We start from the raw sequence: 72,089 nt of genomic DNA, 5'->3' as shown, positions 1-72,089 counted from the left end.
GCACATATAACCCTAAATGCTTTGGATCTATATTTTCTCTAATTATAAATGCAATATTGTTTCCAAAGCATTAAGCCTACAACTAGCATGGAAATGACATAATCAACATAAAAGAGAGTTATAGAATTACCTCTTTGTTGTAGCTTGTAGAACTTCTTGAGTTTGGCCTTTAAGAACTTAGTGCCCCAAGTGTTGCACCTCAAATGGAATCACAACACACCTAGGACAAGGATGACTTTTGAGAGAATATCCTAACACCAAAATCGGCTCAATGATCTCCAAGAACACTAGTGTGCCATTTTGGATGCTAAGGGGCTTCTTATATAGTTTGGCAAGATTAGGGTTACACCATGTAAACCCTAATGTGTATGACCTTTCATATTCCTTAGGCTCCATGGGTTTAAAACCCCCATGGATCATCCATGGTTTGTAACATTGGTTTAGCCCAACCTAAAGAATCATGGATCATTGGCCCACACCATAAGAATGAATGATTTACTAAATCAATCCCCATATATTTAATTAGTCTCTTTTGATCACAAAATTAATTCCAAATTAAATCTTGATTAATACCAATAAAATAATATGATTTCATATTAATATATTAGAACTTATAATATATTAACAAATCATAAATAACCTTTTCTCAAAAGTCCATCCTATCAAATTGTCTTGGTGATATGCAACCCAAATGGACCATGCTGCTCTCGGGTCAAGTACATACCAATTATAATTATGGGCTTAGACACCTAATCTAACACAAACTTCCCACAACAGTGCGATAAAGGTTCAGATCAGACAAAGGAACACCATCAGTATGAGAGTATTGTGCATTGGTTTCAAGAGGGGTATTAAGAGTCCAATTGTCAGAGAGGCTCGCCCATGTAAACAAGTCAGATATATATATTTAGTCTGAGAAAGAAGATACCCTTTCTTAGAATAAGCTACCTCAATACCCAAGAAATAACTCAGCAAGCCCAAATCCTTCATAGCAAATCGATGAGCTAGATCATGTTTCAAAGACTCAATGCCACCATGGTCATCACCCGTAATAATCATGTCATCTACATATAAGGACAGAAGAATTTGTCCTACACTCGAGAATATAACAAACAAAGCAGAATCGTGATTACTCTGGACAAATCCAAGAGAAGTAATCATTGTGGAGAATTTCTCAAACCATGCACGAGGGGCTTGCTTGAGACCATTCAAAGCTTTACGAAGCCGACAAACCTCACCCGGCCGGTGTTGAATTCCTGGGGGAGGAGTCAAATAAACCTCTTCATGGAGGTCACCATTCAAAAAAGCATTCTTGACATCCATTTGAAGGATAGCCCACTGTCGAATGGATGCAACTGCAATCATAGTACGGACTGTCGTCATCTTTGCAACTGGGGCAAATGTCTCCTCGTAGTCAAAACCATACTCTTGGGAATACCCTTTTGCTACCATTATGGCCTTGTACCGCTCAACAGACCCATCATCTTTTGTACCGCTCAACAAACCCATCATTTTTTGTTTTTATCTTGTACAACCAATGACAACCTATCGTATGTTTCCCAGGAGGAAGGGAAACCAAATCCCATGTATGAGTCTAATGAAGAGCAGTGAGTTCCTCAGCCATAACATTTTGCCAAATGGGATATAAAGCAACTTCTCTTTATGATTCAGGTTCAGACAAATGACGAATACTCGCTGTAAATGAAGCAAATGGTCCTGAATATGTAGAGTAAGTAAAATCTAGAAGCTTGGTGGACTTGACAGCACGAGTCGATCTCCTGAGGGGTGGTGGTGGAGGTGAATCCTCAATTTCAACAATCGGAGGAGTAGGCTCAGGAACATGGGGTGTCGAGGAACTCTCTGAAGAAGTGGGTGTGTCATGAGCTAAAGAATCAGGTGGCGTAGATGGGTCTCGAGCCTCTATCTCTTCATTAAAAGGATCAACATGCAGAAGATCGGACTACGTTACATTGTGGGCTGTAACAGGAATTGAGTAGAAAGGAATATGTTCCAAAAAAGTGACATGTCGGGAAACATATAACTTCTGACTCATAGGATTATAGCAACGGTATCCTTTTTGTCCAATACCATACCCCAAAAATACATAAATAGCAGATTTTGGCCCCAACTTGTTCCTCTCAACATGAGGACGAAGAACAAAACAAGTACATCAAAAACTCGTAAGGAAGAGTAGTCTGGTAGATGGCCATACAGCTTCTCAAAATGAGACATTCCTGAATTCAATGAAGTAAGGATACGATTAATCACATACACAGCAGTTAGGACTACTTCTCCCCAAAAGGCACTAGGGACCTACGCAAACAGGAGCAATGAGTGGGCAGTCTCAACAATATGATGGCCTTTTCATTCTGCCACACCGTTTTGCTGAGGTGTGTTAGTACACGAGGACTGGTGTATAGTACCATCAGAATCGAGTAACCGGGTAAATCATTAGAGGTATATTCACCCCCTAAGTAACACCTGAAGCACTTAATCACAGCCGAATGTTAAGTTTTAACAAGAGCTCTAAAATTACTGTAAATATCAAAGAAATCAGATATGTGTTTCATAAGATAAACCCATGTATATCGAGTGTAATCATCTATAAAAGATACATAATAGGTTGACCCATCCTTTGTGGATACTGGTGCAGGACCCCATACATCATAATGAATAATGTCAAAAGGAGCAGTAGAATAAGACATACTTTTATTGAAAGGTAAAACAGAGAATTTTGCCAGTTTACAACCACTACAATCAGTGGTGGAACCCTGTAGGGGCCTAGGGGGGCCATGGCCTCCCCGCTTTTTGGCATACTAATGGACAAATTCATTAAGAAAATACTTGTCAATAATTTATATCGTTGTTTTTATGTTGAATATCATTTCAACTTTCAAGTAAAGATAAAAGAAAAAAATATATATCTCACACAATCAAAATGACGGGGGCAAAGAAAATTGGGAGAACTATAAATTATTTGAAAATTAAAACCATGATTCGAAAATAAACAAGATTTAAAAATTTTCAAAATATCAAAACTAAAAACCTACTTTCACAATGTAAGAGGTTTAAAGTCTCTCAAAAATTGATGTGGTTACCCTACTGTATCACACGGCGGCCGTCCGTACGTAGCTGGTGTCGTTCTTCTCCCTATCACCCGTTGGTTGTCTTTTTGTTTGCTCTCCAGTCTCAACTTCTCGATGAGTTGCTGGAACCGTCCTGAGGCTCTCCTCTCGGCCTTTAGATCACCGGTATCCGCCTAGACAACATTTCCTCCGCTCTCTCAAAGTTAGTTGCTCTCTCTGTTTCCCCTTTGAGTCTTTCCCTTGACTGTCTGTAATGAGTTCTACCTTTTTTTTCTTTGACTGAAACTATTTTAATAAAATATAATTTTACATCTCCTATATGTGCTATTTAATTATGAAATGCAGAATACCATGTACTCTCATTGTTTTTACTGTGATCCTAACTTTTGTGTCACTTCATTGTCTCACTATTAACTATTATTATATTGGTTTTATTATTTTGTATTGTGGAAACTAGAAAGTTAAAAACATAAGGAATTGTCAAGTTAAAATAATAAGTATTATTTCGTGTAGTAGAAAAAAGAAGAAATTGTCAAAGTAATAAGTATGTAGTTAATAGTTAATTTGTTATGTTATTTTAGGTTGTAATTTCTTGTTAAGATAGTTATTTGTAAAAATTATTTGTAAATGATTGGTTTTTTTTTATTTACAATCTATATACGTTTAGTTACTTAGACTATTTATATGTTTGTTTGTTTCTCAATCAATGAGTTCAAATTTGATGACCAACATAATAATATTTCATAGTAATTGTATTGTTTAGATTTGTTTATGTCTTTTGATCAAATCAAATACATGTATAAAGTGGTGTTTTACACTTTGGTTTCGGCCCCCCTAGTTGTGGTGGTCATGTTCCGCCCCTGACTACAATCAAAAATAGCACAAGTGTCTAAATGACCCAAAACACCACTAGATGCTAAAAAACTCAAACGTGATACAGACACATGTCCCAAACGAGAATGCCAAAGATAAAACTCAAACGACAAAAAGGACTCAAACGGAAAGAAGATAAATCAATGCTGGAGGCAGCAACAGCAGATACTTTGAGAACCTCCAAGACATACAATTCCTCCACCCTACGGCCGATCTCAATCATCTTCTGGGTGTGTTAATACTGTATAACACAGACATTATCAGAAAAGAACACCTAGTTACCAAACTTACATAACTGAATGACTGAGGCAAGATTCAATGTGAGTTTGGGAATGTAATAAACATCAGAGAGAGTGATATGAGAAATAAAGACAGACCCAACACCCTCAACTAGCATATATATGTATTGCGACAAATAAGTAAATGATGACAAATGGGGAGTCATATGATGGGTTGCACCAAAATCTAAAATCCACAAAGATGAGGGAATACTTGAGGCACCAGATGAAGTAGGACCAGAGTGAGACATAGATGCAGACATAGCAGTGCGATTAGAGACCAAATATTGTCTGAAACTCTCAAACACCTTGGGATCAAATGCAGATGGTACCATGTTTCCAACAAAATCTGTATCAACCGGTGGTATAGCAGCAGTAGCAAATTGTGGAGAACGAGGAGTACCAGAGGAACGTGGCCGAAAATTATGTTGACTAGACCTATTTTGTTGTCCCGACCGAGGTTGACCAGATTTACCCTTGTTGACTAACAATGGACACTGAGCTTTCCAATGATTTTTCTGTTTGCAGAATACACACTCATCATAAGCAACCCTTGAAGTTTGTCGAGACTGATTAGAGGAAACAGCAAGCACAGCATGAGCGGGAGTAGAAATAGAGGTAGCTTTAAACCCTTTATCCGCATGATACTTGATACGAGTCTCTTCTGCAATTAACTTATGGACAACAAAATCAACTGAGGGAAGAGGAGAGCGATGAAGAATTGTTCCACGTAGACCTTCAAAATCAGAACACAGGGCCATCAAGAGCTGGACCAAGCGTTTTTCTTCCCTCCTCGCAATGTAAGGCCCAAAATATTTTAACTCTTTAGATTCAGTAAGAGCCAATTGATCCCTCAGATCAGACATAGCATCATAGAAATCTTGAATACTCTAGTCATTTTGTTGAAGGCACGAATATCATATTCTAACTAGTATTGCTTAGCAAAGTTGGACTGAGTATATAGCTCTCTAAGTGATTCCAAACTTCCTTTGTTGTGTCATATTTTTCCAACTGCATACCAATGGACCGAGTAACAGAGTTATTAATCCAAGTAATGACCTTGGAGTTATTAGTCTCCCAAGCATCAAGCAACAAATCAAAATTCTTAGTTTGAGGCACTGAGGGTTTGGCTTTAGTCCCAGTAACATAGCCCCACATATTCTTCCCACAAAGGAAGTTCTTCATAACGTAACTCCAATATGTATAATTCTTTCCATTCAGACGAGTACTGATTGACTGAGAGAATCATCATTTCCAGTCATGTTGACAAAGAATAAATAACCACAATAGCAGTATAGCAATCTGAGAATGAAATGAGTAACAAACCAGCGGAAGCAATCAATTGGACAACAAATCAACAACAACAACGAGCAACAATGAATCAACACATCAACGACGAATACCAGCTACAACAATAACGAATCGACTGCTACATTAACCCTAGATGACTGCTACAACGAATACCATTTCGATCCACGCCACAGATGACTGCTACATACCATGATAACAATGTCATATGATTATAATAAAGAGAAATTACAAGGGTTCTTAATAGAAAGCATAAAGACTACAAAAAATAAAGCGGCATATAAATACTAGCTATACAAAACCCTAATGGGCTAAAGACTAAAGGACCCATAAACAAGTGGGCTAATAATATATAGGCTAACAAAGTTGGTGGTTTGAATGTTGGCGAGGCAACTATTAATATTCCCACTGATCTTCTAATTATTGATTCAGTTGATCCTATTGGTTCATTAATTGGATTTGTCTATCCTTCTATTGTTGAAAATGCCAAGAATCCGATTTATTTTCAAGAAAGAGCAATCCTTGCACCAAAGAATGAAGTCGTGCAAGACATGGGTAGATTTTAGAAATTGGTTGCTTTCATGAATGATTTTCAAGCAAAACATGGGTAGATTTTAGAAATTAGACAGCATTTGATGTTTGTTTTGTAGCGCTTTGTTGTTGGTTGATCTGTTTTGATGTTTTTGTAATGTTATGTTACAAATCTTGTTTGTTAGTCATTTGGGGGAAAAGGGATACATGAAGTTTAGGTGGTAGTTTGTTGAATCATTCTGGATTATGAATATTTCAAATGAAATGACATAATCTGGAGTTTTTGACCAAAATGGGGTTAGTCAAAAAAATATTTACCAATCTAGTATAGTCTCAAAAATATTTACCAAACTAATGTTTTCTTATTTTTCTTGTATTTTTTAGTTTTTCTTGTTGTTTTTATAAAACAGTTTTTTATTTATTTCTTTTATTTCAGTTTTTTAATGGTTTGTTTTTATCAAAAAAACCGATGCATCAAAACCGAACCACATCGAAGATATATAAAATAATAATTAAATCCTAAATATATATTATAAAACCATTTTGTAAATATTTTTTGGTAAATATTTTTTTCAATAACTTTATTTTGGTTAAGTTCATTTTTAGTCCAAAGCAAATGTTTAGATGGATTTATAATATAACGTGTAACTACTTACTAATAAATTGATATTTGAAGTTTGGTTGATTTTGTTGTAACTACTTACTAATAAATTGATATTTGAAGTTTGATTGATTTTGTTGTAACCTTGTAATACACATTGTCAATTAGCAGAAGATAAGTTTTGCTAATGAGTAATGATATCAATTTCTTTTGCTGCCCAAATAATCTTGCACAAACACAAAGTCGAAAACTAAATTAAATCCCCACTAAACGTGTTTTTAATTTTATCAAAAAAATTTAGGATAAATTCAAATCATCATTAGTAAAAAACATTAGTAATTTGCATAACAGAAGGCCGGAGGGAAGGAAAAACAGTAAGGGCCAAGGGGTGATATCTTTTGAAAGTGTTGGAATGTCGATAATGAAAACTTAAATCTCTGATCAAAGACAAAATATAATATATATTACTATTAGTAGTATTTTTAAATAATGTGTATATAACATGAATTTAGGATTTAAATATTATTTTATATATCTTTGGTGTGATTGGGTTTTGATGCATTTAGGATTTAAATATTATTTAGGATTTAAATATTATTTTATATATGCATCGGGTTTTTGATAAACAAAATATTAAAAAACTGCAATAAAAGAAAAAAAAAAGCTGATTTAAAATAAATAACAACAACAAGAAAAAATAAAAAATACAAGAAAAATTAGAAAAACACTAGTTTTGTAAATATTTTTGAAACTATACTAAATTGGTAAATACATTTTTGAATAACCCTATTTTGGTCAAAAACTCCATAATCTGTTTGTTTTATTTCTGGCTATAGTTGCAGAATATGTACATTTATTATACAGACATGTCAAATTGTTCACTAGCAGAATCAGAAATACATTATAAAAGGCAACATGGTGATTTAGTCTTGAAGCTCAATAATTTTGACGACAGAATCATGACCAAACTTTTGGCAAATGACAACACGATCATGGGACTTGATGAGACCAATGGCTTTCCATGGTCCAATGAGATGTTTAAGATTGGCTCATTTGTTGCACTTGTTGACTCGGCATGTTTCCAAATAATGGAATAATATAAAATAACAAAATCGTGCCTCCCTTGAGTTCTAATAAAATTAGAGATAACTTTGGAATATGATTGCGCATGTGGCACTATAAAAAATATATGGAAATAAAAAGAGATTTTGGAGAAGGGGGAAATCTTACAGGATGTCGTGTCGAGGATCTGCAAGTATTGGAAAGAGGCCTCTAACAATAAGAGTTTGTCTTGCCTAGAATTTTTAAAAACCAGAAGAATTAGATGTGTTATTTAACATAAGTAAATAAACTAGACCATTTGATAACGTGTTGTGTACCACAGAAAAAGCACCAGTAAATAAATGTCCCTCGTAGTTGATTTGTTTTGAACGGGGGAAACAAAACAGATATCACAGGCATTGGTGGTTTATATTTTGTTATAAATCTGCGCGTTGAAATATAAAAAATTATATTAGTATTAACATTGGGGTGGTGGCGCAGTTGGCTAGCGCGTAGGTCTCATAGCTAAAGAGTGATCCTGAGGTCGAGAGTTCGAGCCTCTCTCACCCCAACATATTTTTTCCTTTATATTTTTTTCATTTACGTCTTTTTGCATAGCAGATGACAATTACAGTGTTTTGCATAGCAGTGAAGTAAAATGAATTACTGAGTATTGACCTTTGACTTGCTTAAGGTAAGGAACATGAACTGTGAATTCTCCAGCATCTAACTCTCCAATAGACCTTAAAAGAAATTGCAACATAAGCAATCTAATGATCATTTGTTTTTGTACCTATTCAAATGGTATGTGGTTTATCTATGTGTAATTAGCTATGGATAGTAATATATTATAAGAGAAAAAATTAATAATATGTTGAAGGGGTTGGGTTTATATGATCAATAATCATTATCGAATGATATTGCCAATAACATACGATCCTATAGGGTCACCCCTTAATCAAGTTGGTACTTATTAATATTTATGCATGAGGATACATAAGAGAGTCTTATGCATGATAAAAAACTAGTTTTGTTGGCCATTCCATCTCTCTAAAACCATAGGTTTTTCTACACAAAATACTTTCTCTCTTTTGAAGTGGTTTTTGGTATTTAAAGCCTCCCTGACTTATCTCTTTCAGTGCTTACTGATATTAAGTGCTTAAAGACTTAAGATACTCAAGAATGCAATAAGAAACTAGTATTCAAAGTATCTTACTCTTGGTGGTGGATACTTCTAGAGAAGATCATACTCTTTGATATTGTCATCTACCTCAACACCCCAAAACCTAGTGAGCTCAAAGGTTCTAAAGGTTGTCATTCTAAAACATCTTATGGTTATGTTTATATCATTCTAATCTATGTAAAAGGATCCTTGATAGGTTTGTTGTAAAATTCTCTAAAACAAACTAGTTATTTTTAAAAGCTTTCGTTGCTAGTTTTTGTAAAAAAAAAAATTAAAACGCTCTATTTTATGTATCAAAACTCATCACTGGTATCATAGCCATCTTTTATACGTTAGAATGAATTTTTGTGTTTGATAATCTTTGTTTTTTGGAAAACAACCATGGATTTCTTTTTGTCTAAAGAAATGTCTATATTTGTTTTCTTTGGTAAATTGTAGTTTAAATGTGTTTTATTTTTTATATAACCATTTTTCCATGTATTTTGGTTATATAAAAGTTGTCTTAAGAAAAAACAAAGAATTGTTTGTTAATATATATTTTTAATGTTGTGTATAAACACACCATTAGGACATTTGTGATTGTTATTTATTTATTCATATGATGATGTAATAGATAGATTAGTATTTTTCATTTGTTCATTTTATATGTAATAAATTAGTTTAGACTAGTTTGTGTGTGTGGGTGTGTGATCTCTAAGTATTTTTCTATGCATTTTTATGATTTTTATGATTTTTTTAGGGTTTTCTATTTTCCATAGAACCTAAACCTATATATATATATATATATATATATATATATATATATATATATATAAATATATATATATATATATATATATATATATATTTATATATATATATATATATATATATATATATATATATATATATATATAATGTAACAATATGGAGCAATGAAGAATTTATCAAGAAAATTATCTCTTGAAGATCTTGAAGTGTCCTAATAAGTTTTTTAGAAAATCAGTTAATAATTTTTGTGATGGCTTATAATAATTATTACTAGAAAATGTTTTTGTTTATACATTTATAATGCATGTTTGTGACGTTTATTTTTAGTTACTATAAAATATTGTATATATGAAAATATGTTTTCCATGCTAATAAACATTTTGACAAAAATAACATCAAGTTAGGATTTAGAATTTTAAATAAAAAGTTTCCAACATAAGATGTAAAAAATTGAGTTTTTTTACAAAGAGTTTTAATTTTAGAACTCTTAAATAAACAAAATTTTAAATATTAAAGAAGGTTTAAAATATTTTTTAAACTTAATTTTAACTCAATGACTCTATAATAAAAATAAGTTTTATTAAAATGTTAAAAACCGGTTCCTAACGTTATAACTTTGAATTAAAAGTATTATTTTTAACCGGTAAAAATGAATGTAAGATTTAAGACAAAATTGCAAAAATGGTCCATGTGCTTGTTAAATTATGTGGTTTTGGTCCAAAAATGTTTTGTGATGTAAAAGTGGTCTAGTTTCGGATATTTTTAGTGATTTTGGTCCTTGCACACTTAAAATGACATTTATGCCTTTACATTTAATTTTTTCAATTTTTATAATTGTTTTTTGTATATTAATTATTTGTAACATTTTTAACATCTAGTCATTACTTTTTCGTAATTGAATTTTCAAGTATATCATTCTATAACCATACATATTTTTAACGTCCAAATAAAGATGTGGAAAGTGCAATGTTGTAATAGCATTTTATAACAATACAGTTGTATATTATGTGTAAACATAGATTATCCAAGAATCTTCTGAAACTAATTCCTTCCACATCCCCATCTCTGCTTCACTTTAGGGCATCCGACAACGACATGTTTGTTGATGACTGAGGAGTAATGTCAAAGTTTACCAAGTTGAAACATCACTTTAGCATGGAAGCAACTGAGGAGAAACTCAATCGAGGGTCTACTATCAATAAGGATCTACAAAATGTTTTCAATCCTTTTCTCTAATCCCAAGCATCAATCCCAAGCAACCCTGCCAAATGGGTCATACACACCTATGAGCAAGCGCTTTAGTTAAACCATAAAGAAGTCACTTGAGAACTTTCGAGAGTTTCTATTGGATAAATCTCGAATTTCTAACTGCCCATCTAGCCAAATCTCGTGAATCTAAGGTCAGATTTCCCACTTCTTTTGTAAGCAGAAAGGCACCAACTAAGGAGTATATACATGAAAACCGAAGTGATACAGTTTTCAAATTCTGGAATTGTTTTACGGTGAATGTCATACTCACTAATTTCTTTAGAGACTTTCTGAACCCAAGTCCATGTAAGATTTTGTCGTTCAATTGAAAAAACTTTACAAAGATCTAAACTTAAGGCAATCAAATACATGATTTTTTTTTCTTTTGAGAAACGGAATTCAAATAAACTGAGAAAAGCATAGATACGCTTATAGATATGGGGGTTGGATGAAACCATAAAATATGGTTGCTAAACAAGTTGTTTTAAATAACATAAACATCAATAAAGGAACATCTATGAGAACCGAAACTACTAGAACGTACTAGAAGATTGTTAAGAACTATAAAGGATTAGAAGGTGATGGGAGTATGTATTGAAGACAACGACATAATAGAGAAAGAGAATGAGAAGAATGGGGGGTGTATGAGAATGAAATAGAAAAGTGAGTGTTTGATACAAAATATGTTACTATAAATATTTGGGTTATTAGATCGTTACACAAACGGTCATATTCTTGTTCTATTTGAAAAGTGACTGTTAGATAACAGTAATAAAACCAAATAAAGAGAACAAATGATTAAGCTATTAATACATTATATTTTATTACTCCAATGTATATGAGTATAACACATTAACACACATAATTTACCGTCGGTATCACTCCTTCTTCAGCGGGTTGTTTAATTGGTTTCACAAACTCACTCTCTCTCTACTTTCTCTCTCTCATTTTCTCTTGTACCATATGTTTTAAAACTTGTACCTTAATTGTTGTGTATTTTTTTTTAATTGAGTGGGTTGAGAAAGATAGGATTTTCGTGTGTTATGGGTTGGGAAAGATGAAGAAAAATGAGGAAAAAAAATTAATGTAAAAGTGGGTTCAGTGGGTTGTACCACATAAGTTCTTGCAAATTGCTTCAATAATCGAGCAATTTGCGGGTCTTGAAATGATGATTGTCGAGAAGTTTATCAGGAGATTGAAAACTCATGAAGAAAGCGTGCGTAGTCAAACTAAACTTGGTGAGAAGAGGTTGTCATTTACTCACCAAGAATGGACATAATGTGGAGGTCGTGGAAGAGACAACAACCAATAGTCTCGTGAAGACACTCGTGGTACTTATGATAATCAAGACAAGAGTCACATTCAGTGTTACAATTGCCAAGAATATGGGCATTATGCTGCAGAATGCAAGAAACCAAGGCGAGAAAGACAACTAGAAGCTAACCTAGCCCAAGTCTTCGACCATTGTGAGCCTTGTTTGTATAGAGGTCTTGGTTGTCAAAGGTCTCTTATTTTTTAAACAATATCACGGGTGTTGGAGATGTTGCCCCGATGAAAAACTTTGGTAACGAATTGAACTTTGGAGAACGTCAATTATATTTTTGATCTAAAGAGAAAGTTGATATAAGTGAGGAAACTTGATGATGAAGATCTCTGTGTTACTTTTGGTGATCATCGGTGAATGTGACAAAAGGGAATTTGGTTGTTGCTAAAGGACAAAAAACGGGTAGACTTTATATGGTGGAGGTTTCTAAAGTTGAAGCAAATATCACGGTAGAAGAAGCAGGGTTGTTCACTCTATGACATCAATGACTTGGGCATACGAGTGAGAATGGAAAAAGATGCTAGCCTATGGAAGGAAGATTCCATATTTGAAGAGTGGAACATTTGAATTATGTGAGCCATGTCTCCTTGAAAAGAGAAGGAAGTCACATTTGCAAAGATAGGTCAACTGTACAAGGCTGGGGCCTAGGAAGTTAAAGTTAGTTCATACGGATGTATACGGTCCCACTTCAGTTTCTTTAATGGGAGGTTCCATGTATTATGTTACTTTCATTAACGACTGCATAATGAATGTTTAGGTTTATTTCTTGGAGAAAAAATTTGAAGTATTGAGCAACATCAAGAAATGGAAAGTTGTGGAAAATGAAACAAACATGAAGTTAAGTACTTCAAGTCATATAATTTGGTTGAATATAAAAGCAGAGAATTCTTTGATTATTTTAATTAATATGGTATAAGGATGTTAAAACCAATCCTTGGATTGGCTATAGTTCACTAGACCTTAGCAGTTGGTAGATTAATGATATTGCTCATTTAGTTGGAATTGTGAGTCGGTTTATTTCAAATCTAGGAAAGGGCATTGCAGAGGAGTCAAGTGGCGCTTGAAAGGTACTTTCGAGGTTGCCTTATGCTTTAGACGAAAATAGGTAGTTTTGGAAGGTTTTGTTAATGTTATCTGGGGGGTTCTTTGGATTCAAGAAATAACACAATTAGTTATGTTTTCACAATCGAGAGCATGTGTAACACTCGTGTTTCTAGCCTAGGCATTTATATTGAGGTGATAGTCTAGGTTAACCTTTGTAACTCATTTTGAAGAAATGAAAAGGAATTATGTGAATATTATGTGAATTATGTGTTTTATGTTTAATTATTAGGGCTTAATTAATTAAGAATAAAAATAAGCGTCAAAATTAAAGTGTAAGATAAGCCCGATATCTTTACATAAAGTCTTAGTGGTCGAAACAAGGATTTCGGGGATATAAAGAATACCAAAATCCGAGTTATAACGAAGAAGTTATGACCTGTCGAAGTTTCGCGACAAAACCGGCACGGTGCTGAATGTCGTAAATAGTGAGTTTTTGATAAACTACTTTTTAGCCTTAGTGATTTAAATGAAAATCGTAGTATTCGTTAAACCGAGAAGTTCGATAAAAAGAACGCCCAAATCTGATTTCGTATGAGGAAGTTATGATTTTTCGAAGTTTCAGCTTAGCAGTAGACAGCTAAAAACTCGAATTTTAGATCGAGCGACTTTTAGCCGACACAACCTAAACGAGAATTGAAGGTCTCGTCATTAGGAGCACAACGGTAAAAAGTCTGATGAAAACGGACGTCGGATGAAGAAGTTATGAATTTTTAACGGATTTCCTCTCCCGATCTGTTAAAAATAATAATATAAAAATTAAAGTCAAAATTAGCCGACGAAGTCAAAACGAAAGTTGTAGAGCGTAATTTTAGCTACGCGTGCATATAAAGAACGTCAAAAACAGAGCTCGTATGCGGAAGTTATGATTTTCGCAAGTTTGGCACAAAAATAAAGAAAAAATGGAAAAAACCGGGCAATTTCGCATGCCACGTCACCCTCGCACGTGGCAGCTGCTGAGTGGACCGAACCCATGCGTGGCACCTCCTGATTGGACCGCAGCCGAGGTCCACTTAGAAGCCAACAGCTTCGCATGAGATGCCCCGGAGACACCCCTCGGACACCCCTTCGCATACGTGGACTCTTCCCATTGGACCGAGGCTGCTGACCAATCTGAATCTCGTAGCTGACTAGTCCGAGCCTCGCCGAAGCAGCCACTTGGTCCGAGCCTCGCAGACGCGTGCCATCCCCTCCTCGGTTCGGATCCAAGCCTTCGGTCCTCCTCCCCTATAAATAGCAGCCATGCGAGACTTCCCGGGTAACTTTGGAAATTGGCCACTTTTAACCCCTTTTCCCATATTTTCTTCATATTAACATCCCCCAAAGCCCCGCTATCGATTATAAGCCCCAGAATACGCCACGAAGCGCCCGAGAAGCCCGGAAAATTTATCTTTTCGGTTTCGAAGCCCGACTTTTGCAAAGTCCGGTTTCACAATAAAACTCTCGGTTTTATTAGAAACGATCGTTTTAGGAAACGAATTGCTGCCCGATTATCATCAAATCAAGTGAGTGTATAGTCACTTTCATTTTACACCTAGATATGAAGTATTTACCTTATAATACGTGCTATGTGTAAATATATTAATTGTTTATTTGAGGTGATGGTTGTGTTGATGTTTTATACAAGTTTTAAATTGTATAAGTATTTTTATCTACATATATGTTGGGTAGAACATGGGTAGATAGTGATGTGTGATAAAATAAAATTGATGAGAGGCCTCGATGTGTTTTGAGATCCAGTCATCTAGCGGAGTTTGGATGACGACCACGGACTTTCTAGACAGTCCAGTGGGAAACATTAGCAGGTCCGCAACCTGTAGGTGTTAATGAACTGAGAGTGTTCATTCGTTATACTCCATCCCCCTCATGGTTGCCTTTAGGACATGTATGGCTGAGGAAACCCCTTAGCAGTAGTGTCCATCCTGATGATATTCTTTAAGCTAGGTCCCTTGTGACAAGTGTTTAGGGACATAAAGTGAGGATAACGGGAACGGGTAATCAGGGTTATTGTTGATTGATGAACTTAGTAAGTTTATTATTATTATGGGTTGAAAATCCTATATGCTCACCAGGCTCCCAAGCCTGACCCACTCAGCTTTTTATGTTACAGGTAGTGGACCCCGAGCATAGTCGAAGGACAACGAGAGATTTTTGGATTATAGGCCAGTAGTTGTGAATAACTGTTGAAATGCTTATAATGTCTTGTTTATGCTTTTGATCTGTATCGGAACATGGCATCCCGAGGTTTTGATATATATATATATATATATATATGGAAAACATATACCTTCTTAATGAAGGGTTTTGATAAACTTTTATCATATGTTGTTTGGGGACCAATTCCGCAGCATCTTTTAAAAAGATTTCTCTGATTTTATTTTAAAAAGCATAAATTAAATCGGTTTTTTCTGGCCGAGAAATTAGGGGATGTCACAGCATGGCAATCAGTTTGATGTCCAGATCACATAAGAGTGTTGCTCTTTCAACCACAAAAGCGTTGTACATGGCTATTGTAGAAGCAAGGAACTCATATGGTTGAAGAGCTTCAAGTTAAAACGTGGGATGTAGCGGAAGGATTATATATTGATTTGTGACAACCATACCGCAGTCCACTTGGCAAAGTATCTAGTTTTTCACAGTAGGACGAAATACATTCTGATGAGGTACCACTTTCTCTGTTAACTAATAAGTGATGGGACACAAAAATCATTGGTACAAAGAATCCATCAAATACTATCATCTTGATGACAACAAAAATTGAGGTTGTTCATGGCTTCAATTAGCTTTTCATGTACTTAAAATGAAGGTGTTTATATATATATATATATATATATATATATATATATATATATATATATATATATATATATATATATATATATATATATATATACTAGTTTATAACCTGTGGGAACCATCTTTGCAAAATTAATTAAATTTTTATAGTAAACACTCAAATTTATTAATTAATTATTTAAAAAAAATATATTAATTAAGAGATTTTTTAGTTATAAAAATTTTATTCATTTATTTTAATAAATATGTGAAATTATATCACTTTATAATTAGTATTAATTTTATTTTAATTTTTATTCTAATGCTATTAATTTAATGTAATTATAGTAACAAGTTTAAAACTTGAAATTTAATATTTGAAATTTGAAATTTGAAATGGAGAATTAATAGGTTGACAAGTGGTACGCATTAATTAGGAGATATAATATGGTGACACATGGCAAAAGGAAAATAAAATATGCATTAATTAGGAGGTTTAATAGAGTGACATGTGTCAAAAGAAGAATAAAACTATTTTTTTATTAGAATAGTGATATATATATATATATATATATATATATATATATATATATATATATATAGGATATAGATCGGGTAAGAAATTTTTTTTGATAGGAAGGTAAGAAGTTTTTTTTCTACATACTTTTTTGACGAACAAAAGAAATGAATCATTAGATGAATCAAAAATAACATGATTCACCAAAAAAAATCTCAAAAAAAGCACATCGATGATTCATTTATACAATGATTTCGTTTTTATTCACTAAATTGTCATAAAAGTGAATTTTTTCTTAATTTATTAAAAAATGAATCATGAAGATGTTTTTTTTGGGAATTTTTTCTTGTGAATCATCTTACTCTTGAATCATCTAATGATTCATTTTGTATGTTTGCTAAAAAAAATATGTAGAAAAAAACCTTCTTACCTTCCTACCAAAATTTCCCTTCTTATTTGATCTTGACTCTCTCTCTCTCTCTCTCTCTCTCTATATATATATATATATATATATATATATATATATATATATGTATGTATGTATGTATATCTTCTTCTCTAATAAATAAAGAACTTTTAGCTACTTGTCACACTCTCATTAATTTGGCCACATGTCATTTTGTGGTTATTTTCAATTAAATTTTTTCCACGTGGCATTTTGTGGTTGTTTCATTTTTATTAAATGTATTAATTGCAATAAATATGATAATAAAGTCATTTCAATTTCATTAATTGACTTTCCTTCTAATTTAAAATTATCTAAATTAAAGTCCATTAGTTTTGTTTGTTTATTTATCTAAATTATTTGTTTAAATTTAAAAGAGAAAAAAACACTTTAATTTTAATAATTCAATATTTTTCTATATTTCTTATAAATTCAACTTCTCAAATGTTTATAATTTTATATATAAAATTTTTAAATGAACCCATGTAATACATGGGTCTTACACCTAATATATATATATATATATATATATATATATATATATATATATATATATATATATATATATATATATATATATATATATGCTTAATAAAAACCTCCCTTACATGCCACATGTCCTCCTTATACACAAGAAATCTGCCACGTGTCCTTCTCTCTACCTATTTACCAATTTTTTCCCGCCAATGTCAATATCAATATGCGATTCAATTTCAATTAATAATATACAAAAATGCCAGATTTGATTGCCTACAATTTAGGAGCCAATTTTGATCAGTTTCCGTTTACTTATCTCTATCTCTATTCATGCATTCCTTAATTCCTGCATTTAATTTGAAATTCAAATTGAGCTGAAAAATTGAAAATTGAAAATCAATTTATATAAATTTAGATTTAGATATCGAACATTCTTAAATTGAAATTCAATTAATTATCTTTTTCCATATATATATATATATATATATATATATATATATATATATATATATATATATATATATATATATATGGGAAAATGGAATATACATTACAGCCCCACCTAAGCTTAGGTACTAAACCTCTTAAAAATACATTGTTTTACTATATAAAGATTACGATTAATGGATTCACGATTAATACTTCAAGATGTAAATTCAAGATCGACACAATAGGGTTTAGGGTTTAGGGTTTAGGTTTAGGTTTAGGGTTTAGGGTTTAGGTTTAAAGTTTAGGGTTTAGGTTTAGGGTTTAGGGTTTAGAGTTTAGGTTTAGAGTTTAGGGTTTAGCTAGGTTTAGGGTTTAGGTTTAGGTTTTAGGTTTAGGGTTTAGCGCTTAGGGTTTAAGGTTCACTTGGATGAAGTAATAAACGATAATGGAGGAAAGAAAACAGAGATGGTAAAACGATAATGAAAGAAAGAAATGTTATGGAGGATGATATATTTACCAAGTGAAACCGAACCGGGTATATTTAGCAAGTTAAAACGACATATTTTAGAGGTTTAGTACCTAAGCTTAGGTGGGATTGTAATGTATATTCCCTATCCCCTATATATATATATATATATATATATATATATATATATATATATATATATATATATATATATATATATATATATATATATATATGCTGCATAATAGGAGATGAAATCGATTCTAAATTATCTTTGAATAAACTTAAAATTTTCACTTATAAATACCATACACCTAATATACTTTCCAACCTTTGTCTTCTGTCTCATAGCTAAAGCATCTAAACCCTAAAAGAGTTTGCATTGCAGGTAATTGATCTCGGGTTTTTTATCTGTAAATATGATAAATTGTTTATTGTTAGTTTGATTTTTTTATGTTTATGTTAATATATTCTTTTCCTTCTATTCCTTTCTTCTCTATTAAAAACTATTGATTTTCTTTGGTAAACCTATTGATCATCTTCACAAATTTGCAGAAAAAAAAAACTATATTGTTTGTTTTTTTCGAACTGTTTTTTTAACAGAAAAAAAACCATATTAAATTGCTATTTTAAAGTAATTTTCTGAAAATTATGTCTACACATTTTGACTATATTGCAAACTAAAAATTCATAATTTTGCAGAAAAATAAACTATATTGTTTATTTTTTTCGATTTGTTTTTTTAAGAGAATACAAAATTTATCTAATAGGGCAACCTACTTTTGCATATGCATATGTTTGTTTTCTTTTACTTTTCATTTTATCTTGTATAGAATAATATGAAGTTAACCTTTTCAAAAAATTATTTACTAATTGTTTTTTTAACAGAAATGGCCTGCTATTGAGTTCCTTCGGTAAAAACTATTGATTATCTTTACAATTTTGCAGAAAAATAAACTATATTGTTTATTTTTACTAAAGTACAATTATGCCCTTATGTGCAGGAAAAACAACTGATATTGTTTCTTTTTACTAATAAAGGATGAATATGCTCTTTTATTATATTTGATATATACTAATAAAAATAATAAAAATTAGGGCAACCTACTTTTGCATATGTATATGTTTGTAATCTTTTACTTTTCTGTTTATGTGCTAAAAACTATTGACTTTCTTCGGTAAAAACTAATGATTATATTTGCAATTTTGCAGAAAAATAAAGTATATTGTTTATTTTTACTAAAGGACGATTATGCCATTTTGTGCAGGAAAAACAACTAACATAGTTTCTTTTTACTATAAAAGGATGAATATGCCTTTTTATTATATTTGATATATACTAATAAAAATTAGGGCAACCTACTTTTGCATATGTATATGTTTGTAATCTTTTACTTTTCTGTTTATGTGTTATATAATAGGGTAAATTACACAAATCGTCCCTCGTGCACATGCCAAAAAGCGTATTTAGTCCCTATTTTCAAAATTTAACTCGGACCGTCCCTCGTTTGGTTAAAACTTGGACGTTTCATCCCTCGTTAGTTTTAATTTGCACGTTTCATCCCTTATGCGACCTAAAATGACTATTATGCCCTTTTGTCTTATTTTAATTTAATTATAATTGATTTTGTATTTAAAAGAAATAAAAAATAAAGAAAGTAATTCCAATCCCTTGTTAATTATAATTCACTTTTAATTTACTCTTATTTCTTTTTTCTCTCTCAGCTCCGTCACATTCCACTACTTCTTTTACCTTCAAGATACCAAGAACCCTAGGAACATCATCCTTCATCAGATTCCTCCTTAAATCGTTATAGTACATCAACCTAATCCTGATTGACTCTATGTAAACCTTGATATCATCACAATCAACAATAAAAAATGAACGAATTAACATTATTAGTTAAACCTTTTAATTGTTGCCTTTGTAGAACCAATTTACGGTGATAATCAGATAGTTTATCTTTGAAAAAACGTCTATGAACCACTAAGATCTGCCGATGAACGTTCATAGAATCCGGTTTGTTAGCCATCATTTTGAAAATGGTGGTGCTGGATTGGGGTTTATCAGTGGTTCACTGGAGCTGAAATCTAGAGATGGAGATGGTAGTTCGTCAAAGCTTACGGATCTGGAAGTGTGACGTACACCATTTATCTCAGAGGTGAGTTGTTTTGAACCTTCACCGTCTCAGGAACATCTTCATCTCTCCAGATCCCTATTGCCTAAGTTTCGAACAAACGCCGCTTGGGTTTTCAAAAACAGCCTAGGGTTTCAGATCGAGCTCCATTGTCTTTTTGGTGTTGATTACAGGTTTGTTTTGGTTTTGTTAGGTGGTGGTGAATGGTGTTTTTTAGTGGTAGTCGAATGATGGTTGTTCAGGAGGTAGGAGGTATTTTCGGTCATAGGTGAAGGTACTAGAGTTTTGAGAGGGGATAATGACGAGTGAGAAAGGTCAGAGAGAGGGAGAGAGAGATATGGAGAGAACCGATGGTAATCGACGTTGGATGGTGGTCTCCAATGGCGGTGAACGGTGGTTTATGGTGACGGTGGATGGTGGATAGTGGTTCCCGATGGCAATGAATGTTGGTTACTGGGAGGTTCCTAAAAGAGTAATAGAGAAGAGAAAGAGTTGTAAGAGTATTTCTTTATTTTTTATAATAAACAAATTAAAAATAATTAATAAACAACAAATAAATAGAAAAAAATCAAAAAATAAATAAATTAGGGCAAAATGGTCTTTTTATGTACGGAGGGACTAAGCGTGCAAGAAAAAACAACTCGATGGACGGTCTGAGTTAATTTTTGAAAATAGGGACTAAACACGCTTTCTGACATATGCACGAGGGACGATTGGTGTAATTTACCCTATATAATATTAAAAAGTTACAAATTTTCAAAAAATATATACTAACCGTTTTTTAACAGAAATTATCTACTTTTGTATATACATATGTTCTTATCAAAAAAATAAAAAAATAAAAAAAAATAAAAAAAAAAAAACTCATGCCCTTTATGTTTTTATTTCTTAATCTTCCAGTGTCTTCACAATTTTGCAGAAAAATAAAGTTGCAGAAAAATAAATTTCCCCTTTTACTTTCATTGGTAAAAACTATTGATTATCTTCACAAGTTTTTTAGAAAAAATAAAGTTGCCCAGTTTATTTTTACTAAAGGACGATTATGCCCTTTTGTGCAGGAAAAGCAACTAATAAGTTTCAATTTAATTAAAAACAGTTTTAAATTTCTAACCCGTGGTGCCCACGGGTTATAACCTAGTGTGTGTGTGTGTGTGTGTGTATATATATATATATATATATATATATATAGAGAGAGAGAGAGAGAGAGAAAGAGAAGGGGAGGGTTCAATTGAGAAAAAAAAATTGAGAACGAACGAATGAATATGTGTCACTCATTTTGAATCTTCCGCTTAAGCACTCCAGCATATCGGGAGGACAATCAGGTCATTTAAATATACAAATACGTATACTCATATATAAATAAGCATATACTTATTCATATATATAAATAAGTAATTTAATATATAGGAATAAATGTATTCACATATGTATACGTATATTTATATATGAATACGTATATATTCATATATAAATAAGTATGTGTCTATTCATAAGTGATTATTCATATATGGATATGAAGGTTTGTGGAAAAGGTGGTGGTTGTGGCAAGGGTAGCAGTGGTGTGGCAGTGATGGTGGTGGTGGTGGTGGTTGCGGTGGTAGGGGTGGTGATGGCGAACATGGTGGCGGAGGTGGTGGCAAGGGTTGCGGAAGTGGTGACAGCGGTGGCAGCGATGGCGGATGTGGTGGAAGAGAAAGCGGTGGCGGTGGAAGTGGTGGTAGAGGTAGTGATAGTAGAAGTGGCAGTGGGGAGGTGATCGATTCATACAGAAATATACGTAAATTCATTTATATATATATATATATATATATATATATATATATATATATATATATATATATATATAGAGAGAGAGAGAGAGAGAGAGAGAGAGAGAGAGGTGGTGGGTTACAAAGTTCGAGATTGGATGGTAATTGTTTGGTTAATCAGCCTCCAAGTGGGAGATTGTTAAGTTGTGGAGGGTGATTCATCTATTTTGACCTAATAGGCATAAACGGAAGTTAACAAGAATTTTGCATAACTATATATACACCTTTTATTCGTGTAACCTAAAGCTAACATAGCATAACTATAATTCATCATTAATCAATAAAAAATCTCTTTCGTGTGCACACATGGACATAGCATATCATTTTAATGGTGGGAATCACATTAAATATTATGTTGTTTTTTCGTTTGCATTATTACTCATTGTGTTGAATTGTTGTTAAATTGTTGAAGTGCTTAATCTCCAACAGACATTCCTTAGATTATAAAACGCTACTGCCGTTACATAAGTATTATAAACAAATAGCTAAGATTATTAAAAATATATATATTAAAACTACCTTTCACACGATAGAAATTGTTAGTAATGATAATTGGTCACTAAGGTTGAGCATCCATCTCAATCTCCAAAACTATTAAACTTCCAAGATGTATAAGTAATCTCGATTTTACATACAATTTTAGATCATATTCCATAACAAAAGTTGGTTCTAAAACATCCACATAAATGACCTCAATTGTATCTACACTACAAGCATAACAAACCGAAGGAAGAAAAAAGGGATCACATAGTCAGAGTCAAACCTCATATGAGCCCAAGTAGCTACATTACATGTGCATTACAACCTTAACGACATCAAACAATACTCAACACGATTACATACAAACAAATCCTAAAAGGGTATTATAAACCAAGTTTAATTCATACATTCGATCGACATGAATTAGTAGAAACAGGTATTAACAAGAGATCTAACCATATCTAGCTGCTTTTAAAAACTTCTCGAATGGGCTAGCAGGAGGTAGCCTCAGTCCATTCATTCCTCTACAAAGTGGCTCATCTTCACCCAAAATCTACATTAATTAACAAAAAAACAACTCATATGATTAGCAAATGTAGTTTCATTTGTGTTTAGGCATAATAAGAAATAAGAATGACCTTGATAGGCATGGGTGAAGGTTTTGTTGCATCAGTGTTTGCATGAGAGAGCCAAGTGGAGAGCTTTTTCCTTGAATCTGTGCCTAGGGCTTCACACTGCCCAGCCATGGTGCTGAACGGTAGGGGAGAGGTTGACACAGATGCTCCAGCCACTTGTCCAGCTGCTTCTAGTGCCTATCATATCATCCAAATACATCAAAAATCTTTAAATCTTTCCACTACAAATATTGCAATCTTCATATTAGTAAATATTAAATTACTGATTCAAGAAGCTGTCGGATGCTAATGACATGAGACATGGAGCTTGGTGTAGGAGATTTGGATATGAAGCGAGACAGATCTGAAACAGATGATTCACTGCTTGCATCATCTTCAACCAACGAATTTGTGGGAAAATCCTGCTAAAAAAAAAGTTTAATCGTTAGTAGATATATAAAAATATGGCATGAGAATATGTAACATAGAAGAAGAAGATACCGTGTCAAAAGAAAGGGATTCTTTTGAATGTGCGACTCTGTGAGAGTGATCAGATTGAAAATACCGGAAATTGGAAAATTACCGATATGGACCATACCTGTAGAATAATAATGACTGGCAAAAAATGCTGGCTATGGGGTTCGAACCCATGCGCACTTATGTGCAGAAGATCTTAAGTCTTCCCCCTTAACCTCTCGGGCAAACCAGCTATTTTTGACTTTGGAAGAACAACCACAACCCCCAAGTAGATAAAGATACAAAATATAGGAATTTAAACACCAAGTTTTTAGTCTCAGGGGCATAATCGTCCAAACAAATAAATCACCAACTTTGGAAGAACAACCACAACCCCCCAGTAGATAAGCATCCAAAATATAGGAATTTAAACACCAAGTTTTAAGTCTCAGGGACATAATCGTCAAACCTCAATAATAAAAAATCACCAAGTGTAAAGTCTCCATTAGGGCACCCAAATGGCAAGAACTAGGCATACCCAATATCAATATATAGTGAGAATTGGAGTGACAATTTATGACACGATACGACAAAAATACACAACACGAAACGAAATTGGTACGAAAATGAATTATGAATTCATATCAGTGTCGTGCTCGTGTTAAGTTTAACAAACACGATGTCGTGTCGTGTTCGTGTTCAAAAAACGACACGAAATTGACGTAGCGTTTCATTGTCGTGTTATGTATGATTAAGTATTCATTAAATAAACTAGTTTTCATTTATTTTATCTTTCTCGTGTCGTGTCGTGTTTGTTGTTTCTTAATTCGTTCGTTTTTGTGTTAGTTAAAAAAACACATATTAAATCGACCCTACCTGGGATTGAAATAAGAAACTTTAAAAAAGTTGTTTCGTGTTGTACCAGGTAAGTTCATGCAAATTGCTTCAACAATCGAGCAATTCGTGGGACTTGAAATGATGATTGTCAAGAAGCTTATCGGGAGATTGAAAGCTCAAGAAGAAAGCGTGCATAGTCAAACTGAACTTGGTGAGAAGAGGTTGTTATTTAGTCACAAATAATGGACAGAAAGACAAGAGAAACAAAATGAAGAACATGGACCTTCCTCATAGGAAAACAATCGCAGCAACACGCAAAACCAAGGTGGTCGGGGGAAGAGGTCGTGGTGGCAATTACGCAAACCGTGTAGGTCGTGGAAGAGACAACAACCCACAGTATCTTGAAGACACTCATGGTACGTATGATAATCGAGACAAGAGTCACATTCAGTGTTACAATTGCCAAGAATATGGGGACTATGTTGCAGAATGCAAGAATCCAAGGTGAGAAAAACAACAAGAAGCTAACCTAGCGGATTGGATTTAGAAGAACATTCTTTATATTTTTAACGAGAAAATTGCCAACTTTAACAATTATTATATTTTGCCGGTAATCGGCGAATTTTTTGCGACAAATTAGCCTATGTCACAACTTCTATAAAAAAATGTGTATTAAAATTTATGGGTGACTCGCCGATAAATTATGTGTGTTAATGTGTTATACTCATATACATTGGAGTAATAAAATATATTGTATTAATAGCTTAATCATTTGTTCTCTTTATTTGGTTTTATTACTGTTATCTAACAGTCACTTTTCAAATAGAACAAGAATATGACCGTTTGTGTAACGATCTAATAACCCAAATATTTATAGTAACATATTTTGTATCAAACACTCACTTTTCTATTTCATTCTCATACACCCCCCGTTCTTCTCATTCTCTTTCTCTATTATGTCGTTGTCTTCAATACATACTCCCATCACCTTCTAATCCTTTATAGTTCTTAACAATCTTCTAGTACGTTCTAGTAGTTTCGGTTCTCATAGATGTTCCTTTATTGATGTTTATGTTATTTAAAACAACTTGTTTAGCAACCATATTTTATGGTTTCATCCAACCCCCATATCTATAAGCGTATCTATGCTTTTCTCAGTTTATTTGAATTCCGTTTCTCAAAAGAAAAAAAAAATCATGTATTTGATCGCCTTAAGTTTAGATCTTTGTAAAGTTTTTCCAATTGAACGACAAAATCTTACATGGACTTGGGCTCAGAAAGTCTCTAAAGAAATTAGTGAGTATGACATTCACCGTAAAACAATTCCAGAATTTGAAAACTGTATCACTTTGGTCTTCATGTATATACTCCTTAGTTGTTGCCTTTCTGCTTACAAAAGAAGTGGGAAATCTGACCTTAGATTCACGAGATTTGGCTAGATGGGCAGTTAGAAATTCGAGATTTATCCAATAGAAACTCTCGAAAGTTCTCAAGTGACTTCTTTATGGTTTAACTAAAGCGCTTGCTCATAGGCGTGTATGACCCATTTGGCAGGGTTGCTTGGGATTGATGCTTGGGATTAGAGAAAAGGATTGAAAGCATTTTGTAGATCCTTATTGATGGTAGACCCTCGATTGAGTTTCTCCTCAGTTGCTTCCATGCTAAAGTGATGTTTCAACTTGGTAAACTTTGACATTACTCCTCAGTCATCAACAAACATGTCGTTGTCGGATGCCCTAAAGTGAAGCGGAGATGGGGATGTGGAAGGAATTAGTTTCAGAAGATTCTTGGATAACCTATGTTTACACATAATATACAACTATATTGTTATAAAATGCTATTACAACATTGCACTTTCCACATCTTTATTTGGACGTTAAAAATATGTATGGTTATAGAATGATATACTTGAAAATTCAATTACGAAAAAGTAATGACTAGATGTTAAAAATGTTACAAATAATTAATATACAAAAAACAATTATAAAAATTGAAAAAATTAAATGTAAAGGCATAAATGTCATTTTAAGTGTGTAAGGACCAAACTCACTAAAAATATCCGAAACTAGACCACTTTTACATCACAAAAACTAGCAACGAAGCTTTTAAAAATAACTAGTTTGTTTTAGAGAATTTTACAACAAACCTATCAAGGATCCTTTTACATAGATTTGAATGATATAAACATAACCACAAGATGTTTTAGAATGACAACCTTTAGAACCTTTGAGCTCACTAGGTTTTGGGGTGTTAAAGTAGATGACAAGATCAAAGAGTATGATCTTCTCTAGAAGTATCCACCACCAAGAGTAAGACACTTTGAATACTAGTTCCTTATTGTTTTCTTGAGTATCTTAAGTCTTTAAGCACTTAATATCAGTAAGCACTGAATGAGATAAGTCAAGGAGGCTTTAAATACCAAAAACCACTTCAAAAGAGAGAAAGTATTTTGTGTAGAAAAACCTATGGTTTTAGAGAGATGGAATGGCCAAATAAACTAGTTTTTATCATGCATAAGACTCTCTTATGTATCATCATGCATAAATATTAATAAGTACCAACTTGATTAAGGGGTGACCCTATAGGATCGTATGTTATTGGCAATATCATTCGATAATGATTATTGATCATATAAACCCAACCCCTTCAACATATTATTAATTTTCTCTTATAATATATTACTATCCATAGCTAATTACACATAGATAAACCACATACCATTTGATCAGGGCCGGTCCAAACGTATATGGGGCCCGGGGCGAAAAGAAAAAAATGGCCCCTTAAAGAAAAATGTAATAAAGATTAAAAAAAATCATTTATTCTTCACTATAATCACATTCAATTAGCAATAACAAGCAAGTCAAATTGTTTATCTTTTGAGCTAGTTTGAGTTTGAACCAAATTTAGACCCTAAAAATCATTTTGGTAATAATTGGTTATATATATATATATATATATATATATATATATATATATATATACACACACACACACTATATAATCCCGAAATTTTGGGCCCCGTTGAGTCGTGGGCCCTGGGCGGTCGCCCGGGTTGCCCACCGTCTGGACCGGCCCTGACCTAGCCCAAGGTCACAACGATGATGAACCAGCTTTACTAATGGCAGTAGTACACAACCAAAAGCCGGAAGATGAAGTGTTCTTGAATGAAGAAAAGGTGAACCCAAAACTAAAAACAGATGAAAAGGAAGAGCAAAATGTTTGTGATTTTAGTGTCACGTGGAATTTTGTATAATTGGAACTGAGATGTGAGCTAAGGAGTTTATCGTTTGTACTCTATATTATATGTTTGGTTAATGCAGAGTGCATGCATATATAAGGTCAAATTATAAGCTTTCACGACAGAAAGGCGGGGGTCAAGGGGGTCGCGCCCCCTTGAAGGGTCCTAGGGACAGTGCCCCTAGCGGTGGTCCTTTTAGATTATGTATATATACAGCTCTTCCATTGAGTCGTAGAGAAAAACCTTTTCTTCAAATCTTTTTCTTTTAAACGAAAACAAAACTCTCTGGCGATTTCGTTTGTGTTTTTGTGCTTAAATACACAAGTGTCCTTTTGGATTATCCTAGACTGGATTTCTGTAACCCAGGCATAAGGTGGAAATATCAGTTTGGAAAGTGAACATACATGATCCTTAAGGAATCTAAATTTCCACCATCACCATATTCACATATCCTCCAACACAAAATCAATCCAAGATATGGTGTTTCGATATTAACATGATTAGGGACAAGACTAAGTTTTGAGATCTCAAGCAAGAAGTTCAATGGTAAGTAAAGTTCAGAGATAACTCAAAAGTATTCGTTGAGGTCAAAGGATCCATTGTATTCCGGCGTAAGAATGATGAGAAACGAATTCTTCAAAGGGTATATTACATACCAAAACTATGTTGTAATATTATTAGCTTGGGTCAACTCACACAAAACGGCGATCGTATGATTATGATTGGATTGTTCTTGTGGATATATGATATTAATTAAAAAAAAAAAAAGCTACTAATGAAGGTACCACAATCTAAAAGTCGGTTGTACAAAATTTGGTTGAATGATATAGATCTTAAAATCCTAGTTGATGAAGTAGGCAAGTTCGAGGTTAAGGATGTTACCGGTGAATGTGAGAAAGAAAATACGAGTCAGTTTCACCAGAAGAAAAAAAGTATCTTAGGAAATTTGGCTGAATGTGAGAAAGAAAAAGAGATTCTTTCATATGCTAAGCAAGATTCTATTGAAATAGAGTTGTTACATGAGGATGATATTAAGCAACAGGCAAGTTGCTTAGTTAATAAAAATATTACCAAAAGAAAAAAAAAAGATGAGGAGTTCTTTGATGAAAAGGATCTTTGCAAGAAAATCAACATTTATGAAGTTGCGGTTTATAAAGCTGAAGTTATGGCTGCAAATATGAGTGGTGAAACTATACAGGTGGGACATGAGGTGGTGCTACCTGACATCACTCCCTTGTCAGTTGGCGATGAGACAAAAGATGATACAGTGTATGTTGTTATGATGTTATCCCGAGAAACACTTTTATAGCTGTGAAGAAGATTAAGAATTGTGTATAAGTGATAAAGCACATTTCGAGGTACATTAAAGGTGTAGCAAATTATGATCTAATTTATGATAAAACTCAAAAGGCCATATTATTTGAAAGAAAGATGATTAATGTGGTGTTTGGTTCACAGAATGTTTATGAAGGAATTGGAATCTGTCAGGAATGTATAATCCAATTATGTTGTCTATTTGGTTGGCAAAAAATGGAATTGGAACCCATTTCCATATACTATTTGGTTAGAAGGAAATGGAATTAGAATATTGTAAAATTACATAATTGCCCTTTTATATTGTTTTCTTAGTTTTACTTTGTTTTATAAGTTATGTGGTGATGGGTGATGGTGGTGGTGGTGATGGTAGCAGTTAGTAGTGGCGGAGCTAGATGGTGGTGGTTGAGGAGATGGGTAATAGTGGCGGTGGTGGTGGTTAAAGATTGGAATATGTAAACACGATTGTTCTAATCAAAATAACTCTTTGATTATATGAGAAACTCTCTCAAAACTCACGATATTACAATGTTTTCCAATGATCATAACTCGACCTAAAACCATGTATATATATATATATATATATATATATATATATATATATATATATATATATATACTCCTAACTACCGACTTGTAATTAGATTACAATTAGGAAACTAGAAACCTACTTGTTTATGATTTCCTAAGAACTAGGTTGCTATTACTTGGTTTCCAAGTCCTACTCGACTTAGGATTCCAACAATCACCCCCGAATCTCTAAGTCCTTCTAGAGAATTCTTCAACCCCGATAAACATCCTATTATCTCTTTTCACCACCCCGACCTTTTTAATCAAGTTTGTTCCGAGAGCACTTTTCCGTTGAACAACAAGACAAGGTCACAACCACCTTTACCGTCTTCCATCACCCGCAAAACGAACCAAATCAAAGTCACCTGCTTTGACGTCTTCCCGTCCGTTTATTTCGTGCCTCCGGTTAGTCTCTCTCTACCTTAGAACAATTCCGATCAAGAAAAATTGAGGCTGTTGTTGAGATGCTTCAGCTCGCGCTCAAAACAATCCATACCCCCTTAAAACGAACCCGGTTCCCGCTGCTTCTGCCCCACAGCGAAAGGCTACGGTATTCTTGAAACCGACTCTCAAACCGACACCGTCTTCACCTAGCTCTAATACCAATTAAAGATTGGAATATGTAAACACGATTGTTCTAATCAAAATAACTCTTTGATTATATGAGAAACTCTCTCAAAACTCACGATATTACAATGTTTTCCAATGATCATAACTCGACCTAAAACCATGTATATATATATATATATATATATATATATATATATATATATATACTCCTAACTACCGACTTGTAATTAGATTACAATTAGGAAACTAGAAACCTACTTGTTTATGATTTCTTAAGAACTAGGTTGCTATTACTTGGTCTCCAAGTCCTACTCGACTTAGGATTCCAACAGTGGTGATGATGGTTGCAGTAGCATTATGGTGGTGGTGGCGGATTGTGATCGTATCGAAGGTAGTGGTGTTGATGGGTGGTGATTGTAACGGTGATGGTGATGGTGATGGTGATGGTGGTGGTGGTGGTGATGGTGTAACATGTTGTGCACAAGATCAAACATACACGAAAATTCACAGTAAAAATAAGAACATGGACCTCAAGGTGGGACAAATTTCCTAGTCATCTCCTTAAAAGAAAACATATATACGAGTCTATACAATGAAACAGAAAAGCTAGTTTCTGATCCATCAAAACAAAGGAATAAAAAACTCTTAAGTGGTATTTCTAGCTGCCTATCTACTAAGCTAAAAAAACAGGAAACAAAGCTGGAAATAACAGTCTAGGTGCTATGGAAAGTTGGCACCAGATTGACCCATGAACCAAAAACACCCACTTAACCCATCAAGATTACCCAACAGGCAGGTGGTGATGGAGGTAGCGGTGGTGGTGATGGCAGCAGTGGTAGTAGTATTGGCGTAATGGTGGAGATAATGGCGGTGGTAGTGGTCGGTGGCAGTGATGGTGGTGGTAGTGGTGGAGGTGGTGACAGGTTGCGGTGGTGGTGATGCTGGTGGAGGTGTCGACGGCAGTAGTGGTGGTGACGGAGGTGGTGGCAGTAGCTGTGACGGTTAGTGACAGTAGCGGTGCAGTGGTGGTGGGTGATGGTGGTAGTGGTGATCGCGGAAGCGATGACAATGGTGGTGGTAGCTATGATGGCTGGTGGCGACGGCAGTGGTGGTGGTGGAGTTGGTGGCAGCGGTGGGGGTAGGTGGTCACGGTGGGGGTGGTAGTTGGTGGTTGGTGGTCAGCGGTAGTAGTGATGGTGGTAGAGGGTAATATGGTAATCTTGCACTTTCCCTCATGAATTGGAATTAATTCCATCTAAACTTTAAAGGAATTCACTTTCATTCATTTGGTGGAAAACAATTTCATTTAGGAATCCAATTAAATCTCAAAAAGTTAAACCAAACACTGGAATGTGGCGTAATTGGATATGAAGGGATATGATGTCATTTTTTTTACTGCACTTGTAGGGATGGATATTGATGAGAAAGTTAAGGTGATTGATCATTTGGCAAAGTACATGGCCCCAGGTGCTTTGCTCATGCTGAGGAGTGCTCATGGTGCCCGTGTCTTTCTCTATCTAGTGGTAGAACCACAACAACTTAGAAGTTATCTCCGTTTTTCATCCAAATGATGATGTCATCAATTCAGTCGTGATTTCACGTAAGATTGCAGATCCTGTTAACATTGATCATGGTGATAATCATCATCACACTACTAGAAAACTAAGTAATTACCTACAGCATAATTGGTAGTAAATCCGTAGGAAAAAGGCGTTACCTACAGATTTCCTACAGAAAACGGGTTGTAGGGAAAACCCTCGTGGGTAATTTTTTCCTACCAATTAGCTACAAACGTTCCTACGCATTTCCTACGGAATATTCTGTTACAAATTTAACTACGGAATACCTACGAAACACATTAACTACGGAGTACTTACAGATTACCTACGGGTTATTTAGCTACGGAACTCCTACAAAATACATACGGATTATTTTCCTACGGATTACCTATGAAATGATTTTCCTACAGAATACCTACCAACTACTTTACCTACGAAATGATTTTCCTACAGAATACCTACCAACTACTTTACCTACGGATTACCTACAAACTGATTTTCCTCCAGAATACCTACCAACTACTTTACCTACGGATTACCTACCAACCGATTTTCCTACAGAATACCTACCAACTTTACCTACAGATTTTATTGGATTTTATTTCCTACCGAATACCTACTGAATATTTATTTCCTACAGATTTTCTATGAACTTTTTACCAGTTTTTATTGCTATATTAAATTTATAATTCCTATAGAATTATAACTGCAAAAATATCCAAATTTTCTGCTAAAAAAACCAAATAAATAATTAAAATAATAGTCAAATACCATTACATTCATTACCATTAAAATAGTCACTAACATGTCATTCATACATTCAAATACTCAAAATACCATTACAATACCATTACATAAACTAAGAACTAGTCAATAACATAACATTAATTTAGTGCTCTAAAACAAAAACTAAGAACTACTTGGTGGATTATCGAACGGATTAATTTGTTTCATAAAGGCCTCCAATTGTCGTTGCACTTGCAATTCCATTTCATTTCGCATTTGTTGCATTTGCAAATTCATTTCACTTTGCTTTTCTTCCATGGCTTGTTCCATGTTTGACATTTTTTGTCGCAACTCATTTACCTAAATATAGCAAGATAAACACATGCAGTTAGTAAATGTAATTAAACTTTAAACCATGATAGCAATGTACTTTATTTTTAATTCAATATAAAAACACACTATTGCTAATAAAAATGTACATTGTTTTTAACATCCATAATAATAACTTTTTATATGCATAATAATAACATACTATATTTTTATCCATTATACCATTGTACTTTATATATCTAATCCATAATATCAATATATTTAAATTATTATCAATAACAACAATTTACTTTACCAAATATCAATAATAGCAACATACTATAATTTTCACCCATTGTAGCATTATGTTTTACCTAATTTAATAATAGCAAAAAAAAGTATCATTTTCAACCATAATAACAATGCACTTTACCTAATATTAATAATGACAACATATTTCAATTTTCACCCGTAACAACAATGTACCTTACCAATATGAACATATATTTTTCAGCCATATTAAGTACCTCTTTACTTGATTTTTTTTCTCTATAATATATTATGTAAATAATAGTACCTCCTGTTGTGACTTTGCAAAGTCAGCAGAAGCTGAAGTTGACTCATAAGAATATGCACCCGTCATCAGAAAGTGAAGATCTGAGTATCCTGCCCCATAGATAGGACCTTTTTGTTTCCCGCCTTTCCTAAGCAATTGTGTTTGGGTCCACAATTCAGGATCATTCACATTATGTTGAGTCGTATCATCACCATATTTTTTAGATAGGGTTGTGTTATATGATTCCTACAACATACCAAAAGAAAGTTTTTGTTATTGTACTAAAAAGTAAAAACTAATATTAGTAAATATATATAAAAAGATAAAGACAACTTACGATCGCCACTCCAGATGTCTCATTCACAAAATCCACTTGTGCCTCTTTATCGCCCCTAAAATATATTTTCTTTGATTCGGCAGTAAGATGTGTCTTATAATAAAGATCAATGAATGAGGGGTCTTCACCCGTCAACTGTTTGTATATAAACGACACAATATAATTGATATAATTAGTGTTGAAAGAAAAATGTATCACTAAAATCAATAATTAGGATTATTTACCAATTTAAGACGGTGCTCCTCTAATCCAATGCTACCACCCGTATGTCTGGCTGCCCCCCCAGAATCAGTGTTACGGTTGTTTTTCTGCTTTTGGACAACTTTTTCCACTCATCCGTGTCCCATTTCTGTAATATATATATATATATATATATATATATATATATATATATATATATATATATATATATATATATATATATATAATATAATTAGAATACAAAATAAAAAACAACAAAATAAGCAATAATGTATTAGATTCCTTGCCCTGCACAAACGTCGCCAAACACTATATGTATTTCAGGAGGATTGTAATTTGCAAGAATCTCAAAGTTATTATTAATCTCTGCGATAACGTGGCCAGCTTTTCTTGCAGAATTTACCGATGCTTCCCTAGCATCCCTCATTCTACCCCTGTAGCGATCTTTCAGTGTATTCTCAAAACCTTCACGAATTAACCCTTCTTCATTTGGATCCCACCGGTATTGAGTCTGTAAAAAATAAAAAGTAAAAGTTTAAAATGCAAAATAACAGTGAATGAGAAATAGATAATAAAAATAAATAATTGATATATTACCCTAAAACGCTCAAACATTTGAGTGACAACTTCCTTCGGAATTTTTTTATAAGTAATCCAAGGTTCATTTATAGACTGCCAAAATATCTTTACGATCGCCCGATGAATACTTTGTCTCCCAAACCTACAATATTGAAATAACCATATAAGGATAATTATAACATCAAAAATAGTAAATTTATAATAATTAAAAAAAAAGACTTACTTGTACCCCTTTCGTGTGATAAATGGCCTATGAGAGCCATTCGAATCTGCATCATTTGATCCACCATGTGTACCCGAATAATGGGGCGTCTGAACCATTGGTGATTCAGGCTCATGCACAGACTCATGCCCATGCTCAGGCTCATTTTCATGCTCAGGCCCATTATAGAAAAAATCACTAGCAGGGTCTTCATTGTTGCCTGTCATCTCATAACCATATGCAATACCATTCCCAACATTCTGTACCACCCCTATATCTGCTATAGCATCAGTCAAGCCCATGTTGGTATTTATGTCACCCATGCTACTACTCCCTGAGAATCCTGACCTTGTCGTCCTAACTGAAGTGTGTGAAAGGCCACCCGACAAAGGGATGTGTGGAAGGCCATTAGGGTCGGGCGATGACCTGGCTCCCGATACAAAACCACCGCGTGGAAGGCCATTAGGATCAAGCAAAGGCGATGACCCGGATCCTGGTACAGAACCACCTGTGAGAGGGATGTGTGGAAGGCCACTAGGATCAGGCAAAGGTGATGACTTGGCTCCTGGTACAGAACCACCTGTGAGATGGATGCATGGAAGGCCACTAGGATCAGGCAAAGGTGATGACCTGGCTCCTGGTACTGAACCACCTGTAAGAGGGATGCGTGGAAGGCCATTAGGATCAGGCAAAGGTGATGACCTGGCTCCTGGTACAGAACCACCTGTAAGAGGGATGCGTTGAAGGCCACTACGGTCAGGCAAAGACGATGGCCTACCACCCGACGAAGGACGAACCGGAAAAAGGTTACGTGCTAGGCTTTTATCCGACATGCTACATTTATATAACAAAAATAGTCAAATATGTTAGATGATAATGAAAAATAACAAATAGACTAGCGTCTACATACCATATTATAAATTAAAAGTAAAACAAGATAACAAATATATTAAAGTGTATATACCATATAACATAAAACAAACTTCCTAACATTCGTCCTCATCTGGATCATAGTAGTCAAAATAAACTGGTTCGTCTCTATCATCTTCATCTGTATCATCTTCTTGGTTTTCCACTTCAAAACCCTCACTCTCATCGGAAGATATTTGCTCAAAGTTAGTTCTATTTGAGGCTAGGCTCAAACGTTCACTAACATTTACTTCATTCGGTAACTCAAACCGTTCATCAAGATGAAAGACTCCATTTGATTTAGTGCTTCCATCAAGCGCAACTTCCGTTTCAGCTTCGGTGACTTCATGTACCCCTCTTGGTTTTGTCTTGACAACCGCCCAAAGATCTTTTAATTCATCTGTCACCGCAGGATATGGTGTATAAAATACTTGTTCCGCTTGTGATGCCAAACAAAAAGGGTCATTAGTTTGAATACGAGACGTAGGTTTAACATCAACCAATTTATTCTTGTTAACTACTACACCGCGGATATTATCAAACCAAGTGCATTTGAATAGCACAACAGTCGAGCGCCCAAGGCCATAATAGTCAATCTCTAGGATCTCATCCAATAATCCGTAGTAGTCTGACTCTTCGCCATTATATATCTCCCCCCTCACGCATAGTCCATAGTTATTTGTTGCACGTCCTTTACCATATTCTTGTGTGTGGAACTTATAACCATTTACAAAGTAGCCGTTGTAAGACCAAGCATTGTTCGAGGGGCCATTTGGTAAAGGTTTTTAATGTTTAGCACTTCCATCAGTTGAGTCCCTCGTTACCTACATTAAAGAGCATATATGCAAAATGTTTCTAGAAAAAAACACAAAAATTAACAAGTATGATTGAATTGGTTTTACTTACTTTGTATTTAAACCATTATGCAAAGTATTTATCTCTAAGTACTGAAATTAGTTCATTTTGATATGATGCTTGGGCTGCTCGATCAAATTCTGGGATGAAAGGGGCAACTTCTGCACAATGTAGTAGGATGTAAGTGTGTGCTTTGTGAAGTTCTTCATGATTCAAGGGTCTTTTCTTTCCACCCTTTTCATGTAATCTTCTTGATGGAAAGGCAAATACGCTTAATATATCTCCACTTGAAGAGTTGTCATGTTGTGGTGCAAAATTTCGTGGCTCTTGATTATGGTGTGTCTCAACCGTGGGGGCAAAATATAAAGAACAATAGGTAGCGATTTCATTCACTAGATGTTCATTGACGATTGAACCTTCAACCCTTGCTTTGTTCCTGATTCTTCTTTTTATTATGCCCAACTTTCTATACTTAGAAATTATCAAGAACGTGTTATGAACCTTCAACCGTAGCTATTTTTCTGTGGCAAAACCTTTTGTTTTCTAGTAGTGTCATCACCAAGAGTTGGGGATCAAGTCCATCATGTCATTGAGTTGCAAGTATTGTGAGTTCCAAGCTTTCAACAATCCTCTTGGCCAGATGAAAATCATTGATAATTATATCTCATTCTACATTAAATAGGACTGGTATTCATATAAACTTATGGTATGTGTTTGCTTGAAAGTGTGGGAGTGGATTTGATTCAAAAGAAATATTAAATGTAGATGTTATTTCATTTCCAAAATTTCTTATACGCAAGAGATAAAGGACCGAATGCACATACTTATTATACATTAAATGTAGATGTTATTTCATTTCCAAAATTTCTTATAATTTTTTTCAATTAAAAGAGTATAATATGTATTATTATTTTTGAGGTCGTAAATAAACATAAACATTTCGTCTCAGAAAAAGTGAAGCATGATGTTACTATATATCTTTATATTGTGATAATAAAATAAATAACAAATAAACTCTAATAGTTACATAATTCATATTCAAAACACATGAGTCATTCCAAACTAGTTGAAAACGTATCAAAACATACATGAATGTAAAATACGCCTTACAGTCCTCGGATGATAAATGGACCATTATTGATAAAAAAAATTAAAAAAAATAATAAAAAAAAAGTAATGTATCTTTTTAGGGGACTACTTATGAACTTATAATAAGTGGTGTTTCTCTTAAGTCAAAAACAGAAACTATAGTGGATTTAACAACAAAGTTATATAGTATATTGCAGCTAGTTACACTGCAAAGAAAAAATATGTGATTAAAGGAGATTCATCAGTAGCATCAGTGTTGTCGATCATTGATGGCCCTTTTGAAGTTTCTTGTGACTGTAAGGGTAAATTTACCTTCAGTAAGGGTTTGAAGTCACACAAGATCAAATGGCATAAACTCGATAAGTAACATCATAATTGATGATAAGTCGAATGTAAAGACATCATAGTCAATAAAGTCATATCGGAAGAAAATCTGTTGATCCATTCTCTAAGAAAATGTCAGTTACCAAGTTTGATAGTCAAATATGATAAAAATACATAAGATTTTCAAATGTATTGGCCTGAGCATATTTAGTTTAGTTTGTTTTGGATTTGGGAACTTAAGCAGTGTAAGTCTTTATCTGATTTGGAGATTTAAGTGGAGATCTTAATATATGATTGAGATCAGTCATTTCTTTAGTTTATTACTATGTTCTCCTTTTTCAAGTTTGTAACTCACTTCTCGAGTATTAATTTACTCAAACCTCCACAGTCGGTCATACTCTTGGAAGTAAGTTGTAACATCCCAAAAATACGGCCTAAAAATTTCGTTTGAAAATATTATAAAAACTATGATTATCCTTAATTGATAAGAAAACCAATTGTCATATGTCTCAAAATATCATAAAATATTGTATCAAAACAAATGATAACATATCAAATTCTAAAACAATCCCAGGCTGAATACTGTGGTGTGTGTCATGCGATCACCCCGAGCTCTTCCCCTTGCTACCGGAAGTACCTGAAACCAAAACTGAAACTGTAAACACGAAGCTTAGTGAGTTCCCCCATGCTACGACGTACCATACACATACATATAACAAATCACATAACTCTGGGATTACTCCCAACTGCATCGGGACAGATCTCGACATCGGACTCCTGTCTAGCATCGGGCTCACCCCGGCATCCGACCGCATCGGGCATCGGGCTCACCCCAGCATCGGGCTTGCCCCGACATCAAGATTACCCCGGCACATACACAACATAACATAAGCATATAACATAATCACATATACTGTATCGGGCTTGCCCGACATCGGACCAAAGCCCGGAACATGTAATATACAACATATGAACTGGCATACATCGGGCTTTCCACAGCATCGGACCGAAGCCCGGAACACATAACACATAACAAATAACATGCATGAACCACAAAGACATCAAGCATACATAACTACTTCTCGGGACCACCTCGGCATCAGACCAAAGTCCAGAAACATATAAACTGCATCGAGCTAATCTCGGCATTAAGCTCGCCCTGACATACTATAACTACTTAAACAGGTCGGCATTGGTGCCTTAGGACTGTTCCTACTGAAGGAAAACTCACCTCTCAAACTGACTGCTGAATAACTCGAGTAAAAGTGACACCGACTGCTGCTCCAACTACTCCCCGGCTATAATGACCAAATAGACATGTAGTCAAAAACTGATGACTTTCCCATGGGTAAAATGACTATTTTACCCCTCTGATCTATTTTGGTCCATGACCTAGGCCTAATCCTTTCTAGTCCTCACTAAGGCCCATTAAGTCCCCAAATGGCCCAATTTTCTAAATTGGGGCCAACTCTTCAAATGGGCTTTCCTTCCAAGCCCACTAATCCTTGGGCCCTTAACTAACTTCTAAAGGCCCATTACTGCTATGTCCAAGACTTGGCCCAAACCAAGGCCCGATAACAAAAGTCCACTGACTGAGCGTAAGATGGGTGTACCTTGATGTACGCTATGCGTACTACTGAAGGGCTTGTACGATGCGCGTACTGGCGTGTACGCCCAACGTACTCTCCTATTAAGCACTTTTCTCCAAAACGACTTAATCCCTTATGACTCTACATCCAAACTACAGATCTGAGCCCCATGCTTTGCCCTAACCCTTAAAGTTGATCACTTGGTGGCTTGCAATCCACCAATTGAGCCCAACACTAAGAATAACAATGAACTTCCATAAAAATGGCTAGATCTCTTGCATGGCTTCATAAAGGCCTCAAAGCTTGCAACTTTATGGCTAAAGGAACTCATTGAGCTTCAAGGGTGGCAACCCTAAGCTCAAAATCGAAGTTGCAAGGTCACGATCTAATCTTTGGACCTAAAAAGGTCCAAATCTTCAAAACCCTAGATCTAGACTTTGAGGAGGAAAAATAGGAGCTTTATACCTCCTCTTGCTGCCAAATGGTGAGCTTGTTCCAAATCCTTGAGCTCAAGGTACTCAAGGGCTTCTTCTCCAACCTTTCCTTTCTTCTTCCAAGTCCTTCTTTGCCAAAATAAGCTCAAAATATCAAACACACACACAAGAAAGAGTATGAACGAGTTAGGGTTTCTCTGAGGGTGATGAACAGGTGAGGAGGCAAAAAGAGAGGCTATAATGGGGTATTTATAGGTCCTTAACCCTAAAATTGGTATTTAGCATCTGCCTGTGTACGTTGGGCGTACGCACCCACGTCCCTCGAATCCAATGGCCATTATGCCCCGCGTACACCAGGTTACGCCCGGCATACGGCTTATGGGCGGCCCAATGTCCAAGTGAATCCAATGTCCAAGTGATAGCCCACACAATTATTAACTCAATAAATTAAATAATACCTCAAGGAACAAGTGTTACAAATCACCCCCACTTGAATCAGACTTCATCCTCGAAGTCTGTTGCTGCTGCTGCATCGGGGAACAACTTCGGGTAGTGCTCCCTCATCTCCTCCTCGGACTCCCATGTCCACTCGAACCCTTCCTGTGTTGCCATTGTACCTTCACTAGCTCGACCCTTTTATTCCTCAACTCCTTCGTCTTGCGATCCAGAATCACCACTGGTCTCTCTATGTAATTTAGGTTGTCATCAACCTGGATATCCTTCAAGGGTACCACTGTTGAATCATCCACCAAGAACTTTCGCAGCTGAGAAACATGGAATATGTTATGGATCTGGATGAGATCTGCTGGAAGATCTAACCAGTATGCCACCTTGCCAACTCGGGCTACAACCTGGAAGGGGATGATGAATCTGGGGCCCAGCTTGCCCCACTTCTGAAACCAAATAACACCCTTCTAGGGTGACACTTTCAGGAGGACCATGTTGCCCACCTGAAACTCCAACTCCGAACGTCGTCTTTCGGCATAACTCTTATGCCGACTTTAAGCATTCTAGAGCCTGATCCGGATATGTTAGATCCGCTCCGTGGTCTTGAGTACTACCTCTGTACTTCCCAAGACCCTCTGACCGACCTCACCCCAACAGATCGGGGTCCTACACTTCCTCCCATAAAGCATCTCGAAGGGAGGCCGATATATATACCGGAGTGGTAGCTGTTGTTATATGAAAATTCCGCTAACGGAATATACGTATCCTAACTGCCACCGAAATCTAGCACGCATGCTCGAAGCATGTCCTTGAGAGTCTGAATCATCCTCTCGCTCTGACCGTCCGTCTGAGGGTGGAAAGCGGTGTTGAAATGGAGACGAGTACCCATCTCGTCATGAAACCGCTTCCAAAACCTGGAAGTAAACCAGACATCTCGGTCTGACACCACCGAGACAGGCACTCCGTGACGGGCCACTACCTCCCGCACATAAATATCGGCCGAGATGCTCTCCTGGATCGATATGAAGTGCGTGCTCTTGGTCAACCGATCCACGATGACCCAAATCGAATCGACCCTACGTGCGGTCCTGAGAAGTTTAGTGATAAAATCCATAGTAATATCCTCCCACTTCCACATGGGGATGTCCAATGGTTGCATCTTGCCATGTGTCCCATGGTGCTCCGCCTTGACCTTCCTGCAGATCAGGCATCTCTCCACGTACCAGGCGACGTCCCGCTTCATGCAGGGCCACCAGTAATCGGGTCGAAGATCTCTATAAATCTTCGTCGCCCTTTGACGTATGGAGAACCGAGACTTGTGGGCCTCATCCATCAATATATGTCGTACTCCGCCCCAGTATGGTACCCAGACCCTCCCATGCAGGGTCAACAATCTGCGGCTGTCATAGTCAAATGAGGCCACTTGGCCCACAATCTTTTCGCACTTCTAACGCTCCTCCTTCAGGCCCTCAACCTGTGCCTCTTGGATCTGCTCCAACAGTGGAGTGATCATTGTCATCCTCAAGCAGATGTCTCGGATCGGTTCCGCTACCACCTTGCGGCTCAGAGCGTCAACCACTACTTTGGCCTTGCCCGGGTGGTAAAGGATCTCATAATCGTAGTCCTTCACCACGTCTAACCACCGACGTTGCCTCATATTCAGATTCAGCTGATCCATGAGGTACCTCAAACTCTTGTGGTTCGTGTAAATGGTACATCGGGTCCCATAGAGGTAATGTCGCCAAATTTTAAGGGTGAACACCACAGCCCCCATCTCTAAATCATACGTCAGATAGTTAGCCTCGTGAGGCTTCAGCTATCTCGAGGCATAAGCTATCACATAACCTCGCTGCATCAACATTGCTCCCAATCCTATGATCGAAGCGTCACAGAATACTGCAAAGTTTTCTACTCCCTTTGGCAGGGTGAGAATCAGCGCCTCGCACAATCGTTGTTTGAGTGTCTCAAAGGCTGACTGCTGCTCAGGACCCCAACGAAACACCACCGACTTCTTGTTCATTCGGGTCAACGGAACTGCTATCTTGGAGAAATTTTGTATAAATCTCCTGTAATACCCTGCCAAACCTAGGAAGCTTCGAATCTCAGATGGAGACCTCAGAATCTCCCACTGCATCATGACCTCTATCTTGGTCGGATATACCAAAATACCCTTCTGGTTGACGAGGTACCCAAGAAACTGCACCTCGCGCAACCAGGACTCACACTTGGAGAACTTCGCGAAAAGTCTCTCCCTCCTTAGTGTCTCTAGTACCTCTCTCAGGTGCACCTCATGCTGCTCCTGAATCTTGGAGTAAACCAATATGTCATCAATGAATACTATTACAGACCGATCCAACATCGGTCTGCACACGCGGTCCATGAGGTCCATGAACGCAGCTGGAGCAATGGTGAGCCCAAACGGCATAACCACAAACTCATAATGGCCATAGTGGATCCTAAAAGCGGTCTTCTGCACATCATCATCTCTGACCCGCATCTGGTGATATCCGGACCATACATCAATCTTGGAGAACCAAGATGCTCCCTGAAGTTGGTCAAACAAATCATCTATCCTCGGTAGTAGGTAACGGTTCTTCACCGTTACCTTGTTCAGCTCCCGATAATCTATTCACGTACGGTGCGACCCGTCCTTCTTCTTTACAAACAGGATCGGGGCCCTCCATGGTGAACTACTCGGCCTGATAAAACCCTTGTCTAGTAGCTCCTGCAGCTGCGTAGACAACTCCTACATCTCGGGAGGAGCCAGCCGATATGGTGCCTTGGCTATCGGAGCCGCACCAATGATCAGGTCAATCCGGAACTCAACTTGCCTCTCCGGGGTATCCCAGACAAATCCTCCGGGAATACGTCTGGGTACTCTCGCACTATTGGTACCTCATCAACCGTCGCCTTACCCTTATCCCGGGTATCCATGACATAGACGACGTATCCTGCGCAACCCTGCAGTAAGTAGCGCCTCGTTCTCGCCACTGAACAGAGAATCGGTCCGCCTTGTGGCCTCTCACCCTGAATCATTAGCTCTCCCCCACTAGGAGTACGAACCCTCACTAGCAGCTGCTCATAATCAATCACTGCCCCGTTGGGGCTCAACCAATCCATACCCATGATAACCTTATTCCCTCGTAGGGGAATAGGAACCAAATATACTGAGAACTGCTCATCAAATAACCGTAGCGTACATCCTTTATGAACTCTCGAGACCCTAACGGTCCTGTCATTGGCTGTCTCAACGTCGAGTGGGCAATCCAGCTCCCCCGTAAATCTACTAAATCGCTTGCTAAGTGCAAGCGACACAAATGATGGTGTAGCACCCGAATCAAATAGTACTAAGGCTGATATACCATTCACTAGGAACGATCCTATAACAAAACAAGCAAACATGAGCAATAAACAATATCAAATAAAGAGATAAGAGAAGGATACATACCTATCACCACGTCAGGGGCTGCTCGTGCCTCCTCTGCAGTAAGCTGAAAAGCCTTACTCTGCATCGTAGGCGCCTCAGCCCGGCCCTGGCGGCCATCTGTAATCCTCAATGTGGCAGGAGAAGGTGCTACCACCTTCCTTGCTGCTGCTAAGCTTGGGTACTGGGACCACTTGTGTCCCCTCTGATTGCACTGAAAGCAAATAAGATGTGTTGTTGTCGTGGTGGTGGTATTGGTTGTGCAATCTCAGCTCATATGACCAGTTCGGCCGTAATTGTAGCAGCCCGAACTCCCTGCCTTGCACGTCCCCTCGTGCATCCTGCCACATTTTCCACAACGACCGTGGCTCTGCTGGCTCCGAGATCTGTGATCTAATACCTTGGGCTTCTTGCCCGAACCTCCTGACTGAACCCCCTCAGGTTTCCTCTTCCTCTTCGTCTCTAAATCCAACCCCCTCTGGTCTGCTCAAGTATAATGCGAGTGATCTCTGAGGAGAGAAACTCCCTGGTCTGCTCATATAGATGCTCGGCTCTAGAGCCTGAACCCGATCCCTCTCCGGCACCTGAACTGCCAACTGCTGGTCTGGGGCGTAAAACCACCATTCTGAAAACACGTCATAACAAACGTCAAAATACTAATATAACTCGAGGGATCACATACACTAAAAGTTCCTTGGTCTTATCTCCTCCCTCCTTGATCCGAGTACGGATCCTCTACTTTCAGTAGTACGGGCCCATACTACCTTCCACATCTATCCGTACTTTCCTCAAGGACTGACTTGACTCCACCAAGTCCCTCCTATTACTACTGTTATTCTCATACTAAACTCTTCCTAGGATTGCCCTAGGATAATCACTAACCCACTCTCCACTATCAGCTACATAAGAAGTCCCTGCTACCTCCCCTAACTAGCTCGTGAATACTATTATATATCACTAAGACTAGATAATTCTTTGAATAAGAGTTCCTACCCTACAACGGTTGGACTCAAACAAGAGTTGCGCAATAGATCTAGACCTAACCTTCTAAAATTATTTAATCTTCGCAATATGTAATTTAACATATTCATCTACTAGTTAGTAAAAGATAACTAAGACTCCTAAAAGCACGAAGCAAGCAGCATTCGAGCATTGAGTACTCATAATCAAGCATATACTATTCTGACTATCATATTGTCTAATTTGTACTAGCATGCATTTATAATAAAGTTGATACACATATAGCAGGCACATAAGGCATCCCACTAGATCCTTAGTACTAATCTAGCATGTTGTTCACATAAAGCTGATAAACATACCATAACATAAATTTGTATGGGTATTTTGGGAGTACTTACTTGAGCCCGGTTGATAGCTTGCACCACACCCCTTTTCTCTTTTCAAAATTCTTTTCCATTTTTCCCAAATTCTTTTTTTTTTTATGATTTTCCTTTGAAAACTTTATACCATTTCCTTAATTTGATTTCACACACACTCGAAAGTATTCCCGAATCCCTCAAACCAAAGCTCTGATACCAACTTGTAACATCCGAAAAATACGGCCCAAAAAATTTGTTTGAAAATATTATAAAAACTATAATCATCCTTAATTGATAAGAAAACCAACTGTCATATGTCTCAAAATATCATAAAATATTGTATCAAAACAAATGATGAAATATCAAATTCTAAAACAATCCCAGGCTGACAATTGTGGTGTGTGTCATGTGATCACCCCGAGCTCTTCCCTTTGCTACCGGAAGTACCTGAAACCAAAACTGAAACTGTAAACACGAAGCTTAATGAGCTCCCCCATGCTACCACATACCATACACATACATATAACAAATCACATAACTCTGGGATTACTCCAAACTGCATCGGGACGGATCCCGGCATCGGACTCCTGTCCGGCATCGGCCTCACCCCGGCATCCGACCGCATCGGGCATCAGGCTCACCCCGGCATTGGGATTACCCCGGTACATACACAACATAACATAAGCATATAACATAATCACACATACTATATCGGACTTGCCTGACATCGGACCAAAGCTCGGAACATGTAATATACAACATATGAACTTGCATACATCGGCCTTTCCACAGCATCGGACCGAAGCCTGGAACACATAACACATAACAAATAACATGCATAAACTACAAAAGACATCAAGCATACATAACTACTTCTCGGGACCACCTCGGCATCGGACCAATGTCCGGAAACATATAAAACTGCATCGGGATAATCCTGGCATCGGGCTCGCCCTGGAATACTATAACTACTAAAACAGGCCAGCATTGGTGCCCTAGGCCCATTCCTACTGAAGGAAAACTCACCTCTCAAACTGACTACTGAATAACTCGCTCAAAAGTGACACCGACTGCTGCTCCAACTACTCCCCGGCTATAATGACCAAATAGACATGTAGTCAAAAACTGATCACTTTCCCATGGGTAAAATGACTATTTTACCCCTCTGATCTATTTTGGGTCGTGACCTAGACCCAATCCTTTCTAGTCCTCACTAAGGCCCATTAAGTCCCCAAATGGCCCAATTTTCTAAATTGGGGCCAACTCTTCAAGTAGCCTTTCCTTCCAAGCCCACTAATCCTTGGGCCCTTAACTGACTTCTAAAGGCCCGTTACTACTATGTCCAAGATTTGGCCCAAACCAAGACCCAATAACAAAAGTCCACTGACTGAGCGTACGCTGGGTGTACCTCGATGTACGATGGGCGTACCTCGATGTACGTTGCGCGTACTGTTGAAGGGCTTGTACGTTGCGCTTACTGGCGTGTACGCCCAGCGTACTCTCCTATTAAGCACTTTTCTCCAAAACGACTTAATCCCCCCATGCTTCGCCCCAACTCTTAAATTTGATCACTTGGTGGCTTGCAATCCACCAATTAAGCCCAACACTAAGAATAACAATGAACTTCCATAAAAATGGCTAGATCTCTTGCATGTCTTCATAAAAGCCTCAAAGCTTGCAACTTTATGGCTAAAGGAACTCATTGAGCTTCAAGGGTAGCAACCCTAAGCTCAAAATCGAAGTTGAAGGTCAAGATCTAATCTTTGGACCTAAAAAGGTCCAAATCTTCAAAACAATAGATCTAGACTTTGAGGAGGAAAGATAGGAGCTTTATACCTCCTCTTGCTGCCAAATGGTGAGCTTGTTTGTAGCGCCTGTGTTTATGGGCTTGTCATTAATGTTGATGTAATAGTCTAGGTTAACCTTTGTAACCCGTTTTGAAATAATAAAAGGTTGATTGAAGAACCAGAGGCAATCGTTGATAACAAAAGGTTGATTGAAGAACAAACGGTTGATGGAAGAACCAGAGACATGATTCCACTTTCGGAGTTGAGAATCGATGAGAACAAAAGGTTGATTGAAGAACCAGAGGCAATCGTTGACCGAAAGACTAAGAAGTTGCGACGCAAGATGGTCGAGTTAGTGCTTGTCCGATGGAAACACACAAATGGGCCGAATCTCACCTGGGAGACGGAGAGTGACATGATGGGTCGCTATCCGCATTTGTTTGTTGATGTGTGATTCCGGGGACAGAATCATTCTAAGGTGGAGAGAATTGTAACACATGTGTTTCTGGGCTTGTCATTAATGTTGATGTAATAGTCTAGGTTAACCTTTGTAACCCGTTTTGAAATAATAAAAGTGTATTATTTGAGTATTATGTGTTTTGTGCTTAATTGTGTGTCTTAATGTAATGAAGCATAAAAATAAGCGTCAAAATAAAATGTTAGATAAAGCTGGTATCTATGTATAATGTTGTAGTAGTTGGAACGAGGTTTCCGAATATATAAAGAATGTCGAAATCCGAGTTATAACGAAGAAGTTATGACCTGTCGAAGTTTCGCGACAGAACCGGCAACGCTGAATGACGTAAAAAGTGAAATATACATTAGAGCGATATTTAGCCTTAGTGATCTAAATGAATGTCGTAGAGTTCGTTAAACCGAGAGCGTGCATAAAAAGATCGTCCAAATCTGACTTCGTATGAGGAAGTTATGATTTTCTGAAGTTTCGACTTAGCAGTATGTAGCCCGAATACTCGATTTGAGACCGAGCGGTTTTTAACCGAAACAATCTAAACGAGAATCAAAGATCTCGTTAATTGTAGTGAAACGATAAAAAGATAGGCAAAAACGGACGTCGGATGAGGAAGTTATGAATTTATAACGGAGTTTTCCTGTCCCGGCCTACTAAAAATAAATAATTAAAATAAATTAAAATTAGCCGACGGAGTCTAAACAAAAGTTGTAGAGCGGAGTCTCACCTACACGGGGATATAAAGAACGTCAAAAACGGAGTTCGTATGAGGAAGATATAAATTTTTGAAGTTTATTAAATAATTTCGATATTAAATTTTATTATAAAATATCTGATATTATCCAAGGGGGGGGGGGGGGGGGGGGAGGGGGAGTCAGCGATCCTATCCAGGTTACGCCCAGCGTACCTAGATTTATGCCCAGTGTAAATCTAGGATCCAGACCCTATATCCCGAAGCCCCGATATCAATCCTGGAGTGCAGCCGAGTTCTATTGCTCCATTCTTCCTTCCTCTCGCGTTTTTATCCCGTTTTACGTGAAAGAAATATCCCGAAGCCCCGATATCAATCCTGAGCCCCGAAGCAAGTCCCGAAGCCCCGAAGATCCCGAGAAGTGCAATTCCCGATCCGAAGCACTGCCCGCAAGAAGCCCGGTTTTCTTGAAGATCTTCCAGATCTAGCGAAGAATACTACTTCTACAAGCAGTAGTGCTGTCCGGTCATCTTCTGATCAAGTGAGTGTGGAGTTACCTTCTTTTAACACATAATTATGAAGTATTTTATACGAAATACGTGTTATGTGTATATTTTGTTGTTATATGCGTGAATGTATATTCACTTTCTTCTATCTCGTATATATGATTTATTCTCTATGAAATACGTGTTATGTGTCTGTGTCTCATCTGTGGTTTGGAATATGTATTGAATGAGAATGTTATACAGGTTTTAAACTATGTATAAAAATATATATATATATATATATATATATATATATATATCTACTAATATGTTGGGTAGAACATGGGTAGATAGTTGATGTGTGATAAACAGATGAGAGGCCTCGATGTTGTTGTTGTTAATCTACTTATTCAGTGGAGTATAGATAACGACCACAGACTCTTTCTAGACAGTCCTGTGGAACGCTAGCAGGTTCATAACCTGTAGGTGTTGTGAACGATGTGTTCACCGGTGTACTCTATCCCCCTCATGGTTGCCTTTAGGATATCTAGTGTTGAGGAAACCCCTTAGCAGTAATGTCCATCCCGATGACAATCCTAGATTAGGTCCCTCGAGATAGATGTTGTTTTAGGGAAATAAAGTGAGGATAACGGGAATGGGTAATCGGCTTATTGTTGGTTGGTGAAATTAAATATAATTATTTATTGTGGGTTGAAAACCCTATATGCTCACCAGGCTCCCAAGCCTGACCCACTCAGTTTTATTTGTATCACAGGTAGTGGCATGAGGACATAAGATGGATGAATCATCAAATTGTTTTGTTTACAAGTCTGTATATGTATATATTTGTTGAATGACTTGTAATGTTATTGTTTATGCTTTATGGTCTGTATCGGAACATGACATCCCGAGTTTTGATTATATAATGAAAATGCATCTCTTGATGAAATGCTTTGATAAATATTATTTTATCATATTTTGTTTTTGGGAACAAATTCCGCAACTCTTTTAAAACAAAAGGATTTACTCTGAAATTAATTTAAAAAGCATAAATGAAATCGGTCTTTTCTGGCCGAGATTTTGGGGATGTCACATTGTTCCAGATGTTTGAGCTCAAGGTACTCAAGGGCTTCTTCTCCAACCTTTCCTTTCTTCTTCCAAGTCCTTCTTTGCTAAAATAACCTCAAAAATGTCAAACACACACACAAGAAACAGTATGAACGAGTTAGGGTTTCTCTGAGGGTGATGAACAGGTGAGGAGTCCAAACGGGAGGCTATAATGGGGTATTTACAGGTCCTTAACTCTAAAATTAGGGTTTAGCATCTGCCCGTGTATGCTGGGCGTACTTCTTAGTATGTTGGGAGTACGCACCCGCGTCCCTCGAATCCAATGGCCATTACATCCCGTGTACGCCAGGTTACGCCGCGCGTACGGCTTATGGGCGGCCCATCTTCTCGACCGACTTTCTAAGTCCACTTTAAATGAATCCAATGGCCAAGTGATAGCCCACACAATTATTAACTCAATAAATTAAATAATACCTCGAGGAACGGGTGTTACATAAGTAATGATTAAAGACTATCATGGAGTAATAGTAGATTGTGCATAGTAATTGGATATAGCATAGAGACTGTGTATAGTTGGCTAGTTGAATTGGATGGCACACTCTCTGTTGATTATTTGAAAGTATTAGACCTCATATAGTTGATGACATATCTAAGGGAGACTGATGGAAATAGTGTCAAAGGTCATAATTATTGGTAATATTTTTAATAATAACAAAGTCGTTTTAGGATGCCCTTAATACCCATTTGAGTAATTAATAGACAAAAAGGATTTAGAAGAAATTAGTTTATTAATTTTTCATTTATTAGAAGTTAATTAATTACAGGGACTGGATGTTAATTAATTAAAAGAGTTTAACTAATAGAAACAGTCCAAGGGGTGAATTCAACAATAAGGCAGTTGCTTTTGCACTAAGTAACTAAGAGCCTATAAATATAGATCTAGGGATCAAACCCTAGAAATTTCGGCCTCCCATCGCCTCACCTTATAGTTGACGAAAATAAACCCTTTTTAGGGTTTATGGTTTCGTTTTGCCTCTCCCCTCTCCTAGGATTTATCACATTGTTCAAGTGGTGTTCTTAGATGTAATTCTAGTAGAGGGATTCTAGTTTGGATCCTTACATCCAAGCAATGATTTTTTTTGATGAAATATAATTTTTTTTTTTGAAATGATTTATTACGAAATATAATGGGAGGAATATAATTTGATAATTGAGAGGAATATAATATATAACTATATATACAACGTTCCATTGATTTAAAGGATTTATTTTTTGAACTATTAACATATACCTATAACATGTGTTGAATATTTGGAAGGGCGTTTGGGGCATTTAAAGTATAATATTTGTTAGAGGGTTAGCATATAAATTTCTAGGAATAATCAGGGTATCTTCTGTGAAAATTTTGGTAGGGATACCGTGGGAGAGGCTAGCTGTAGAAAAATCATTAGGGTTTTCTATTGTTATTTTGAGTATTAGAGAAGCTTTGTATTTTCTGATTTCATCTTTTAAGTGAGTCTAATGAAAATTTGGAGTAAAATGTTCTTAAGTTACAATGCTTTGTTACTGGGATTTTGTAAACAATAATGACCATCACTTTATAGAATAGATTCCCTTAATAACATTTAAGGATTGTATGTGACCCTGGCACTTGGAGCAAAATGTTTTGAATTTACAATGTCGAGTCATCTAAGAAGAGGGACAAGAAGGAAGGTAGTATGGGTAATCTTGGCAGCATTTACACAAAATATGTGCATGCATCAAATGAAGATGAATTTGACTCTTGTAATTTTCACACACTAACCTTGTGATATATTACATCAAAATATAAATCAAAATAATAATAACAAACAACAACACTTTGATTCCAAGTATATTAACTGAATGAGATTCTAGCTTTCATTTACCTGTATTCATAATATTCACCTTTTTTGCCAAGATTGCCGCCATCACAACTGCAAATTCTATTAAAAAGCATCAATGAATTTGGACAATAAGTAAGTAGAATAGTAGATAACTTAATATTTTTTCAAACAGACTCGAAAATAATCAGACATGATTTCAATTAAAAAAAAAAGAAGAATATACCTACTAATGGTAGTTAAGTTTATAATAGCAAACAAATCAAGTCCAGTGATTGATTGTTCATACTATGAGAATATTATAGGAACTTCATAGCTTCACAAGTGCAGTTTGATTAGGAGGAGAAAGATGTCTCATAACAACCAACGGGAATCTCTCATGGAATTGAGAAGAGATATTTGCAGGAAAGCTACAAAAAAGTGTTTTGGATCCTCGATTTCCTTAAAAGGATCCCAATCCTCCTTTTTACTAGCAACATTTTCAAACGGAACAAATCTGGTTCATCATAATCATCATCCTTCAATGGAGAAATCAAAAAACTAAATCAAATTGGAAGTTACTTGTTGATGGATACACTGCTCAAATATTCACAATTCTAATTTTAATTTTCCTTAACCAATAGGAAGCATCAAATATCAATAAAAAAAACTCAATGGATGTAACAGAAAAAATAAGTTAGGGTTTTTTTACCAAAACTTGGAGAAAAAAGCTAAAATCGGATCCAATGGTAAGGTCCACCCGTTGCAACAGCTCCAAAAGCTCCAAAGATGTTGATAGCGTCTTCACAGTTGGTTCGCACATGCGTCCCACCCTGTTCTATAAACATATCCACTCTCCCAGCCAATATTCAAGAAATACAGTCAAAGCTCATAAGACTTTGTGGTGAGGCTAAAGGCCATCTTGAAGCCCACTTCTCAGGCATTTTTAGGCTCTTTCCACTACTAGAAAAATGTCTTTTATGACATGCATTGCATTTCATAAAGGGTACAGATGACATGCAAAAGTGTGTCATTAAGACTTTGTCATAAAGGAAGACAAAACTCATTTCCGTGTCATAAGCTTACGACACATATTGCATGTCATTAAATCCCCTATCATAAAGGAAGACGACACGCAGTTTGCATGTCATAATTTTAAGTGTTTAAAAAATTATTTTTTATAGATATACTAATTTTCAAATTAAAAGAAAACTATTCTCTCATAATACAAAATAACATATAATACACAACAAAAGAAAAAAAAACAATCAATTTCACAATATATAGTATGTCAAATACAAATAATCATTCAAATGCTAAATAAATATAATATATTAACTTTTTCATCATATCATATCAATTCCCCCGACAAAACACCCTCTCCAATTAACACATATGTTCAAACCTACTTACCTAGACAAATGCAACAGTTGAAACACGATACCCAACCAATTAACAAAGATCCTCTTCTGGTAATGTGTTCAACTGCTTAAAAGCATCTTTTAGTATATGATCACGTCTTACCTTAAAAAACATCTTCTATCTGAATTTTACCATGTTGAACATGACCATTTTCAACAGCCAACAAGTTTTTTACCTAAAACAGGTAGTAACTATATATCAGACAATCACAGTGATATATATATATATATATATATATATATATATATATATATATATATATGATGCTCATTAATAAGCAGGCTGAAGGCACCTTCTTTAATGTAGTCTTCTGCAAGTGGTTGATAATAGGAGGATTTGAAATTGCCAATCTTAATGGTTTAAGCCAAAAAAAAAGGAAAAAAAGCTAGATCTTACTTGGAGAATGATTTTTTCCTTCAATGTGCAATTTTCTCATCTGATATCATACATTACTCACACACATAATCAACAATTAATTTAAAATTTGGCTCAAACAGATAGAAGAAATTTTTATTAACCAAAATCTACTCTAATAAATGAAAATGACTTTGTCACATGTCATTCTCTCATAAGATTAGTCACATGTCATTTTGTTATAATTTAAAATATATTTATTTTCCACTTGTCATTACTTTGATTTTCATTTTCAATATATCATTGATTTACTTTCTATAAATTAAACCTACCATAATGATTATCAAATTTTAAATTTCAAATTTAATTCCAAATAAATTTACAGTTTAAACCTTTATGTTTAATATTTTGTTATAATTAACCCGTTTAGTACACACTAAACTCATAATTTTAATTAATTTATTATTTGCATATTTTTTCCTCATAATTTTCACTTATTTCAATTTCAAATTCAAATAAAATTTCTATTTAATCGTTCGTACTTAACATTTTGTTTTAATCAACCCGTATATTATACGGGTCTCACAACTAGTTATATATGATTTGAATAGCTTACCTTGTTGTGTTCAGCAAAGAGTCATGATTCAAATGAAGAAAATATGAGCTAGAGAAGTAGCAACACCACCCAAGATACGACCTTTTGCTGGTGTTGAGAAGTTGGTTGCTTTCAATTTCATGAAGGATTTTCAAGCAAAACATATATGGGTAGATTTTAGAAATTAGACAGCATTTGATGTTTGTTTTGTGTTGCGCTTTGTTGTTGGTTGATCTGTTTTTGATGTTTTTGTAATGTTATGTTACAAGTCTTGTTTGTTGGTCATTTGGGGGAAAAGGGATACATGAAGTTTAGGTGGTAGTTTGTTGAATCATTCTGGGTGATGAATATTTCAAATGAAATGACAAAATCTGTTTGTTTTATTTCTGGCTATAGTTGCAGAATATGTGCATTTATTATACAAACATGTCAAATTGTTCACTAGCAGAATCAGAAATACCTTATAAAAGGTGATTTTGTGATTTAGTCTTGAAGCTCGATAATTTTGACGCAAGAATCATGACCAAACTTTTGGCAAATGACAACACGATCATGGGACTTGATGAGACCAATGGCTTTCCATGGTCCAATGAGATGTTTAAGATTGGCTCATTTGTTGCACTTATTGACTCGGCATGTTTCCAAATAATGGAATAATATAAAATAAGAAATCGTGCCTCCCTTGATTTCTCATAAAATTAAAGATAACTTTGGAATATGATTGCTTATGTGGCACTATAAAAAATATATGGAAATAAAAAGAGATTTTGGAGTAGTAAGAAATCTTACAGAAGAATTAGATGTGTTACTTAACGTAAGTAAATAAATTTGACCATTTGATATATAACGTGTTGTGTACCTCAAAAGCACCAGTAAATGTCCATCGTAGTTGATTTGTTTTGAGCCGGGGAATCAAAACAGAGATCACAAGCATTGGTGGCTTATATTTTATTATACATCTGTGCGTTGAAATATAAACAATTATATTAGCATACACATCGGGGTGGTGGCGCAGTTGGCTAGCGCGTAGGTCTCATAGCTAAAGAGTGATCCTGAGGTCGAGAGTTCGAGCCTCTCTCACCCCAATATATTTTTACCTTTATAATTCTTTTCTCTCAATGCCTACAACAGACCTTCAAGTATTTGAGAGTCTCTTGACGTATTTATAAGTGTTATTAAAGGGCATTTACATCTTTTTGCATAGCAGACACGATTACAAATCATACTCTAATATATTACCAGAAGGACATTTACGGTATTTTTCAAAGACCTTAAAAGAAATTGCAACATAAGCATACTAATGATCATTTTGTTTTTGTACCTGTGATGATCCCCTGGATAAAGATCAAACAATGTCCAATTGACACCATCAAATGTTCATTCCACAATCATGATCAAGGATCAGAGAGCGTATTTATATGTTGCTGTGAAAACCAAAATCATAATTCCACAATCATGACCAAGGCAAAACAAAATTGAAAATCTTTTTCATGTAAAAACTAAAAGCATTTGTTAGTTTTGGTACAAATGGAAGTACAGTGCTTTATACAAATCTGGGATTTGGGTGGTTGATTCAGATTGCTTGTAACAAAAACTCATTAGAATTTATGTTGTAAAGAAAGAAAAAATGTGGAAGAGTTGCATACCATTTTCAGTTTTTTGCAACACAATATCCTCTTTGACCATTGAAAAAAGAACTTCACATCTAATGTAACAAAACTTTATTCTGTTCCATAGCTGATCCTTTTGTTTAATCCCATGCATCAAGCGTTTCATCAAGCACCTCATATGTATCCGTATAAGGCAGTTGCTATCAAATCAAAAAACCACAAAACTATTTGCAACATATAAACAAAACAATCAATGGGATTTCAGAGACGAAGAGTTATTAAGGATCACATATTAAATCGACCCTACCTTGGATTGAAATAAGAAAGTGTGAAAAAGTTGCTTCGTATTGTACCAGATAAGTTCTTGCAAATTGCTTCAACAATCGAGTAATTTGCGGGTCTTGAAATGATGATTGTCGAGAAGTTTATCGGGAGATTGAAAGCTCATGAAGAATGTGTGCGTAGTCAGACTGAACTTGGTGGGAAGAGGTTGTCATTTACTCACCAAGAATGGACAGAAACACAAGAGAAACAAAACGAAGAACATGGACCTTCCTCACAGGAAAACAATCGCAGCAACATGCAAAACCAAGGTGGTCGGGGAAGAGTTCGTGGTGGCAATTATGCAAACCGTGGAGGTCGTGGAAGAGACAACAACCAACAGTCTCGTGAAGACACACGTGGTATGTATGATAATCGAGACAAGAGTCACATTCAGTGTTACAATTGCCAAGAATATGGGCACTATGCTGCAGAATGCAAGAAACCAAGGCGAGAAACACAACAAGAAGCTAACCTAGCCCAAGTCTTCGACCATTGTGAGCCTTGTTTGTATAGAGGCCTTGGTTGTCAAAGGTCTCTTATTTTTTAAACAATATCACGAGTGTTGGGGATGTTTTCACAATCAGGAGCATGGCAATCAGTGATGTCTAGATCACATAAGAGTGTTGCTCTTTCAACCACAAAATTATAGTACATGGCTATTGTAAAAGCAAGGAACTCATACAGTTGAAGAGCTTCAAGTTAAAACGTGGGATGTAGCGGGAAGATTATATATTGATTTGTGACAACCATACCGCAGTCCACTTGGTAAAGTATCTAGTTTTTCACAGTAGGACGAAACACATTCTGATGAGGTACCACTTTATCTGTTAACTAATAAGTGATGGGACTCTCAAAAATCATTGGCACAAAGAATCCATCAAATATTATCATCTTGATGACAACAAAAATTGAAGTTGTTCATGGCTTCAATTCGCTTTTCATGTACTTGAAATGAGGGTGTTTATATATATATATATATATATATATATATATATATATATATATATATATATATATATATATATATATATATATATATATATATATATAAGTATTTGAATATATAGTAATAAGTGTATTCACATATGTACACGTATATTATATATGAATAAGTATATATTCATATATGAATAAGTATATGTCTATTCATAAGTGATTATTCATATATAGATACAGAGGTTGGTGGCAAAGGTGGTGGTTGTGGCAAGGGTAGCGGTGGCGTGGCAGTGATGGTGGTGGTAGGGGTGGTGATGGCGAACATGGTGACGGAGGTGGTGGCAAGGGTTGCGGAAGTGGTGACAGCAGTAGCAACGGTGATGGATGTGGTGGAAGAGGTTGCGGTGGCGGTGGAAGTGGTGGTGATGGTGGCAATGGCGAAGATGGAGGTGGTTGTGGTGGTATAGATAGTGGTAGTGGAAGTGGCAGTGGGGAGGTGATTGCTTCATATATAAATATACGTACATTTATATTCACATATAAATATTACATCTCCCCCGTTGCGTCGCGTCGGTACGACAAAGGGTTTTACGGAAAGATAAATAAGTGGTTGAGATTGATGGTTAATCAGCCTCCAAGTTGAAGATTTCGCCCTTGCAGGTAGTACTAGTACCCCATGGATTTTTTATTTTATTTTGTGGGCTAGTATAAGCCTTTTTCTTCATAATGCAAGGTTGGCCTTCTTGGCAGATTTTTATGTCTTTTGTTCCTATATATACACCTTTTATTCGTGTGACCAAAAGCTAAGATAGCATAACTATAATTCATCATTAATCAATAAAAAATCTCTCTCGTGTGCACGCATGGACATAGCATATCATTCTAATGGTGGGAATCACATTAAATATTATGTTGTTTTTTCGTTTGCATTATTACTCATTGTGTTGAATTGTTTGTTAAATTGTTGAAGTACTAAATCTCCAACAGACATTCCTTAGATTATAAAACGCTACTGCCGTTACATAAGTATTATAAACAAATACTAGTTAAGATTATTAAAAATACATATTAAAATTAACTTTCACACGATACAAATTGTTAGTAATGATAATTAGTCACTAAGGTTGAGCATCCATCTCAATCTCCAAAACTATTAAACTTCCAAAGATGTACAAGTAATTTCGATTTTACATACAATTTTAGATCATATCCCATAACAAATATTGGTTCTAAAACATGCACAAAAAAGACCTCAATTATATATCTACACAACAAGCATAACAAACTGAAGGAAGGAAAAAAGGATCACATATTCAGAGTCAAACCTCATATGAGCCCAAGTTAGCTAACATTACATGTGCATCACAACCTTAACGACATCAAACAATACTCAACACGATTACATACAAACAAATCCTCAAGTTTAATTCATACATTTGATCGACATGAGTTAGTAGAAACAGGTATTAACAAGAGATCTAACCATATCTAGCTGCTTTTAAAAAGTTATCAAATGGGCTAGCAGGAGGTAGCCTCAGTCCATTCATTCCTCTACAAAGTGGCTCATCTTCACCCAAAATCTACATTAATTAACAAAAAAACAACTCATATGATTAGCAAATGTAGTTTCATTTGTGTTTAGGCATAATAAGAAATAAGAATGACCTTGATAGGCATGGGTGAAGGTTTTGTTGCATCAGTGTTTGCATGAGAGAGCCAAGTGGAGAGCTTTTTCCTTGAATCTGTGCCTAGGGCTTCACACTGCCCAGCCATGGTGCTGAACGGTAGGGGAGAGGTTGACACAGATGCTCCAGCCACTTGTCCAGCTGCTTCTAGTGCCTATCATATCATCCAAATACATCAAAAATCTTTAAATCTTTCCACTACAAATATTGCAATCTTCATATTAGTAAATATTAAATTACTGATTCAAGAAGCTGTCGGATGCTAATGACATGAGACATGGAGCTTGGTGTAGGAGATTTGGATATGAAGCGAGACAGATCTGAAACAGATGATTCACTGCTTGCATCATCTTCAACCAACGAATTTGTGGGAAAATCCTGCTAAAAAAAAAGTTTAATCGTTAGTAGATATATAAAAATATGGCATGAGAATATGTAACATAGAAGAGGAAGAAGAAGATACCGTGTCAAAAGAAAGGGATTCTTTTGAATGTGCGACTCTATGTGAGTGATCTAAATGAAGCATTGATTCTTGACCAAATATGGCATCATCCGGCATGAAAGTTTCCAACAACTGAATACGTACTTCTTCTGCTTCCATCTTTTATTTATTTTTATTATATTAAAAAAAAAAAAAAAAAAAGATGAGGATGAGAAGGGCATTTATGTCTTTGGCACCATTTTTGGGTGGGACAAAAAATAGTGAATTTTGTCACATTGACATCATTTCCAATCTGTTCTGTCAAGTATTGGAGAACAAACGAGGCCTCAAAAAGAGCTTTGTAGGGCTGTTTTCTATAATGAAATTGAGGAGGGCAGTTATGTCTTTTCCACCTTTTTGGGTGGGACAAAAATTTGTATCTTTTTTTCCTATTGACATCAGTTCTAGTCTCAGGTCCAATGCATGCTAAACACATAAAGCCAATAAAAAGCTTACTAGGGCTATCTTCAATGATGAGAATGATAAAGGGTATTTATGTCTTTTCATGGAATCTTAGAAACTATACCTCGGTTATGCTGGATAATTTATGGACTAAAATATCGACAATCATCTCATTAGATTTAAACATCTTGATTTGCAAATCAGAAAGAAGAGCAGCAGCCACTTGATTATCATGTTCTGAACAATAACTTTTTATATCTGCTTGAGGCTTTATAAAAACTTGAAAATCATCACTGATACCCAAGTAGTTATCAACCTAAAACAAAATTAATTTAATTATCCACCAAAGTTAAAATCAAAAGGTTGGAAACAAGATTATCATATAAATAGTCAGAGCCATTTTTTATTAACTTTTTCTCGTTTTATTTATTACAAATAAAAAAAGTGTTTAAAGTGTAAACTTACATCAGATTTAAGCATTGGCTTGAGTACATCAGCAACATCTGGAATTTGATACATCTTGGCTGCAAACATCAGCATTGCTGTTGATAATGTAACAAGTGATCTTTGGTGAGCTGGACACAATATTCCTGACCAATATCAAAAAAGAAATTAATTTCCATAACATTTTTTAATCTCTCCAAATCTAAAACTCCCAAAAAATCTCCACTTTTTCACATACCATTACCATGATCAAATGATATCTTCCAAAGTGACAAAGGAAGTTGGAAGATCCTAACCACAAGATTGTCATTGGGATTCTGCAATAAAATATAATAAGAGATATTTAAATTTTAAATATGTTGATAAGATTTATATTTATATTTATATTTATATTTATATTTATATTTATATTTATATTTATATTTATATTTATATTGTCTCACCTTAAGTCGCAAAGAAATAAGTGTTAAGCAGAAAGAATAAGCTAAAGCTTCGATATTTTCAAGAGTGTTATCAGGAAGATTGGCTTGAATCCAAAAAGCAGACAATAATTGAGTTATTTGATCCTCACTAAACTTCATAACAGATGACTCCTGTCAAATAAAATTTTAAAATTTTAAAGGGATAAATGAAGATTAGGGCAAATTTGTAAAAGGAAGAATGAAAGGTTCTTACTGCATCAGACAGTGTGATTTCACCAGCAGTGATGGAAGATAATTTCTGAAAGTTTGGGGATTTCTTGTGGGCCCACCCAGGATGCTTTCTTTCAGCCTCAGTGTTGTTGTTATCCCCATCTTGAATACAAACAATTTCTTTTCCATTTTTTTCTCCACGAAGCTTATCGAGTAAAGATGTAACAGAGGCAAACACAGATGCAGTATCAGAACTCCATCTTCTTGTTTGATTAGAAGTAGAAGCATCAGTATCACGCCTCAAATGGTTAGAATTTGGAATGAGAAGAACAGAAAAGATTTGGTGTCCACTCAATCGTATTTCAACATCTGGATGCAACATTAGTTTCAAAAGTTGAAGAAGAAGATCCTCAGGGAACACCTGGTATAATATAATACAAGAGAGATTTTAGAAAACTAAACTTTAATTTTGAAAAAAAAAAAGTTTGATGATTATGCTCACCTGTTGTGAATTTGAGGAAACAGATGCAACAACAATCATGTGTGCAAGAATGATCATTGATCCAGTAGTTGCCCTAGCAACATTACTACTAGGTGCTAGCTTCTCAAGTGTTGTTGACATTACATCGAACAGTTGGCGTGCATCAGGAATCTAGAAAGAGCATAACACAAGTTTAAGTCAGATTCTACAGAGAAAGTTTAAATCCTTTTGGAAAATAGTCAATACGCATACATACCCCTTTGCCAATTTCGAATAAACAATCTTCTATGGATGATTGAAGTAACGCATTCAAGTTAAACTCATGTTCACCAACAGATTCAACAGTTGCTTGAAGACTTTTCCTCAAATGTCTGCAGAGATCAGTGACATATCCAATATCTTTGAGTGCAACTTCAGACCTAACTTGGCGAACCAAAGCAGAAGTAGTCTGGATAACGTATGATTTCAATTCTGGATCATGTGAAATGTTTTTGTGATCCAAATGGTGAACAATCGAAGCCAATATCAACTGCTTGTTTTCTGAAATAAACGCAAACAAATTGCTAAACAATCACGTCGCCATGTTTTGCATTGACCTCTTCAAAAAAAACGTATAAATACCTGGGCTCTCTACAAAGTAGGCCATATCAGATAGAACAATCAACCCTAACCCACGTGGAGGGACCCAGTGTCTGTTAGTATCAAAATATACAAACATCGGATCCAATATTCTACGCATTGTTGTACTTTCTTTAGCAAGTTCCACCATTCTTTGAATGCAAATTTGAGCCCATACTTTAGGTGTCTCCGCCTCATCTCTATAACCACATTCAAAGAAACAAAAATCGATTCACACATGTTATTTAGCTTTCTAGGGTTTTGTCGATGATGAGGATGAGAGCAATTTCGTCTTTTGCAGACATTCATCTTAGAAAGGGATAGAAAATGACCTAGTTAAAAGGGAAGGATCTTTCTTTTCAGGACGTGGTTTGAGAGAAGTGTAGCTAGAATCAGTGTCGATAGGAATCCCCCTTCCTTCACATCTAACCACTTCATTCACCCAATTATGATGCGCTTCCTCTCCATCATCATCTTGTTCATTGTTTGTATTTGGCTCATAGTTACCTAAAGCCGCATGTACAATCTGCAATTTGGATTTTTTTTTAATAAAAAAAAAATAGGATAAATCAGTAAATGTCATCATTATTATGATAATTAAATAAAAAAAAAGCGGTAGAAATAGACAAACCTCATCAAAATCACCAAATATATGTGAGAACTCTGTCATAAACCAAATCTGCATGAAAAAAATATCATCAAAACCAGAAGAAAACAAACGTACTACTTTGAGAAAAAAATTGTAAGACTTATATTAAGTTTGAATATAACTTACCATGGCTGAAAGGCATTGCAAGCTTGCTGCTCTCAATCCCTTTTTTTCATCTTCTTCCTCAGGTTTACGAGCTAACATACAAACTTTTTGAACTAAATGTTCAAGATTATATGTGTAAGTTCCATCCACCTGTTGGAAACCATGTCTAGAGTAAGAGAACATAAAGAAGTAACAAAACTATGAAAGTAATCGGAATCTGTCAAAGGAATTGGAATTTGTCAATTGTCATGTGTTTGGTTGACATTAAGGGAAGGAAATTCAATTCCATTCCTTTGTATATTTCCATAGAATTCAACTTTAAGTCGAATTTGTCATGTGTCTTTCTGCAATGTGTGATAGAAAATATGAAATGAATATTGAATATTCACCTGACTATATATAAATCGAGTTAGGGTTTGGCATCCAGTTATCTGAACTGAATCTCGTTTAGAATCATCCAAAAGTTCAATAGAAACATTCAGCAGGTTGACAGCAAAATATGCCCTGAAAAACAAGGGCAAATTCGTAAAAAGTTGGGATTCTTTTTGTATTAAGTTAAGAAGGGGTATGACACAAAGTTATTTCACAAAAACAAAAAGAAACAACTTACATTTGTTCTTTGCACATGCAAATCAACTTACTATACACCTCTGTTATAACATTAACCAGATGAACATGATCTAATCGCAACTCCTTGTAGCATCTTTCTTCAAGATATTTTGCAATCTAAACGAAGCAAAAAGTCTTTAATGGTAATTTCATGTCATTAACTTAATTAAGATTATACAAAAAGAATGTGGTCACTAACTTTAGGGATACGAAAAGGGTTTTTAGCAGCATATTCACACAATTTTGCAATTTTCCTCTCGTTTGGAGAGCCATCCTGCACAAAAGTAGAGTTTCATTCATAGAACTAGGATTTATGTCTTTTAAGCATCAAATTTTTCCAAATGTAAACACGTATGTGTATACTAACAGGTGATTTGGGGAAGATTTCTGCAAGTAGTTTCTTGTATCTCTTCACAGGTTGCCTAGAACGTGATCTGAGAGCAGGACAGCAGACACACATGTTTACACATGCTGGGAATAACTTTCGTGAAATCACACCCATTCTCCTACAGAAATTGATCGGAAGCAGGTTAAAATTGTAGCAATTAACTTCTTTATAACCCTAATTTAAGAAATACCCACAAAATCAGCGAATCCGCCACTCAAAATTCACCAACATCAACAATGTATAACAACAACACGGATGAAATTTTAACTTGCAAACTCTATTCATATCAGAACGCTAAGTACAACGCAAAAAAAATGCAACAATCGAACAGAAAAGCAAAATCAGAAGAATGCACCTACAATACTGAAGTATAAACAACCCAGAAGCACAAACTTCACAAACCCGGAGAACAGGAGACTAATATGGTACAACAACAAGCAAAATCAAAACTTTTTCGAGAAAACCCAGAACAGTAACTAGTGCAGAATAAGGAAAAAGGTATGAAATTCTACCTTCACACGGAAGAAAAGCAGATTCGGATGTAACAAAACCTCCAAGTTTGGGGATTTTAGAAAAATGTTCGAGGGAAGAACAACCTAAAGTGTTTGTTTGAATGAAAGGGATGATTAAGACTTGTGTTTGTGGAAGAGTACGGAGGTCACGTGGGTTACAGTGAGAAAGTGAGAAGAGAGAAGGGGGGAAGCTTTTGTCAGACTCCTGGGAGACTGAAAACACCCAACGGAGACTTTTTTGCTTTTTACTTTCCAGTTTTTTTGAATTTCAACTTTTTACCTTTCCTTTTTGATTTTGAACATAAGATTTCAAATTTTATACTATCCGATAACTCTTTTATTTTTTTTTTTTTTTGGATATTCAGCATAGTATTGGATAATTTTGATTAGGGGTGAACAAAAACCGAACCGCAAATCAAAAAAATTGAAAAAACCGCATAAACCGAAACCGAAATAAAAACCGATGGTGCTGCTTTTAGTTTTGCAAAAACCGAAAATACTTGGTGGGTGCTGTTTCTACTCTCGCAAAAACCGCAAAAAACTGAACCGCACCGTATATATATATATATATATATATATATATATATATATACACACACACACACTAAGTGTTGATATTTGTAAGAACCAAGAACTTATGACAATTAAAATTTCTATAAATGTAAATATTTATCTTATCTATCGGCGGGTAATTGTATATTTTTAAGCATACATTCAGTGGCATTTACAATAACAAATAATGTTCATGAAATCTTTTTAACATTCAAATATCAAGAGTATTGGTGATATAGTATCATTTGATGGTTTTGGCTATAAGAACATCATATGTGCTCATACAAACCCTAATGCTTGGATCTAGGTTTCTCTATTGTACATGCAATTCATCCAAGACTATAAACCCTAGATCTAGAATATAATAATCAATATAACATATGAATTAGGGTTTAGATCATACCTTGATTGTTATGTAGCAATAACAATCCCAAATCCTTCTTATATTGACTTTAGAAAACTTAGAGTCACAAATGTCACTCCTCTAATGGTTCACAAACACCAAGAGCAAGAGGATGAAGAGGAGAAGAGAAGGAGGCTACCAAAAACGTGTGGAAACCCCTAGAGAACAAGTTCACCACGTTTTTGGGGCATAAGGGTTCTATATATAGTGAGGCTATTAGGGTTATCTAACAAGGAAACCCTAATTTGGATGCTTAAGCCCTAAGCAACCCATGGACTCCTTTCCTTAGAGGCCTTGGACGATTTCTAATGGGTTTCCCATAGAATTCGTCCAACCTTATAATATAAGGCAATCCATGGCCCAATTGCAATTATCTTATAATTACAATTCTAGTCCCTTAAGTTTAATTAATTTCTTTTAGTCACAAACTTAATTTTTATTAATTCTTGACTAATATTAATTAAACAATATGATTTCTCCTTTAATATATTATTCTCATAATATATTAATAAATCATATTTAATCCTTTCTCTCCATAATTCATCCTATCAAGTTACTTTGGTGAAGGCAACCCAAAAGGACCATGCACCATCAGGTCAAGTACATACCAAAATAGTTATGGACTTAAACACTAATCCAACAGTCTCCCTGTAGAGAATTGTTATCGAGATTTGAGAAAGCAAAGTTTGATTTGAGTAATTGAAGATTTAGAACACGAAGAGTAAATATTAATCAGATCTCATATTGATAAAAACTGATTACAACATAAGCAGAAAAGAGATATTTGTTACGAAAAAGTCTTTTTTCTACTTCTAACCTCAGTCCCTATTTATAAGGAACATGAGTGTACAAAAAATATACTAAGTCTAGACATTTCACTTCGCATAAAGATGACTTAGTAAAATAACATAAAATGCGAAACTATACAAAATACTATATTCGACTTTTACAATTTTACATCTGCATTCTCCCCCTTTGTAAACAGTCGAAGCTATTCATCCCATAAGCTTTTGAACAGCTGAGTGGATTGTCTTTCGCACCTCTCCATACCAGGAGATCACCTTCTTGAGATCTTTCTTGTCTCCTTCATTGTTCTTCTTGCAATTGTTCATACGAACAATAAAGTGCGTATATTGCGAAGAATTATATCTTTCCACCTCTGAGACTTTAAACAAGAACTTCTTAGGTTTCCCTTTTGTATCTCTTCCAGTAAACACCATGCCGAAAGGTTTCAGACATATTTCCCCAACAACATATTTCGATAATGCTGATTGAGATAAAGTTTCTTCCCAAGGAACGTTCACTTCTCTTCCCAGCACATTAGCCAGTTCTTCATCTGTAAGAGCCAAACAATCGAAGTAATTGTCGATGTATGTCTTCACATGTGCGAAGCCTATCTTGAACACTTCAGTCTCAGAGCCTTTGAGCTTATTTTCTTCCATATGCTTCAAAATCAGAGCCACTTGAATTAAATCATTACAGTTCATCAGAGGAAAATCTGCTACAGTGAAGTCATACTGCTTGTTGTCTGCTCGGATAACAAAATAACGAAAATTTTGAAGCATGTCTTCAAACAATATGTCTTTCTTGATTGTCAGCACCTTTTTGATCTTCATTAAAGACCAAACTTCATCTGGATTCTTCCCCAAAACAACATGAAATCTGATTTTCATGTGTATATAATCATCAGGATTATCAAACTTCTCACTAATCTTGTATTGAGCAGTGATGAATAGCATTTCATTTATTGGAAAATTCAGCTGACAATTGTCTGAATTCACAATATCATAACTTCTCTTTGGCTTCTTCTCGAATTCGTACATTTCCCTCCCCACAACTTTTGACTCTATAGTTTCGTAAGAGTAAAGCTTCGCAGGATCTCCTTTGTTCATCGTGGGAGGATCACTTGCCCTCTGCCTCATGATGCTTTGTACTTGCCTCATCCTTTCCAACTCTGCTTCAGCCTCAGCTTTCTTTTCCTTCTTTGATTTTTCATATAATATCCCTTTTCCTTTTCCCACCATATCTGTTTGAGGTTTTGAACTTGAACCTCCTTCTTTTTCTCCAATAACGATTCCTTTGGCACTCGTTTTTGTGGTTACTGTGGTTGGGGAAATTGGCTTCGTAAGTATGGGAAGAGTAGTTATAAGCTGAGTAGATATAACTTTTCCAATTGTCTTCACATCCTCTTCTTTACTTAAACTTTTCTCTCCCTCTTGCACCCTTGTGAAAGCAGGTGGGGCACCCTTTGGTAGTAAAGAAGTAAAATTGGCGAGTGGAGCAAGAGCTTTCTGAATTGCTTGTTCTAAAGTATTAATCTTTAGAGACAAGAACTCAGGAGTGAGAATTTGTGTAGGTGAAGATTGCGAAACCACCATTTTAAGCTCAATCACCAACTTGGTCAGCTGATCAAACTTCTCCTTTGTGTCTTCGTGATGGGCTTCAAGAATAGGAACATCAACAAACTTTTGTATTTTTGAAGAAACCTCCGCAATCTGCTTTTGAACTTCAGCATTTTGAGTATGAATATCCTGAAGCTCCTTCGCAAGTTCAGATTTCAACTCTTGAAGCTTATAGTTGACATCTTCCCGAACTTTCTTCACATCTTGTACAAAAAGAACATGACGTTCTTTTGCAACAGCTTTCAAATCCTTGACCACTGAAGAAAAATTGCTCCCTTGTGCTTGAATGTGAAGCTCATTATTCTTGTCAGATTGATCAACCTTCTCCATAATACGCTTCTCAGCACCTTTGATCATTGCATCAACCTCCATTGCTGATATAGAAGACATCCTGCCAGAATCAGCTTGTGACTGAATAATAGCATCAACTTCTGATTCAGGATTTTAAATTGTTTTCCTGTCATAAGCATATGATCAGGAATATCCTCCTCCTCTGAATCAAAATGAATGTCTTCAATTATCCCTCCAAAGACTCCTCCATCAGTTTCATTATCAGATAAAGGTTGCGAAGGTTGAGGGTTTTCCGGTGATTGTGATGGAAAAAGTGTTGTAAATGGGTTTTGAAGAGCATGATCAAAAATTGATGAGGTGGTGGATAAAGTTGTAAATGGAATTGAAACAATTGGTAAAGAAATAGGTAAGGAGATTGGGATTGTGGCTGCAACACTCAGGATAGGTGCCCCCGTATCAGATACGTTGACAACCGTATCAGAAATAGGTACCTCCTCAGATACTGATTTGGTAGTGACTATTTCGAGTGGTTTGGTGAGTGGTAAGGTGGTAGAGATTTGCGAAGTATGGATGATAGGTAATGAAACATTTACCGTAGATGTTACTGGTGGAGTTTCTAGTACTATTTCTTCATCAGATGATTCATTGTGAATCACCATCTTCCTTCTTTTTATGAGAGTACGTTGCATGTTCTTGGCAACATCTTCAGCTCGTTGCCTCTTATTTCCTGGAGAAACCGGAGCTAGAATACTACGAATAGTAACGCCTTTACTGCTCACCTCGGCCTTGCGAATTTTCTTCAATACCCCAGACTTAGAAGGTATTATTTATTTCTTTGACTTAGATGAAGTTTCTTCAATCTGAATATCTTCATCTTGAACTTGTTGTGTAGATAAACCTTTCGCATCCTTCTTTATTAGCTTCTTCTTCTTTGACGGAGCAGCAACATCCAATAATACTCCAGTCTGCTCTGATTGATCAACTGTTCGCAAATATCTCACCAAGACTTTGTGAGTTTGAGATACCTTGCAAAGCATCGCATCTGGAATGCGAGCCACATGAGTAAAGATTGCTTCATCATCTTCTACTGCCTTTGGAAACTAATACAAAGAAAATTCAGCAACTTCAACATCCTCCATTACTGGAATTGCTTCTTTTTCATAGACCTTCTCCAGAATCAAGCTCCAATATCTTGCACACGAAATCCCCTTTTCCGAATTTGTGTTTTCAAGACTCTTAACAAATTCCTTCCATAATTGGGTTGCATAATCAACGTTTATATCATAGTATATGCCCATAACCATGGCATATACTTCCATTCGTCCTCTATCCAGTCCAACTGATCTTCATGTAAGACATCTGAGAAAAATTCCAAATAAGAAATTCCATATGCACGGCAACCCAGACTTTCAAAAGTCACTGATCTTCTCAAGATCTGGTTGATGGCCCATCTCGTTGAACATGTGAATGATTTGAGAGTTAACAGGTTTGACAAATGGAGGGTTGTTTGGAATCTGCAAGAATTCAACAAACATCTTCTTGGACAGTTTGACCCGTTTGTTGTTGATTAAGTTGAATGTTATCACATCCGATGTATGATTGTATGATGCCGTTGAAGCTGCCAAGGATAACCATGTCATCGGAATAGAGAAGGAACTAAACATGGCAGTTGACAAAGGTGATCGTTTCAGGGCAACGATAAGCATCTTCAAGCCTTCAGGATAAGAAGATACATTTGGATCAACTTGATAGTTTGTGCTTTGGATTTTCATCAGGAATTGAGAAATAATTTCATCAGTGTTGGATTGAGTGGTTGCCATTTTTAGGGTTTGAAAAAGATGAAGTTTGATCAAGGTTGAAACTTTGGAGGTTTGTGAGAATTCTGTTTGCGTAACCATATATAGTGTTCTTGATCCCCCTTTTTATAATTTATTCAAATTGATTTGAAATTAAAGCGGGATGCATTTAATGTTATCCGATGTGGCACCTTGAAAATCGGATCATGACTGCAAAAGATAACCATGCTTCAAAAAGTAACTGTCACATCTCCTTGAAAACCGGATAGAATACCAACCATCTTGAGTACACAGCCTGTCAAGTTTCCCGTTATAGAATCTGAACCGTTAAAACCCTTCGCATGGAGTCAAGGCTCTTTCACTTTTGGGATATAAAGTGAAGTCATATGCCAGATTTGCGAAATCATCAGTCTGAGTTGGTTTTACTCAGAACCTCAAGGATTTCGTGTGTGCATTGTGTCAACAGAATAAGATGAGAAACAAAAAATTTGGAATTCTGTGATGTCAAAAATTTAATTTGACATGAATGCAGTGAAACCCCAGGCAAAGGTTGCTTCGTTAATCATCAAGAGAGATAATCAACAGCTTGTGCAGTTTCCCATGAATTACAATCGAATACTTGTGAGGAATGTCGAAGGGCTTCTTTTAAAAGATATTTTAGATTGGGTTTAAATTTCATTACATATCAGCCTTTACATAAGGTGAGAAATTGTAAATGAAATTACTTGTTTGACCAGTGTAGTCAGTGACAAGTTGGCTTGTGAAAATATTTATCATGACTAGGATTTGCGAATGAAACTTACACAGAAATCATATTCAAAAGAAAATTTGTTCTGGATCTTGTTGGGTAACAAACATTGTTGGTTATGAATATTTGATCAAGACCACACATGCGAATTGAATATGATTTGAAGTTTCGAAATTTTTGATACTGAAACAAAGGTTTCGTAAAAATCTGGAACAAAGTTCCCCGTCAATTCCTTAAGGTTTATAATTTTTGGGTTTCACTTCCATCACGGGCTCATGATGTTAGATCATAAACACAGACTTGTGATTTGTCTAGGTTTTGATTGGTTTGATCAAAGACCTCAAGGACAAATCTCTTCAAAATTTTGGAGTGTAAGAATTGTTTGGTATAAAAAGATTGGATAAGAATCAAAGTATACCTCTGTTATAATGGACAAAACAGAAAACTCTTAACTCATTTGAGAAGAGTAAGGTAGCTCTTTTGACTTATGTGAATATAAGTCTTTTTGGGAAGAAATTTTCATGTGATAATTTCATTAAGGCTTTCTTTTCACACATAGAGTATTGTTGAGGCTTTTGGTCTACATACAGCAGCATGCTTCTAGGGATATCCTAACTAGGTTTTAAAAGAAATTTAATACCTTCCCGTAGAAACACATAAGTATGACATCTTCGCATTTTAGCCCTGTATGAAATTCTCAGCACACAAAGTTTAAAAAACAAAGAAAACAAAAATATTTTTGTGATTTTTGAATTTTTCAAAATAAAAAAAACATAAAAAAATAAAATCTTTTTGGATTTTTAATTTTTCAAAATTAAAAACATAACAAAATAAAATCTTTTTGGATTTTTGATTTTTCAACAGTTAAAAAAAAACTACAAAATTAGTCGTAAACCTTACCTTAGTTGTTATGATCTCAGATACGAAAAGATGTGGATGCGAAGCCATGCGAAGTCTCTGAATGAACAGTAACCTCTGAACAAATTTGACTCATAACTGCTGAACAAGACTTTTAGACATGTGTTTTTGAAATTGAATGCGCATTAATCAACCCCAAGCCTGCTAAAATTCTAACAAATGATTTTTCATCAAGAGGTTTTTTAAAAATATCAGCAAGTTGTTCAGTTGTTTTAGCAAAATGAATTTCAATATTCCTATCTTCCACATGATCTTTGATGAAATGATATCGAAGAGCAATGTGTTTTGTCTTTGAATGTTGTACTGGATTATGACAAATGCGAATTGCACTTTGCGAATCACAATACAAAGGAATTGTAATGACCCAATTTTCACATCCAAAAATTTTTGTTTAAAAACGTTACTTTAGAAAATATTAATAACTAAAAACATCGTTTGATCAACCATAACATAAAGTGAACCATGTATGAAAACCAAAACATACAACTAATCAAAATATCAGAGTATCAATCCCAGTGAAGCTCGTAAATGCGAAAACCGGAGAGTGTGTGTGTGACATGCTGCTACCGCGCCGGCTCCTTTCCCTAGCTGAGGAGGTACCTGAAATCCAAAACTGAAAACTGTAAGCACAAAGCTTAGTGAGTTCCCCCATAATACCCTATACAATGCATACATATAACAACCAATGTTCAACTAGGAGTTACGGGCCTTGCCCACACTCGGGAAGATACGGGCTCTGCCCACACTTTGCTAGCCGGGAGATACGGGCCTCGCCCACACTTGTGAAGATACGGGCCCTGCCCACACTTCGCTATCTGGGAGATACGGGCCTAGCCCACTCTCCAACCTCGGAGAGATACGGGCCCTGCCCACACTCAACCGCTAACCCATAACATACAAGTATCACGCAGACAACAAGTATAAGCAACACATATATCATACTTGACTAAACCCAGAGATACGGGCTCGGCCCACACTCTAATACTAGCATCTCATCTACGCAGGTCGGCCTTGGTGCCTTAGACTCGTTCCTACTGGAAAGGAAACTCACCTCGAAATAGCTGCTGGTCTGCG

General features: G+C 35.7%; 4 protein-coding genes, 1 long non-coding RNA gene and 3 other non-coding genes across 11 annotated transcripts; 2 read left to right on the top strand and 6 right to left on the bottom strand.

Annotated features, from left to right (window-relative positions):
* Positions 1 to 8,204: 8,204 nt before the first annotated feature.
* On the top strand, positions 8,205 to 8,289 carry TRNAM-CAU (transfer RNA methionine (anticodon CAU)). The gene is given in 2 exon segments: positions 8,205 to 8,242; positions 8,254 to 8,289. It is a non-coding gene; the product is annotated as a tRNA-Met (tRNA).
* Positions 8,290 to 23,108: 14,819 nt separating this feature from the next.
* LOC111878397 (protein SEMI-ROLLED LEAF 2) lies at positions 23,109 to 24,049 on the bottom strand (the record flags this gene model as incomplete). Its single annotated transcript, XM_023874904.3, has 4 exons — positions 23,109 to 23,412; positions 23,498 to 23,671; positions 23,758 to 23,895; positions 23,975 to 24,049. Coding segments are annotated over 4 exons (489 nt in total), but the record flags the coding sequence as incomplete, so codon positions are not given.
* Positions 24,050 to 24,099: 50 nt separating this feature from the next.
* TRNAL-UAA (transfer RNA leucine (anticodon UAA)) lies at positions 24,100 to 24,182 on the bottom strand. The gene has a single exon. It is a non-coding gene; the product is annotated as a tRNA-Leu (tRNA).
* Positions 24,183 to 32,978: 8,796 nt separating this feature from the next.
* On the bottom strand, positions 32,979 to 33,848 carry LOC128127174 (uncharacterized). The gene is made up of 2 exons (XR_008225236.1): positions 33,630 to 33,848; positions 32,979 to 33,103 (listed from the first exon to the last, which is right to left on the bottom strand). It is a non-coding gene; the product is annotated as an uncharacterized LOC128127174 (long non-coding RNA).
* A 545-nt stretch (positions 33,849 to 34,393) lies between these two features.
* Positions 34,394 to 35,399, bottom strand: LOC128127173 (uncharacterized). Its single transcript, XM_052765594.1, has 3 exons — positions 34,949 to 35,399; positions 34,744 to 34,867; positions 34,394 to 34,657 (listed from the first exon to the last, which is right to left on the bottom strand). The coding sequence occupies exons 1-3, from the start codon at positions 35,248 to 35,250 to the stop codon at positions 34,421 to 34,423; spliced, it is 663 nt and encodes a 220-aa protein (XP_052621554.1). The 5' UTR covers positions 35,251 to 35,399; the 3' UTR covers positions 34,394 to 34,420.
* LOC128127331 (uncharacterized) lies at positions 35,285 to 36,686 on the bottom strand. Its single transcript, XM_052765793.1, has 3 exons — positions 35,892 to 36,686; positions 35,354 to 35,761; positions 35,285 to 35,288 (listed from the first exon to the last, which is right to left on the bottom strand). The coding sequence occupies exons 1-3, from the start codon at positions 35,918 to 35,920 to the stop codon at positions 35,285 to 35,287; spliced, it is 441 nt and encodes a 146-aa protein (XP_052621753.1). The 5' UTR covers positions 35,921 to 36,686.
* An 18,343-nt stretch (positions 36,687 to 55,029) lies between these two features.
* TRNAM-CAU (transfer RNA methionine (anticodon CAU)) lies at positions 55,030 to 55,114 on the top strand. The gene is given in 2 exon segments: positions 55,030 to 55,067; positions 55,079 to 55,114. It is a non-coding gene; the product is annotated as a tRNA-Met (tRNA).
* A 3,071-nt stretch (positions 55,115 to 58,185) lies between these two features.
* LOC111878394 (protein SEMI-ROLLED LEAF 2) lies at positions 58,186 to 64,097 on the bottom strand. 4 transcript variants are annotated; one of them, XM_023874901.2, is made up of 20 exons: positions 63,906 to 64,097; positions 63,373 to 63,511; positions 63,205 to 63,279; positions 63,007 to 63,122; positions 62,786 to 62,900; positions 62,418 to 62,546; positions 62,274 to 62,321; positions 61,975 to 62,168; positions 61,646 to 61,842; positions 61,281 to 61,564; positions 61,046 to 61,195; positions 60,587 to 60,964; positions 60,355 to 60,504; positions 60,156 to 60,228; positions 59,933 to 60,057; positions 59,592 to 59,783; positions 59,048 to 59,185; positions 58,825 to 58,965; positions 58,565 to 58,738; positions 58,186 to 58,479 (listed from the first exon to the last, which is right to left on the bottom strand). In XM_023874901.2, exons 2-20 carry the CDS (start codon positions 63,505 to 63,507, stop codon positions 58,378 to 58,380), a joined length of 2,916 nt encoding a protein of 971 aa, XP_023730669.1. In that variant the 5' UTR covers positions 63,508 to 63,511; positions 63,906 to 64,097; the 3' UTR covers positions 58,186 to 58,377. The 4 variants fall into 4 exon arrangements, with proteins under 4 accessions (XP_023730669.1, XP_023730666.1, XP_023730668.1 ...); XM_023874898.3 differs by having other exon boundaries at positions 60,150 to 60,228; positions 63,906 to 64,096; XM_023874900.2 differs by having other exon boundaries at positions 58,825 to 58,962; positions 60,150 to 60,228; positions 63,906 to 64,094.
* Positions 64,098 to 72,089: the final 7,992 nt, after the last annotated feature.

Source organism: Lactuca sativa, chromosome 7 (genome assembly GCF_002870075.4).
Source record: "Lactuca sativa cultivar Salinas chromosome 7, Lsat_Salinas_v11, whole genome shotgun sequence".
Lineage (NCBI taxonomy): Eukaryota > Viridiplantae > Streptophyta > Magnoliopsida > Asterales > Asteraceae > Lactuca > Lactuca sativa.
This window is presented reverse-complemented; position numbering and strand designations above follow the sequence as displayed.

Bases quoted from the DNA above. Each gene is read 5' to 3' on its own strand.
- LOC128127173 (XM_052765594.1), bottom strand. From the start codon at position 35,250: ATGGGTGACATAAATACCAACATGGGCTTGACTGATGCTATAGCAGAT. The intron at 34,868-34,948 runs GTAAGTCTTTTT...TCAATATTGTAG, and splicing joins ATCACACGAAAGGGGTACAA to GTTTGGGAGACAAAGTATTC. The intron at 34,658-34,743 runs GTAATATATCAA...TATTTTTTACAG, and splicing joins AAATGTTTGAGCGTTTTAGG to ACTCAATACCGGTGGGATCC.
- LOC128127331 (XM_052765793.1), bottom strand. From the start codon at position 35,920: ATGTTAGGAAGTTTGTTTTATGTTATATG. The intron at 35,762-35,891 runs GTATATACACTT...ATATAAATGTAG, and splicing joins AGTTTGTTTTATGTTATATG to CATGTCGGATAAAAGCCTAG.
- LOC111878394 (XM_023874898.3), bottom strand. From the start codon at position 63,507: ATGGGTGTGATTTCACGAAAGTTATTCCCAGCATGTGTAAACATGTGT. The intron at 62,322-62,417 runs GTAAGTTATATT...TTTTTCATGCAG, and splicing joins TGCAATGCCTTTCAGCCATG to ATTTGGTTTATGACAGAGTT. The intron at 61,565-61,645 runs GTATTTATACGT...CGTTTATTTCAG, and splicing joins CTACTTTGTAGAGAGCCCAG to AAAACAAGCAGTTGATATTG.